The 72,089-nt window shown below is 42.4% G+C and overlaps 1 protein-coding gene and 1 long non-coding RNA gene across 2 annotated transcripts; both read right to left on the bottom strand.

Moving 5' to 3' along the window:
* Positions 1-15,775: 15,775 nt before the first annotated feature.
* Positions 15,776-55,762, bottom strand: LOC117504141 (high-affinity choline transporter 1-like). Its single transcript, XM_034163530.1, has 9 exons — positions 55,542-55,762; positions 35,293-35,476; positions 33,995-34,108; positions 33,508-33,667; positions 28,152-28,299; positions 27,861-28,004; positions 22,387-22,540; positions 16,806-17,023; positions 15,776-16,434 (listed from the first exon to the last, which is right to left on the bottom strand). Exons 2-9 carry the CDS (start codon positions 35,474-35,476, stop codon positions 15,847-15,849), a joined length of 1,710 nt encoding a protein of 569 aa, XP_034019421.1. The 5' UTR covers positions 55,542-55,762; the 3' UTR covers positions 15,776-15,846.
* Positions 55,763-69,801: 14,039 nt separating this feature from the next.
* LOC117504143 lies at positions 69,802-70,271 on the bottom strand. Its single transcript, XR_004558732.1, has 2 exons — positions 70,194-70,271; positions 69,802-69,866 (listed from the first exon to the last, which is right to left on the bottom strand). It is a non-coding gene; the product is annotated as an uncharacterized LOC117504143 (long non-coding RNA).
* Positions 70,272-72,089: the final 1,818 nt, after the last annotated feature.

Below are 72,089 nucleotides of genomic sequence, written 5' to 3' on the forward strand. Positions count from 1 at the left end.
TATAATAAACATAATTTTAGATACTCATAAGAAGGAATGAAAATGCAACTGTTTTACCAAACCATTACAATCTAAATATTACAAATATTTACCTTTGAGATGATTCCAAATGCGTTCTCCATGCTATGAAGCTCACGAAAACAGCTGCAGCTGTAGAAAATTCCTATGCGATTCTGGAACAATTAAGGTGGTTTCATCAGCCAAGTTCTGAGAGCAAATGATTAATCCGCTACAAAATAATTATTTTATATAAAGCAGCGTCCAGCAGCACAAAGCGCAGAACTGGGGGAGGTGATGGTCTAGTGGTTAAGGCAATGGGCTTGAGACCAGAAGATCCTCGATTCAGATCCCAGCCTGACTGGAAAAATCACTAAGGGCCCTTGGGCAAGGTCTTTAGTCCCCTATTGCTCCTGGTGTGTAGTGAGCACGATGTATGGTAGCACCCTGACATTGGGATGAATGTGAGGCATTATTGTAAAGCGCTTTGAGCATCTGATGCAGATGGAAAAGCACTATATAAATGCAATCCATTTACCATCCAGCAGGACAAAATGGGTCACATTGGCACGACGATTGCGCAACAGTGCGGGGGTTAAAGGTGTGCAAGTGTCAAAGTGCTTTTATACTCCTGTGCAACTTATGTATATTTTTTCTTCTGCAACAGGCATATTTTTCAACAGGTGCAACTTAACTTACAGTCCAGACAATACAGTACACACACCTTACATCACCAGTGTATTATGAATAAGGTCCTTGGCGTTTTGGAAGGTCAAGCAGGTGCATTGACATGGATTGGAGCAGTGGTAGCATTGGACAAGCAGACATGGAGCTGGGAAATTTGTGCCTTAAATACCCCACCCAATTTGGGGGGTTGGGGGGAGGAGTGCACCATTTCATTTTTTTTGTTTGTTTTTTTTTTTACTTTTCTGTAATGTGAGACTCCTGCTGTTTCCACCTCAAGAAAGTCCAGTGTGCAAAAGTCTACAATTTGTTGTTTCCAAACATAGTAAAAATGTTACTTTCTCATTGTCCATTGTTCACAGCGGATGGGAGTGACGATGAGGAGAATGTCGCTGCTGCTGACACAGCACCCGATAATGCTCCTGATGAAAACCACGGTATTTTGGAATTATGAAATTGAAACTACTAAGGCTTTCAGCTTTAATTCAAGGAGTTTAACAAAAATATCACATTAATCATTTAGGATTCATGGCCATTGGTGCACATAGTTTTCCAGTTACTGAATATGTGTTGGACTTAATTTACAACAGTCATCAAACAGTGTAGTGCAGCAGATAACTGAAACAATCCTGCAAACAGTGATAGAAGCACCAAATTTGGCAGAAATACTCCTTAGACATTAATCTTTTGAAAAAAAAAAAAGATTGGCCACTTGAAATTTCTTTTCTTCACTCTTTTCACCATTATTCCAGTGAGAAGTAAAAGCAACATGTTTAAACAGATATTTTGTTGCCATTTATGTTTAATTGAGGGCGTTTCTGAATGCAAATGAACATGAACATGTACGTCCATGGCAGTTGAGAATATGACTGATTTATCAACAGCTGATCTGAACGTTGTGCACCTGTTTAATAAGTACAGTACTTTTGTTGTACTTACACATATACTAAACTTTGTTTGTACAACGCCAATTCCAATGAAGCTGGGACGTTGTGTGAAATGTAAATTAAATAAAAAGAATACAATGATTTGCAAATCCTCTTCAACCTATATTCAATTGAATACACCACAAAGACAAGATATTTAATGTTCAAATTGATAGACTTTTTTGTTTTTATACAAATATTTGCTCATTTTGAAATGGATGCCTGCAACACGTTTCAAAAAAGCTGGGACAGGGGCAACAAAAGACTGGGAAAGTTGATGAATGCTCAAAGAACACCTGTTCATTGTATTCCGTTTTTATTCACATTTTACACAACGTTCCAACGTCATTGGAATTGGGGTTGTAGAAGAGAATTTAGAACCTTTTTTACACATAGTTTGAAAAATTTGGTTCTCAATACTGTGGGTCACATTTAAATTAAAAAGGCAACTCTTCAATAATATTCATCGACTGTGCTCACCTGTTACGTACTTTTCAGATGAAAACATGGACACATCTGAAAGAACTTCATCCACTAAAGCTGGCAGACGTGTCTCTGGACACAAAGGTATGGTCAAGCTGGATTTTAATTTGCAAGTGGTGGACTAAAGGTTAAAGAAGTGGGCATATGACCAGAGGATTATGGGTTCAAATCATTAGTCAAATAGGTTGACAGTCAAGCTTCTCACCCTGTCCAGGACGGTAAGTCCAGATACCCAACAGAGGAATCTCATTTCCGCCACTTGTATCCAGAACCTTATCCTTTCGGTTATTGGATAGGAGTGTAAATTGACTGGTAAATTGAGAGCCCCGCTTTCTGGCTTAGTTGCTTCTTCACCAGGACGATCCGGAACAGCATCCGTAAGACTTCAGATGCCACCCCAATCCATTTATTGATTTCATGCTTAAACAACCCCCACTCATAAACAAAGCCCCAAAATACTTAAACTCCTCCACTTGGAGCAATAACTTGAACATATTGTAACTTGATGCTTCACTTTTAATGTTCTTATGGATTGAACGCAAGTTTTAAAAGTTAAGTTCATACAACTTAATTCATTCAGGTTTTACCATTTGCAATGCTTTTTAAGTTGGTTCTTTTTTCAGTGTAGTTTTTTGTCATTGTGCCTTGAGCTTTAGAAAATTGCTTGACTATATAAAACTTTTTAAAACCAGTTTCCTTGTTCTCAATGTTGTTGAATGATTTAAAGCAGTTGTGTATGTTAAGAAGGTGTCTTACATGGTGTTTGTCGTACACTGAAAAATACTTGAACCAACTTTAAAAAGTGTTACAATTGGTTAAACCTGAATGAATTAAGTTGTTTGAACTTAGGTTTGTATGTTAACATACAAACTTAAGTTCAAACAACTTAATTGATTCAGGTTTTACCAATTGTAATGCTTTTTTATTTACAAACGTAAGTTCAAACAACTTAATTGATTCATATTTTACCAATTGTAATGCTTTTTTAAGGTGGTTCTTTTTTCAGTGGAAATGTATTCTGCTCCACTCTGGAAACAGTTTTGTCATCTTGTTTGTTTTCAGGGTCCCACAGACGCAAAAGCATATCTGGAAGGAAACCGTGGACCAAAGCTGAGGCCAACGCCGTGATGCGACATTTCAAATCTCATGTCATGAAGGGTCACTTGGCCACTAAGAAGGAATGTGAGGAGTGCAAAAGCCACGAGCATCCCGCTTTGCAACACAGGACATTCCAAAATATCAGAGACTTTGTTCGAAACAAGGGAGTCGCCTTTAAACGTCAGATGATCGAAATGAATTCATAATTTTAACTTGTTTTTTTTTCTAGGCCTCTGTTCATCAAGTGATGTTTACTCTCACATTTAGAATGTTGTAGTTTTTTTTTCACAGTTTTATTGTTTTTATTTTCATCACTCTGTGACAATGTGTTGTGCCTTTATTTCAATGGGGGTTTTTTTTTTCGATTTAAGTGTACACTGAAAAAAGAGAATAGTTGAACCAATTTAAAAACATGTTACAACTAGAAGCACTCGGAGAGTGCAAACCTCCGCCAAGGCCATGGGGTCACTGACGCCATAACATCTACACGCCGTGGAATCACTGAACCTAAAAAAGTCTAACAATGATGTTTGCTAGTAAAAAAGTTTCATCTGCTGTGACTGGATAACATGTATCCTTAGCGCTTGGCATCACAGTTTATTGCAACTTGCACCTTTCCCAGAAGCTACTGTCAGCTGAGCACTGATATTGATATTGCATGTGCTTATAGACAAAAACAAATAAGAGACAAAATTAAATTTATTATTCAACTAAACTGCAAATATATGAATTTTTTTTAACATTTATGAAACACTTCTCTAAATAAATAACAGTAAATTCTGAAATAGAACTATTTTTTAAGTGTTGCATGTGCTACACAAGGCCATAGGGTCACTGACCCTAAAGAGATTCTCTCCTTGGCACAGTGATCTATTCAACAATTCAGTGTTACAACCAAAACTATGATACATACACTTTTCTTTCCTTTATATTTGACATCCTTGACCATGAAAACATACCACTAGAACTTGGAATCACTTTTATGTCTTTATTAGTTCAAAAGTTATTGTATAAAAACGATTTTTCGTTAATGGCGGTTTTCTTCTGGATCTAGCTCCATAACATTTGAAGCTACATCAAATCTGATGACACCTTACTGAATCAGTACAGATTTGGTGTTAGTTGTGCATCTCTAGCTTCATTTGTCACCTCACACTGACACATTTTCTATTTTCCCTATATTTTTGCATATTCCGGATCACCAGAACCAGAATCCAGATCCGATCATCACCAAACTTTGTTGTTTGATAGAACATTTGACTATGTTACACCCTAATTTTTTTCAAGCCTTTCTGCCTTGTTTTTGTAGAGTTAGAAACTAGAATGTCAAAATTCCCCCTATCCCGCAATGGTGAAGAATCCTTTAAAAAATTCCTGGATCCGGATCGTGATCCGGATCACCACTAAAATTTAATCACTTGTTCCTCTTTTCATTTCTAACCACTCCACAAAATTTCATCAAAATCCGTTCAAAACATTTTGAGTTATCCTGCTGACAAACAGACAGACAGACAAACAAACAAACTCGACTGAAAACATAACCTCCTTGGCGGAGGTAATTAGTAAAACTAATTTTGTAACTTACAAACTTAAGTTCATACAACTTATTTCATTCAGGTTTTAACTGTAAAAAATTTAAGTTAGTTCTTTTTTCAATGTAGCTGTGTAACATTTTAATTCAGATGTTTTAGTGTCATCCTAAAAGGGTGACAAGTAGCTGGCGTTTATCCCTTGATGAGCATTACTGTGGTGCACTTGTGGTTACTTGAGGTTACTGTGCATGTTTAATGATGAATTAAAAAAGGATGGCGAAACCCGACACTGTCAATGCGAGCTTTTCTTCAAATGCTCAGTTGCGAGACAGAACCAAAGTTCAGTTGAATGGTTTCAGTAAAACATTTGTCACAGTGACGTTCCTGAACTGCCACTTGGTTTGCTAACATCTCTGTAAGATGTCTTGTAAATCATCTCAGAGGTATTACCTGGTTACAAAAACAGGTTTTTTTTTATTCAAAGTGTTTAGTTCTCACTAACCTTTACAAAATAATATGCATATGTCGCGGACATGAACGAGCAAAGCTCGTCAGCATCTCACCATGTCATTTAGGTTCTTCAGACTTTATTTTGAGTAAATGCTTCAGGGGAGCATTAGCATGACTAAAACCTTTCAGCTTCTGGGGGAGTGTCGCCCCCCAGACCCCCACCTTTTTAAGCATTTTTATTTGCCTCTCACATACTTGGAAAAGCTCCTCGCCATCTAACCATGTCCTTTAGGTCCTTCAGACTTTTTCAGTAAAATTGTTCTTGGGAGCATGAGCATGACAAAAGCCTTTTAGCCTCTGGGGGGGCTCCGCACCACCCCCACCCCCAGACCCCCCGCCTTTAAGCATTTTCCTTATTTTGCCTTTCAGTTTCTAGAGGGGCTCTGCCCCCATACTCTCCACCTTTTTAAGCATTTTTCTTTTTTTGCTTTTCAGCTGACCCCCCAATCTCAGCCGTCTTAACCCCCTGCCACTTTTTTTTAATGTAGATGTAAATTAATATTCAAAGTTTTCAGCTAGTTGTACAATGTGGCCAAATTATCGTATTTCAATGCTGTCATATAAATTGTCATGTAACTGTCACTTATATACATTCTGTCCATATTCTTGAGCCTCTTAGGTGGGTAGGGAGAGTTCCCATGGGATAAAAAAGATTTTCAACTGACCATCTCTGGTTCTCAAGTCCAGGCACCTAAGTGGCTCTACTCTCTCTTTTTTAAAGATATTTAGGTGTACCGTAGTAAACACTAGTAGAGTTCCACCTTAAATGGAATGTATAATAGAAGATATACGATATGACTGATTTGACACAAAGTGCAGCAACAGTGAAAATTAAACATTTTCAAACAAAACAGTAATAATACCACACTCATTGTGCACTCATCATAATTTTAGGATACTGTGCCCTCCAAAAGTATTGGAACACTTGGAATTTCACACATTTTAATTTGTTTATGTCATTTTAAATACGAGGTCTGTGATGAAAAAAGCGGTCCTTTTTATTTTTTTCAAAAAATAAATGGATTTGATTCATATGTTTTTACGTCAGACATGCTTGAACCCTCGTGCGCATGCGCAAGTTTTTTCACGCGTCGGTGACGTCATTCGCCTGTGGGCAGGCCTTGAGTGAGGAGTGCTCCACCCCGCCTGTCGGAATCTCTTTGTCTGAATAGCCGCTGCGGACGGCGCGCGTTGCTTTATCAAAAATTTTTCTGGACCTGTGAGGAATATCCGAGTGGACACTATTCGAGAAATTAAGCTGGTTTTCAGTGAAAAGTTTAACGGCTGATGAGAGATTATGGGGTGTTTCTGTCGTTGTAAGGACTTCCCACGGAGCGGGACGTCGCGCAGCGCTTCCAAGCACCGTCGTCAGCCTGTTTCGAGCTGAAAACATCCTAATTTAAGGCTTAATTCACCCAGGACGTCGTGAGAGAACAGAGAAGATTCAGAAGTTGCCGGCATGAGGACTTTATGCGGACATTCCACTGTTTAAGGACATTTTGTAATGAAAGACGTGCGCGCAAATTTGCCGAGTCGTTTCCGTGACGAATAGGTCTAATTACTGCAATATTATCCAAATGAAAACAGGCCACTCTAATAGCCTCATTAATATACAAATCAAAAGACAACGTTGGACTAAAACTTACACCACGTTTCTGAACTTCATACATTTAGTACATTTTAGTAGTAAAATGACTACTAAACTACTACTTTGCGCTGATGGATTCGAAATTGTTACACAACCATAACACAGCTGAGTTGTCTTAAAGGTAGCACTCATTATAAAGCTCAGCAGTGCAGTTCTGAAAGTAAAAATCCCTTTCATACGACCCAAAGGTCTTTAGATTATTGTCCAAAAAAGTTGTAACCATCCAAATGTACTGACTAAGGACTACAACATTGTGTAACAAGTGAATGTGTTCCTGTAGAAATCACAGATCTGTTTTATTTGCAATGTCACAAAAAAGAACTACACTACCCACAATCCTAAATTGAAAAGGCAACATCTCTGACTGGTGGATTTACTTTTGTCATTTTCAAAGTGTTCCATTCAAGAAATGTCTCAGTTCTCACAGATCCAGTGAAACGGTGTAAAAATGCTGTAGTACACATGCCAGGCCTGTATGTAGCGCTGTAACACTTCTACAAAAATGGAGAAGACGTGGCGCTAACTGTTCAGTTGGCCGTGCCAATATTATTATCTTTCAATCAGAGAGGACAACGCGTGTATACAGTTGGTACTGGTGTACCCTTTATTAATGCCCTCCCCCCTTCCGGTCCCCCCAGGTTACCGTACAAAGGTTCCCCCTTAGTATACCTAACTCTACATCCCCCTTTCTGACTAGGAGATGCTGTTCATGAGAAGACAGAATAAACAAAGCTCTTACTGATGTTAAGATTCTCAACAAAAAGTTATTCACTTCCTCTGACTGTTTTACCTTAAATCATTACTCAAACATAACCCATTTAAATTGCATTAACTTCCATCTATCTCATTTAAGTAACCCTTTTACTGAAAATATCCTTAACCTGCTGCTATTAACAGTATTGTAACATCTATTTCAAATGTCAAAAATGGTCCTCACCATAACAGTAAACATTCTTTAACTCTTTTTGTAACCATATAAATCTGAAATAAACCTTAATGGGTTAACAGTAAACCCATTCGACATTAACAAGTGGTTACATAAACTTTTTTTTACTTTTTTTTTCCCAGATTTTTCTTTTTTTTTTTTCATTTTCTTTTTTTTTTGTTTTGTTTTTTTTTCTCAAACCTCCAGTCTATTTGCAAACATAGTCCTTCAGGTACACTGGAGGTACCCTCACTCTGGTGGCGACACGTCTCCCTGTAGGAAGCGTCTGCTGACCAGAATCACTCCCGGATGCTGGTGCAGCAGATGTGTGCACGCCTGCTGGTGTGTCTTCTCCCTGTGTGTCTGGCTGTAGGATGGTGGGAGACGGTGGTGCTGTAGGGGTGGGAGACAGATGGTACCGGTTTCGTCGCAGAGTGCCCCTTGGTGTCTCAATCATGCAGGACCTTGGCGTGCCCGCGTGAGACACCACAGTGCCCCTCTCCAGGATGTCTTTGACCCAGACGTGGTCACCTTCCTGCAGGGGTGGCATGTTGTGTGCTCTGTGACGGTGATCGTAGTTCTCTTTTTGTTTCATTTTGTATCTGAGTTCGGTTCTCCTCAGATTGTCCATGTCAGTCCAGCCTGGTTTAAGCTGGGATGGGATGACAGGGACAGGCGTTCGAATTTTTCTGCCCATGAGGAGCTCGGCTGGACTGTGTCCGTTTGCAAGAGGAGCAGCGCGGTAGGCCATGAGAGCAAGGTAAGGATCCCTCGCTTTCTTTAGGAGAGCTTTGATTGTCCTTACGGCCCGCTCCGCCTCCCCGTTGCTCTGAGGGAAGTGGAGACTGGACGTCACATGGTCGAAGCGCTCCGATGCGAATTGTGGCCCATTGTCTGAGCGCACCACGTCTGGTATGCCATGACGTGTGAAGATGGATTTGAAGTGCTTGGTCACGGCCTCAGATGTGGTGTGGGTGAGTTTGGCTACTTCAAAAAATCTTGAAAGATAATCCACAATGACCAGGTAATGTTTGTTGCTATCAGTCTGAAACAGGTCTGCACCGACAGTGGACCATGGTCTTACCGAAAAGTCTGTGGGTTGCAGCATTTCCCTGAAGTTGACTCTCTCACGGCTGCATGTGTCACAGCTCTCAATCAGTTGTGTCAGGTCTTTGTTGAGGCCTGGCCACCAAACTGACTGCTTGGCCCTCTCCTTACATTTTGTGAGTCCCAGGTGGCCTTCGTGCAGTTTCTGGAGCATGTCTGCTCTAAGCGATGTTGGGATTACTATTCTACAACCATAGAGTAGCAGACGTCGTGAACTGTCAGCTCACCTGAGAAGGGCAGATAGGGCTGGAATGCTGGTTGGATGGAGAATTTATCCAGCCAGCCCTCCTTGCAGTATGTTTTCAGTGTTTGGAGAAGAGTGTCTTTGTCCTGATGTGTCTGTATTTCTTTCAGTCTCTTTTCTGTTGCAGGCAGGTTTGCAATGACAGAGTTCACATACAAATTCACCTCTTCCTCCTGCAGTCCATCAGCTGTGCTACGGACTGGTGCTCTTGAAAGCACATCAGCGGTGGCGATGCTCTTGCCTGGCACATGTGAGATGGGGTAAAAGAATCTCATGAGCCGCATACGTAGGCGCTGTATGCGAGGTGGCAGTTCGTCCAGACTCTTTGAGCCTAGCAAGGGAACCAAGGGCTTGTGGTCAGTCTCTACATGGCACTCTTTCCCAATCAGGAACTCAGCAAACCTCTCGCAGGCCCACGTTGTAGCCAAGGCTTCCTTTTCAATTTGAGCGTACCGCTGTTCGGTGTTGCTCAGCGCTCTTGAAGCGTACGCTACCGGCTTCCAGTCTGTTCCACTTTTCCACTGTAGAAGTACGGCCCCCATGCCATAAGACGAAGAATCTGCTGAGACAAGCGTCTCAGCATTTGGGTCATATAGGGCAAGACCCGGTGGTTTTGTCAGCTCTTCTTTGATTTTGTTGAAGGCTTGTTGCTGCTGGGGCCCCCAGGCCCACATGTTGGATTTCCTCAACAGGTCTCGGAGGGGACGCGTCTTCTCAGCTAGGTGAGGCAGGAATTTACCCAGGTGGTTGGTCATCCCCAGAAGGCGCCTAACCTCACTGACGTTGCTGGGCTCTGCCATGGCTTTCACAGCGCTCACCTTGTCGGGGTCGGCGCTGACTCCAGAGGCCTCAATGACTTGCCCCAGGAACTTTATCCTGTTCTTTGAGAACTCACACTTGTCATTGAGTGTCACTCCAGCCTCCTGCAGTCGTGTCAATGCTTTCCTCAGCCTCTCGTCGTGCTCTGTCTGCGTCGCTCCCCAGATGAGCACATCGTTCATCTGACACAGAACCCCTTCCAGTCCTTCCAGGATGCGAGACATGTGCTTTTGGAAGTGTTCTGGGGCAGACGAGATCCCAAAACACAGGCGATTGTAGCAATACCGCTCAAACGGTGTGATGAATGTGGTGAGGAGAGAGGACTCTTTGGAAAGTGGAATCTGCCAGAATCCTGATTTGGCGTCGACTTTTGAGAAAACCCTGGCGCCGGCCAGCTGTCCTAATGTGTGTTCGACGGACGGCAAAGGATGTTTCTCCCTCATCACTGACTTGTTCAGCTCTGTGAGGTCTGTGCAGATTCTGACCTTTCCTGTGCTCTTGGGCACCATGACCATGAGTGCACACAATGCTGTTGGCTCCTCCACCTTCGAAATCACTCCTTGCTGCTCCATACGACTCAGCTCCTCTTTGACCTTTGGCATGAGAGGGAGTGATATGCGACGTGGCGTGGAGAGGGAAAAAGGCTTTGCACCTGGCTTCAGTACAATGGTGTACTCCCCCTCCATTTTCCCTAGCCCAGAGAAAAGCTTTGGGAACTCACTTTTCGCAGTCTCTGTGCTGTCTAGGCTGATGTTGTTCACTCTGGCGACCAGCTGAAGTGTCATGGCAGCTGCTCCACTGAGGAGTGGTGTGCGAAGTCCTTCCATGACATACACCTCCTCACGTGTGCTGTGCTTGCCGTTGCTGAGGGTGGCTGTGAATTTTCCTTTCAGCTTTAATGGTATCCCTCCTGGTCCATAGAGGATCTTTGTTGCTCTGACCAGCTTGCTGAACTGACCCTGGACGTACAATTGTTCTGGGACTGCTGTAATGTCAGCTCCAGTGTCTATTTTAAACACTGCTTTGTGGTTGTCCACTTTCACTTCAGTCATCCATGGGTTGGCCCCTGCATCCTCGGACACAGAGCCTAGAAACGCGACGTCCTCGTCGCTGTACTCATCGCAGTACTCAGCCACTGCTGCTACATTCACCGCTCGTCTCTTTTTTGTTTTGCACACTCGAGCGTAATGTCCCTTCTTTTTGCATTGGTTGCACACTGCGTCTCTCGCTGGACATTGCTGTGGATAATGCCCTCGAGAGTCTCCGCATCTTATGCATTGTGCATTTTTATCCTGACCATGACCGGTCTTTTGAAATGGCGGTTTGGTCTTTTGTTGCTCCTTCCTGAAGCCCGTGGTGCTGGCACTGCGTGATTGCACACTGTCCACCTGCGTGTTGCATGCTTCTGCTTTCAAGTTCGTATTCAGCATTGTAAACTGCTTTTTGACGCTTTCACTTTGCTGTGCTTTTTCAATTGCAGTGTCCATCGTTAATTTAGAGTCCAATTGTAATTGTTCTGACAACTTTTTGTCTCTCAGGCCCACAACAAGACGATCTCTCACCATTTCATCGTGCAGAGCACCGTATCCGCAGTGTTCTGCGAGGCAATGCAGTGCAGTGTAAAAGCTGTCTATAGACTCACCAACTTCTTGTATTCTCATATTGAATCTGGCCCTCTCAATTATTACATTCCTGCGAGCTACGAAGTGTCTGTCCAATTTGTCTACAACTGTGTCATATTTTGTTGATTGTGCAGGCGTTAAGTGCAGGGAAAGTAAGATGTCCTCCGCTTCTTCCCCCATCGAGTATATTAAAGCATTCACCTGATTCACCTCATCTTCTTCCCCTAGTCCAGAAGCGATGCGGAATCTTTTGAATCTTTTGATCCATTTCGTCCAGTCTTCGGGCTTGAACAAAAACTTCTCGGGAGGAGAAACTCGGTAGTTAGCCATGCTGCCGCCGTGTCAGGTATGCTAACTTGTTTAGCATAGAGGGTTCACTTGACCTTGTTGGTGCGATCAACTCGCGTCGAAAGTGCACTCCAAAACAGCACGCTCTACCTATCTAAACACTGGTACACTAAAACTTTTAATCATAATAAACATCCGACTTAACTTCTGATACCATGTTCAGTTGGCCATGCCAATATTATTATCTTTCAATCAGAGAGGACAACGTGTGCATACAGTTGGTACTGGTGTACCCTCTATTAATGCCCTCCCCCCTTCCGGTCCCCCCGGGTTACTGTACAAAGGTTCCCCCTTAGTATACCTAACCCTACACTAACAATGAAAGATAAAACTTTAGAAGCCGGCTTACGGATTAAATAAAGTCTTTTAATCTGACCTGTTGACTGGATTCATCATCACAGATGAAAACTGACACATGACACCCTTGTTTTAGAAGATGACATCTGGAAATTAGTTAATTCGTTATGATGGAAGTTACTTGTTAAGGGGTTTTCTTTAAGGGTTTTTAAAGAAGAAGACCTAAATATGGCGTCCGCTGCTGTCCGCTCGCTGTACATGGCCTGAGAGTCTTTCCAGGCAGTAGTACGTGGAATGTGTTTATTTTTTGACAATTGGAAATCCCCCTATTTGATGACGTAGTTGAAATCCCCCCCTCCCCGGCAACCTCATTTTCCAGTGATGAAAGTTTTCCAGAAATTACCGGAAATCAGGGTTTTTACTCATGTGGTGAATGTTTCCAGGTTATTTTTGACAACATACGTCAGAGTTCATTCATTCAGTTCATTTCAGTTCCACGCCCAAACAGTTGGTGATGGTAATGCACTGTGTTGGTTTGCAAGTCGCCAATAAATTCCAAAGAAGGGTTCATTTGTTTTGGGCTTTTTTCCTCCAGTAATCATACAATAAGTGGCGCTAACGGGTGATGCTTCAGTTGATAAATATGCTAATGCCATTAGCATTCAGATGAGAGTTTGCGACTCAAACCCACAAGATTAAACAAAAATTTGGCTGAGGCAAGTGAGTGAAAATAATACATGACGTTAGTGCTCTGCTGAAATTTATCAGATAAATTAGCTTTTTAGCTGCAAAATCATTCACTGTTGGGCTGAGTGTTTGATATTTTTTTTATTTTTAACAAAGTTTATATTGTTACTGCCTTAACTACAAGAAAAGTCTTAACTTTAAATAACTTAGATTTTTTTATTTAAACCATCAAGTAATCAAAGAAAATATTTCTTTGTGTTTCATATTTCTTTATATTTTATTTAAGAAATATATTTCTTGACCACATCAGAAACATAATTTACTGAATGAATTAATTAATCTACTATTAGTACATGTACACATTACTTTTCATTTTATTTGTCTAAAAATAAAGGTTTCTAATGTAAGAAAAGTTTTTTTAACTTCTAAATGTACAGTACACTATGTAACAAATTTTTATTTTTGTTTTGTTCCTGAGTACACAGTGTGTTTTCCTAACCTGTTATGCCTTAAATAAATAGAAAATAGCTTTTATTCCACAGAAACTTTGCTTCTGTGATCAGGACAATGATATTTTGAAATTTGTCTGTTTTCGAGAATATTCTCAATTTGCCTTCACTACTACTGAGTAGTCTTCTAAAATATTCTTTAACTGCTAGAACTGTCCAGAATTTTCTAGAAGTTTCCAGAATTATCTAGAAATTTCAAGAAACTTTTAGAACTTTCTAGAATGTAAAAAAAAAATAAAATAAAATCAAAGTTTGTGCTGAATGTAGTCATTTTTCCATAGACTTTAGACATAAGCAGTTGAAATATAACACTTAGAAGCCAGAAACAAAACCTGTGTTACATAGTGTAATCAGAAAGTGCTATTGAATTAAAACATATTTGTAAGGATTTTAAGGTGGCCAAAACTAGGAAAACTCAAAGTGAGTAAAAGTTGAACAAGTTGATGTATTAATGTTCAATAAATACTCCTATTGTTCCTTCGCCTGCATATTTTTATGACCCGCAAAACCGATGTCGAGTCAGCAAGATGGCTGACATGGTGAAACTGACTTTTTTTTTTCTTTTCTTTTTTTTACCTTGGAAGCTACTGTAAGAAAACAGTGTTTATATGGCGGATCATTGCAAATCAGACATTTAAATGAGATAATATTTAGGTTTGACAGAGTACCATCATTTTGAAATGTAAACAATGAGACACCGGTCACGGTTTTCTGGCATTTGTCCCTTAAAACACACAGATGTAAATTCTTCCCACCTTCAAATGCTCATAACCTTCTTCATATTTGACATAGAACAAATATTTAAACACCATTTTGAAGGTCTCTATAAGCTCTTTGCAACCACCATTTCTGTTACAATTCCTTTAACTTAAATTTTTTTGTCACGTACGAGTTTCACAGACTGAGCTGGAGGATGCCAGGACTTTGTCCCACCACCAACAAGAATAAAATAATAATAATATGTTAAATTACACTGTAAAATGACACCGTTACAACATGTTACAGTGGCAGGGCGATGACATCACCATTTCAGTTTTTCACAGTAAGACACTTCTGGCATTTTCAGATTTATGTGATTAGATAAATATTTCACTCATAAAAGAAACTAAACATTCATCAGCAGAACTGCTTGTTTTACACAAAATGAGTGTAACGTGATGTTCAATGACATCACATTCAACAATGTTATGATAATAATAATGTTTCATTTATAAGGCACCTTCCATTAATAAAACTCTTAAAGTGCTACAGGAAAAAAAATAAAACCTAGGATAAATAAGAGAATAACACAGAAAATCTTAAGATAAAACAGTCACCAGAATAGAATAAAACCAAAATATTGAGACCTGTGATAGGCCTGTCTAAACAGGTATGTCTTGAGGCTTTTTTAAAAAGCTTCCCCAGTTTGTGGAGCCCCCTGATTTGGGTTTCAAATATGGAGGGCAGCTCCCATGGTGTGAAGTTTGGTGTGAGGGGGACAGAGAAGATTAGTGTTTTTTGAATGGAGGGAAAGGGAGGATGTGTGGGGAATGAAGAGGTCTTTGGGGTATGTGGGGGCATTGCCATGGATGCATTTGTGGGTGATGAGAGCAATGTTAAAATGGATTTTGTAGCCAGTGAAGGTTATGGAGTATAGGTGTGGTGTGTTCCTGTTTATGTACTAAAATAAGAATTCTTGGTGCACTGTTTTGAATGTATTGGAGCCTTTGAAGGTTTTTCCAGAGATCCCAAAGAGCAGGGTGTTACAGTAGTCAAGCCTCGAAGAGACAAAGGCATGGACGAGTTTTTCAGTATCAGTGATGACGTCATAGTGTCATGAGTGTAGTTTCAAGTTGCTGAAATGGTTTGGTTTTTGCTGCCCAAATATATATGGGTGGAACTGGAAAGAAGTGAAGTTTGTGTCACCTAAAGAACTACCTGAGGAACAGCAGTAGGCAAAGGCAAACCAGTGACCCGGTGTCACTCCTGGCAATTACCCCTCAGAGAACACGACCTCTGGACAGAAACCAAATCACTGATGTTTTGCTCTTAACAACAACAGGTGCATTGTGCTGTTATGAAGACATCAATGGTAGGTGAAAGATTTTCTCTCTGTCTGCTGTTGGCATTTTTCTCCTGAGGCTATAGGCTACATGTGTAGGTCTGTGGATATTAATGTATATTGAACAGTAGCCTAGGTTTGTGTGTGTTTTTGGTCATTCTGTATGTCATTAGTGACTGTCGCAGATCAGAATATGGCTATGCGTACGCTGTCACGACACACAAGCCCATAGCACCCTCATAAAAATGGCAAGCTCCCCCACAGCACCTGCAGAAAAAAATCTCTGGAGTCGCCACTGCATGGCATCCATATGGGTGTTGTATACTGCTTGCAAAATTCTGTTTAAGCAGGTTTTACAGTCTCCCAATACTAGCTTGAGTCCCTCAAGATATCCCCATTGCCGCTAAAACAGCTGTTCCCTTCTTCATTCCTGCTCTGTGATGATAAGGGCACGAGTTCCCTATCCGGCACTTCGTCATCTTTGTTATTCATGCTTCCCTGATGATTGACACCAATTGAGTCTGTTGCAACATGAAGGTTCATTTTCAGAACTCCTTTCTCACATAACCAAGCCATGAAATGTGATGTAACTAAAATAGCCGCAAAACTAATTAGCATTATGGCCGTACGAAAAGGGAACAAGCGGCGACGGTGACCATCCTCCTGTATCTTGTCCCAGGGTAAGGGTAGGATGTCAGGAATTCCCAGTATGGGTTCACCAACCAAAGCCCGTAGCAACAGGCCAACTACAAAGCCAGTACAGGCCCCGCAGTGGTTGACCCGATTAGGTAGGAAGAGGATACACATCACCTGGGCGGACATCAATGAGTACAAGACGTCACAGCTGAAAATCCAAAACAGGCTAATGGAAGATGATGTCATGGCCAGACCTGCTCCCAACAGCCCACACAAGAGGATGGATGCTTTAACTGTCACAAGAATGTGTTTTTCTGATGCCTGAAACAGAAGAAAATATTCAATTATCAACGGAAATTGCAGGGGTAGACATTGTTAACTCTTGGTTGTAGAGATTCCTGTTCCCATATTGCAGTATTTTGGCATCATGCGTGCTTGGTGTTCATATCTTTCCAGAGGTGGGACAAAGTCACCATCAAGTCATTCTCAAGTCATCAGTCTGCAAGTCCCAAGTCAAGTCTCAAGTCAGCTTGCAAACAATTGGTGGTCATTATGACTTGAGACTTGACTTGGGACTTGCTGATTCCTGACTTGAGAGTGACTTGATGGTGACTTCGTCCCACCTCTGCTTTACGCTGATTTTAATCACCACGAGTGTTCTAAGGGCTCTAAGGGTTCTAAGGGTTATTTACCTTTTTGTAGATAATGTTCTTAAAAATATTCCGGCCCAGTTCAGACGCAGCAGACAGAAGGGCGGAGTCAACTGATGACATCACAGCAGCTGCAAGTGCTCCCATAGCAAACAAAGAGACGTAGAAGGGGCACAGATATTGGAGAGCAATTGGCAAAATCATTCCACTTTTGCCTTGTTCAAATGGGCTCGGTGAACCGAAGGACGTCTGGTTCCAATCTGGCAATGATAAAATATGGTATTAAAGACTATACATATGAATCCTCAAAGATTGTGTTTGTGAAAACACATAGGTGCCATGGAAAATGAGACTGAAACATACTGTCTAGAAAAACATGATCTTTTGTTTATGTTTGTCAGTCATATGTGTTACAGTATCGACCTCTAAATGCGATATCAAAATTTGAATATGAGTGGGAAAATTGTAGAATCTTAGATTTTATTTGCGATTTACACGTAGATATGTTAAGCCCAGATCACACGGCGATAGCTGGACGAAGGATAAAAAGTCAAAGTCAAAAATCGTTGAGAAAAAGTGGACGAAAGATCCTGCACTTTTCCCAAAAAGAATGAAACAAACCAAAATTAATGAAAGAAAAACGAAACGACCGTTGACCTCAATGCTTTAAATGAAATCAAAATGAAGCAGGAGTAGGGGAGTTACGATCACTACCTTTGCACTCCCCCCACTGGACTAAACCAAACCGACTTTTTTAGGTTTCTTAGATGACCTCAAAACACAATCAGGATGTTCCCAAAAACAAAAACTGGCATCAAGCCAGTTATCCAAAATTGCGTCCAAGATGGCTGCCAAAATAGGGTTTTCCACTAAAACATTTTTAAACAACATATAAACAAGTTAAATATCACAGAGATTCAATGATAAGGGTCTATTAGCAGCCATTTTGGACGCCATGTTGAAACTTAAACCCATGAATGAATTTAGTTTAGGCACAAATGAGTTTGCTGTGACCTGCAATGGTCTTCTCATTGAACCTCTGTGATATTTAATTTGCTTATATGTTGTTTAAAGGTGATTTGGTGGAAAACTCTATTTTGGCGGCCATCTTGGACACCATCTTGGATAACTGGCTTGAGGCCAGTTTTTATTTTTGGGAACACCCTGATTGTGTTTTGGGGTCATCGAAGGAACCTAAAAAAGTTAGTTTGGTTTAGTCCTGGGGGGGAGGGGTCCTAGCTCCCCTAGTAAAGTATTCACGATGACAAGTTTTGTTTGTCTTAACATTCTGAGTTTTCGCGGCATGTCTGTACCTTGTTGTACACTTGTTGTACACTTTATCTGTGATAGTACTTACCTTTGATGAGTCAGTGATGTCCATGGGGAACTGTCCATGTCAGACACACTCAGGCCAGCCACAAATGGTTGAAACGTGTGTAAATAGTTAAAGTAGTGGATAAAATGTTCTTAACACTATTGTTTCTGCATGAAAACATTGCTTTTTTGTCCCAAAAATGAACGATTAATTAGCGATACAAGGATATTTCGTTCAGCTTGTCGAAGCTTTAGTTATTGATTCATTCAGATATCGATGCGTTGGTCAACCTTCGTTCAGCGTGTTGGACTTGGTGGTTTGAATGAAGTTGGATGAAATTCAAGCAAAACGCTAACGTTACGGAAACTGAGCAAATGATACAAAACTGTCCAGAACGACAGTAAAATGAAATACGGACAAATTGTGGTTGTCAGCGGTATTCGTTCAAATTTTTCAACAGTTTAAAAATTCTGACAAAGCGCCACCTACAGGAACGAAACTGAACGAAGGTTAAATTTTGACACCAAAAGTCAAAGAAAGTCCAGAATTCTTGTTCCGTTTGGTCTTTGTTGTGCTTTGTTCGTGCCGTGTGACTGAGGCTTTAAACAACATTGGCGGTTTTCTCACTTCAGGAGGTGAAATACATAATCAGTTGGGTTAAGGTCTGTTCATGGGCTTAGCCAGTCTAGGATCTTCCACTTTCTCCCAAATGAAGTCCTGTGTTGTCTTGATATGTTTTGGATCGTTGTCTTACAGGGTGGTGAAAGACCTCTGGATGAATCTGAATAGATTTATCTGTAAACTGGCAGCCAAAATGTTCAAAATGATGACTTCTTAATTCGTTCTTCCTTTCTTCCTTCACATTATGGACTTTTTATCACTTCATTTCAGTTTCGTTTTGGTCTCATTTGACCATAAAAATGTTGTCTTTGTTGCCAAGCCATTATTTTGGGTCACTGACTATAGATTTTAGGTTTTTCTTTACCTAGTTTCAGTTGTATAATAAGGTTTTGTTTGTTTGACCTATCTACAGTTCAATAAACTCCTAGTTCACTGCTTTTTCAGGACATTTCCAATCATTCTCGTACTACTTGTTTGAGGAATACCTTTGACCGATTTTTACTACTGGGTTTTTAACACTGGGAGCCAACTTTTTTTGCAGTAACCTGAGCTTTGGTCTTCATGCTAGCTTATCTCTGTTAACAAGTGAAGGCCAAAGATAAAACAAAGTGTATGTGTTTGTGTGTGTGAATTACTGGCACCTGTATATTTTGAAAAGAGAATTTAAATTTTAAATTAATCTGATGAACCAATTTTTATAAAAAATGTTGAAAGAAACAAAAAGCTGTGATGATATACTATAAATTCATCAAATGGTGCCAGCAATGGTTCCACAGGTAATTTTTTTCCCTTTATTTTAGGACATTAAAGCATCTTTCTTTGTTAAATAATTTACTCTTTTGTAAATATTCCAATTGTACAAAAATGGTTAATTTACATTTACTTCTGAACCTGTAATTTTTTTTCTGTACACAGCAAAAATCACCAGTGTCAAATTAACACTGCCAATGTACATACAGTCCTACATTGACCCAGTGTGGGACAATATGTACTCTGTCAGTGTTAATTTAACACCGGTGATTTTGCTGTGATGTCAATAATTCTAACCAACACTGTACACATAACGACCAAGAAACAAAAGCTGGGATTCTAATTTTTTTCCTCATATTCAACTTTTGATATCAAACTCAAATATTGTCAGCGTATAAAAAAAAGAAGTGGTTTTGTGGATCCATTACCTTTAGAGTAGGGTCTATATCAAATATTAATGCAGTCTTACTTATAACTCTATATAATTATTTACCATATTTTCTGGCATGTAAGATACAACTGTCAAAAAATGCCCGTTGAAGATGAAAAACATATATAATTTGCACTTGAATATGAGTCACACTTTTTTCCATTTGTCAAACTTCCTTTTTAACACAATGTTTTGTTGGAGGTGAGTTTAACAGGACGGGCACTCAGTGTAGCACACATGCATAGGACATTTAAACTGAAAAATAAGTAAGACAAATAAAAATGCATTGGACAACATACTGGATGTTATCTGACCCTGTTTGGATCAGAGAAATTATCAGATGCAAACAGAATGTTGGCCCACACCAAGCAGTGGATTTATGCAGGAAGCCCTCAGCTTGTGGCGTGTACCCGAAGGACTATTAAATTCCAAAAGTAATCAAATAAACGTCATGGACAACATACTGGATGGACAAAATAAATAGTCAAATCCACAAGGATTGCTGGTCCACAGCATTCCCAAAGTAGTTAAAAAACCATAACTTACAGTATACTCCAGAAAATATGGTAATTGTAAATTGTTCAAGATTCTCCTAGAAAGCCCCCGTCACACATAGCAAGAATGTGCAGGAAGGAGCCCGATACGGCAAATATGGCCATAATCTGGATACAGTCAGGAGGGAAAGATGCATGTAGATCAGGGGTGGGCAATCATGTGCCATGAAGGGCCGAGACACTGCAGATTTTCCTTACAACCAATCACCTCAGCAGGTGATTTCATTAATGATCACTTGTCTCAACAGGTGTTTATCTTCAGGGGAGAAGCTCATCAGCAATCCACCTGCTGAGGTGATTGGTTGCAAGGAAAACCTGCAGTGTCTCGGCCCTCGCTGCCCACCCCTGATGTAGATTGTGGGCGGATCCCATCCAGACTACCTCGTCCACACCTGCAAGATCGCATCCAAAGCGTATTTAGACAACAGTTTAGATGACACAGACTCCTATCAGACAGCCATAAAAGGTGCTGAAGACTGACCGATGTCCAAACGTCTAGATGGCAAACACAGGATGGGAGGCAGCGCTGTGTCCTTCCTTTGCACAGGACCTGATGGTACTGGACATCACAGTACATCCAACGTATGGACCGGACTCACGCCATATGTGTCAAAGCAGGTATCATAGACTGAATGATCCCCCCTACAAATTGGTCCACCCTGCCTCCATTGCGCATGCGTCATTTCAGACCACAGGAGCTCTTCTGAGGCAAACTCTCTTCACTCAAAGCGATCAAATGGATTAATGGGATTATTAACCATCAGATGATAAAGGTAAACCTCTTAAATCATTCTAAAGTCAGTTTACAGCAGAAATGAGGCCGGTTAAGCAGAAACGAGGCAATAATTAGTGATGCTTTGAAATGACGGAGGTGCAGTGAACGCAACAGCTAGCAGCTCATGTAGCTATGGCGCTCAGATCACTTCCTCCGTCTTTTATGATGAAATAATGCTGAATTTATGTGGAAATGATTGTTGTACAAAAGCTTGAGATAGATGATGACTGGAGTGCAGTTTGAAGCAGAAACAAGGTGATAATCAGTGAACCGCAGCTGATGACACATGCGCAGTGAAGGCAGGGTGGACCAATTTTTTAGGGAGGACCTTTTGGTCTGCGACACCAGCATTGGTACAGTCACTCACTCACTCATGCAATCACATCTACGCTCATTGTCCCCTTTCTAGCGCTACTAACCTCATATGCGTGTGCGTGCGTAGAACAGAAGTGATGAAATGATCACTCAGTGTGTGTGTGCGTGTATGTTAACAGCTGAATGAGCCGTGAAGCGTGCGCACTGCTGCCAGCCACTGGACTCTGTTTTCTGCTAAACATTGCTGCATGCTAAACTTTGCTGCGTGTGCGCGCACAACCCTGGTTCCATGCTGGAGGTGAGTTTCATGTTTAATAATGCTGTCATGGCCTGGTGACACAGTTCCACATCACATCTCCTACAGAGTATAGATGGTGATCATGTAATAATATGTATATTACAGCGGTGAGATCCGTTCTCATGTGCAATGACGCATTAATGCACATGAGACCACGGAGAGGCGCAGCTGCCCATGGTATCACAGATTTGATGGGCACAATATTTCACATTATTTATGTCATCCATGGGAAGAAATGGAAATACATCTGTAGGCTACTGTAAGGTCTATTATGGATATAACAGCCTGTTCAGATCTGTAGCAGCGTGCGCTGCGCAGTGGCACATAGTACTTTCGATTGGTTGAACGCTGTTCACACCCACTGCACATGATGAATGCATGCATGATGAATGCATGCTTTGTCTTCAGATTGCACCTCATTCCTTCCCGACTGTGGCAGGATGTGTCAATCTGACGCCATTCGGCCTCAATCGGCTTATGTGTGACGGGGGGTATAGTATTCATAAAATACATACATAATCAAAAAGTAGACAAAGACCGTGAACAATGACAGTGAGAATTGTACCAGTAGATGCTGCCACTGCTCCAATGAGGATTGATGGGACACCAAGGACTACGCATAAAATCGAACCAGCAAAAAGGGTGATCTTTGCTTGAGTATCCGTGGCTGTGGACAGGATTCTTTGGTATAAGGCCTGGTAGCATATGCCTCCAATTACCTTGAAGAATAAAAAAAGAAGAAGGGAATTTTGCGGTAATTCTGTACAATTCAGGGTAATATTTTGGACAGCAGAGGTTGTGTGGCAATCCCTGTTCCTTCAAACCTCCACAGCAATGCCCTGAAGGAAAGTAACTAGAAATCTGTTTCTGTAAAAGTAGTAGTCTGATCTTCAGCAGAAAAACTGTATCTCAGTAACTTTGGATTTGAATTATTACTGGTGCCATGGAGATTGTCTGAATTATCTCAGTAAAACAGACTGTAAAATTATAATAACGATCCTTATATTTGGTTTGTCCAAGTACTTACTCTAAAAATTACAGAGTTCTGAAAATGGGTATATACAAATAGTTGTATTTTTAACTGGTTAGCCGAATGCAATATTTAAGCTGAAAGCCTATACTACAAGCACATCTTAGTTGTTTCATTTCAGCTCAGTTGTGGTGGTGTACAGAGGCAAAATTACACACAAAAAAGAAAAAACTCACTGTCCAAATACTTATGTACCTGATTGTATATACAGTGCATCAATTAATGCCTCGCAGATGTGAATAAATCATGAACAACTGTGGTTATACAACTAAATACTAGTTTAGTGATTCACAGGATTGTTAAAAAAGCAGTTTGAACATAATAGTTTTGAGTTTGTAGCGTCAACAGCAGATGTTACTATTATTGTGAACACCTCCTTTTCTACTTCTTTTTTTTTACTAATAGCCCAATTTCATAGCCTTAAGAGTGTGCATATCATGAATACTTGGTCTTGTTGGATTTGTGAGAATCTACTGAATCTACTGGTACCTTGTTTCCCATGTAACAATAAGAAATATAATCAAAACCTGGATTAATCTTTTTAGTCACATAGCACTACTATTATTCTGAACACTACTGTATATATATAGTTATTTACATTAATTCTTAAGATCCTATTGTCTTATTTACAATTTCTAAATGTTCAAGTTCAATAAAAACCCCTCTATCAATCAATCAATCGTAAACAGTATTTATGTTAATGAGCTTTTGACAAGAGTTGAAGTTAGCACGCTGACGTCCGCAACATGTCTTGTAAATCACTCTAGAGGTGTTAACAGGTTACAAAATCAGCGTTTGCAGTTTTAGATGTGTTTACTGGTATTCACACTCCCATCCAGTAGTGTTCATGGCAGTGAACAACTGCCACATATTTGCTACACATGCTGAAACACACTTAAACAGAATTTTAGTTTCAAATTGCCTTTTTATACAAATGAAAAAAGACATATTACAAATACAAATTTATTTGTAAAAACCAACACACACATTACAGTAATGTGTGTGTTGGTTTTTATAAACTGACCAACCACTCAGGAAGCTCAATTTTTCCATAATGCCTTTTGGCATGTGTGTCTGTCACAGATTTACTAGAAAGGGTCGAGCTGTACAACAGGTCTGCCCCTAGCGGATCTCGGCCCTGCCATCTTGAAAGGTTGATGCATTGCAGCGGTTTCGCGCTGTCAGTGGAAAATGCATGCTCTGCACTTGTAATCAATGTTGATTCTCTGGCCAATTTCTCTGCCGACATTTACATTTAAGACGTGAAAACTTGTGCTTCGGTCAATTAAGATACGCAGATTCAATTTCTGAAGTCAGATTCATCATAACTATTGATGCTTTCTCCCTATAAGGCTGAGATGGGCGAATAAATCATGAGCTCCTCATCATTGTGGACGGCCAGCTGCAGGTGACGGGGAATGATACGAGTCTTCTTATTGTCCCGAGCAGCGTTGTCTGTAAATTCTAAAACCTTCAAAATTTGTGCATTACTTTAAAACTAAAACATATAGCTGATATTTTCACTTTGTAAAAATGACAGAAGTGACGTTAATTTTGATAATATGTCCAGAATTAGTTTGTTTAAAAATTTTAACCATAAGTCAAAATTGCCTTGCTGTGCATGCCTCCTGTGACACATCTGCTTGACCGTATGGCTGTGTCTGTTTTGCCTGTTTTGTCCAGGCATGTCCATCGGAACTTGTTCTTCACCTCTTTATCAATTTCTAGGACCGCGGATTCTTCGCCTCTTAGAATTAATTTAGCCATTTTGCATTTGCAACACCGAAGAAAGGGTGGGAGAAACGCATATATAACCTTTGCGCTGATTGGTCATAAGCTTTGTAATAACCAATGAAAATGTGCGTAAGTAATAGCTTCGACTGCGCTTCGATACGTCTCGGTTTTTATGATTTGTTAAAAGGAAAACTACCAAAAATTGGAAGTTGAAAGACTACACAGTTACCTCCCTTACACTACATGCTCATTGTGCACCTACTTCATACTGGTCACTGATCAGCACAGCGTTACTTCCACGTTCGGCTGACTGACGGACTGATCGAACTTGCTGCGTTGGCGATAACAAACAAAGACCACTCAGTGTTCTGAATAGACAACAATTTTATTAAACAAAGGTACTCCTGGCATTAATTTTTTTTTGCATTCTTACCCCCCCCTAAAATTTTCTCAACGGATTTGGACATTTCACAAAATCGACCCCCAGGACTGTCAAATCCGTGGAAAAATCTCATCCCTGTCAATAGCTAAACTCAACACCAGGTGCAGATGGGTCACTGAATTAATTGACTTTCAGCTAACTATTAAATATCGGTTGGGGAAACAGAACTGTGATGTCATGGTCTCTCAAGGATCTGTGACTTTGAAGAAATGATGGAAAAGTGTACAGAGGAAATGTCTTCTTCTTCAGTCCAAGCAACTATACAAGCAGTGGGGACAAATACCTTTGGCATAACATGGTAGAGGGTACAGAATCAGGTGAGGCATCTATGTCCTTGCCAAGAAGTGATCATTTTAATGTGTCAGACCACCCACAGCAAGTGTTTACTTCCAAGAATGGGAAAAACCTAGCTTGGATGAGGATGGCATACTTCACCAAAAGACTACTACTACAATACAACTTTTGTTACCTGAGACGGATAAGACACAACTCCATGACAAAATGGGTCATCAAGGAGTGCAACATAGAATATCACTCATCCAGATCGCTTCTTCTGGCCACAGATGGAAGGGGAGGTAGAGTATTATGTCTTTCAAAGCTGCCCACACTAATCTATGCACATGTGATTTCTTAGGTTTTTTTATTTGCAAAAATCTTAAAAAAAAAAAAAAAAAAAAAAAAACTTTTTCACATTGTCATTATGGGGTATTGTGTGAAGAATTTTGAGGAAAAAAAATGTACTTTATCCATTTTGGAATAACGCTGCAACATAAAATGTGGAAGAAGTGAAGTGCTGTGAATACTTTCTGGATGCACGGTAGTTCTGAAATGGAATTTATCTCAAAGCGCTATATACAAAGAATAAGGTTTAGACCTTAACCACTCATGAGGAAGCACATTTGTAACACTTAAAACAGGAAGAAACCTCAAGTGCATCAAGCATAATGAAGTAGCTATCTGCCATTTCTATTCTGTCAAGACAAAAGGCATAAAACAAGCCTGACTAATCGTACAGATAGGTATAACAGGAAATTTGCAATGGACACAACCAAATTTCACTAATTCTGAAGATAACATCAATGGCAGTGGTTTTTTATCAACCAAACAATCACTTGATTCTTGACGAGACAGCTTTAAAAATTCATGATCTTATGCCTATATAATTCTCTGTATCATACATAGTTACCTATGAGCCAACATATATGCGTTATTATGATTATTATTGCTTTATTTTGCGGAGATTTGGAGTCAGCCATACTTCTGCATCCAGTTGCATTATAACCCATGGTTTGATGACAGGAGTCTGGAGATGACACACATGAGAATGGGACAGGTAAGACCAACAGGTCAATTTAGGTCCCCTAGGGTGATACAAGGCTGCTGACATTGGTGGGTGAGTTGAGATGTTACTTCCCTGGGTCCCACTGCGCTATAAGGTGTAAGTGAAGATTAAAAAACCCTGTCTTTGGATTTACTCTGGGGAAAGTTCCAGTGACTGAAGGGAAAGATCTGCTGACACCTGGGAATGATCGCAACCCAGCATCCTTTGGGGGCACGTAAGACCAATAGGTCAATTATGAGTTTGGGCAACGTCTGGGGAGGTCTAGCTTATCTAGGTTTGTTCTCCAGTAGCTATGGCCCTGGTCAACATGGGGGTGTCCCGTGTGCCCCATGTGCCTGCTGTAGAACTGCTGAAGTTGGTGGTTTAGCTGAGATGGTACTACTCTGGATCCCACTGCATTGCATGATGCATTTGAGATTATAAAGTTCCAGTGGCTGCAGGGAAAATACTGCAGGGAAAGACTGCCCAAGCTCCTAATTGGGCTATTGGTCTTGCATGCTGCCAAAAGGACCCCAGTGTCGCAGTCTGATCAGTCCCCCCCATCTGATTGGCCCCCCTACCTTCACTGTACATGCATCATTTTGGAAGGTCGGCAGCGATTTACCAATTATCGCCTTGTTTCTTCTTCAAACTGCACTCCAGTCATCATCTATCTCAGCAACAGATATCTGAAGCTTTTCTACAACAATCATTTCCACATAAATTCAGCATTATTTCATAATAAAAGATCAGGGCGGGGGGCAATCAGACTGCGACACCGGTGCATTTGAGTCCAACTCTCTACACCCAAACCAATCAAAGGGAATAATGTGATTATTAGCTTTCAGGTGACAAAGTAAACCTCATAAATCATTTTAAAAGTGCAGTTTTAAGCAGGGAAAAGGTGATGATCGGTCAGTCGTCGCTGACACTCCAAAATGACATATGCACACTGAAGGCAGGGGGGCCGATCCAAGGGGGGACCGATCAGACTGGGACATTGGGATCCCTTTGGGAGCACGCAAGACCAACAGTCCAATTATGAGCTTGGGCAGTGTCTGGGCTGGTATCTGTCTAGCTTGCCTAGGGTTGTTTCCCCAGTAGCTATGCCCCTTGTCAACCTAGTTGGGGTGCCCCTGTGCATGAATCGTTGTAAGACATTAGGGTCTCCAAGGATGGTGTAAGGCTGCTGAAGTTGAAACTGCACTATAAGATGTAATCCTGGGTTGACTTTTGCTGATATGCAATATGGAGAATTAATTTTGATATGACTGAGAAGTCTGACCAGGGTCAACCTCAAACCAAACATGAAGTAAATCCAGTGAGTCATTACTGTGATCTAGACTTTGACTGATACACGTGGTTCTAATCTCCTAACACAGGCCAAATCCGAGATACCAAAAAAAAGTTTGTGTACAGGATGAACTTGTACAGTATAGTCAATATAAACCTTTACATTTCATTCGAATGCCACTTTCTCTTGGCTATACTGTCATTGTGGGTGTCTATTACCAGTAGCAGAAAGTCGTCTATCCAGTTGCCAGAGTCTTCAAGCTGCACCTTGCCAAGCCACGGCTCCTGGTTCCACTTTGTCACTGCGGCAATCGTGACGTTGGCAGCGAATGGGCTCATCAGGATAAACGGGACACAGACCCACTGAAATAATGAGAAAAACAAGGCGGAGACTTGCAATTGTACACGTGTACATGGCTGGGGATACACCAACCGCGGTATCATCCAAATGCACATATATATGTATGTCTGAAAATCTGTGAAAACAGTTATTCTGAAATGTGTTCATACCAAACCGAGGAACATGAAGATCAGCTGAATGACATCAGTATAGGCCACAGAATACAGACCTCCCATTAATGTGTAAACAATAGCCACGGCTGCAGAAATGGCCACAGACAGTGTGGAGTTGATATCCATGACCACTAGCTTAACGTCCCTCCTGTAACCATCAACACACACTCAAAATATATACATCTTTTTTTTTCTTTTCCGAGCACAGCATTGCATCACCATGAATTTGACTATGAACTTCGAGCCTAGGGGCAAAGTGTAATTGCGTGCGATTCTTTTGAATAGGCTTCCCATTTCTTCACTCATGCACTCATGCACACGACGTGCTACAGTGAGCAAGCGCGCAGGCATGGCGCACACATGGACAGGCTACTCCAAGGTTGAAAAGGACCGTCAGATCAGAACACGCAGCAGGCATTCTCACTGTCACGTCACCCATGTGAGCTCTGTTCAACATGACACGGTGTCCTGCAGCGCATCATCCACAAGACACGCCTGCGCGGCCGTTTGGAGATGCACCAGCAGATGTGGACATGAATGAGATGACCGAACTGCTTCTCATTTGTTGTGTGGGCCGCTGAAGAGGAGGTACTGCTGGCCCACCACCACTAGAGGGCGCCCTGCCTGGAGTGCGGGCTCCAGGCACCGGAGGGCGCTGCCGCCTTACAGGAGCAGCCAGGATGACAGCTGTCACCCATCACCGAGACAGCTGATCCCAATCAATACGGAGGTAATATCAGCAGGACGGCATCTCCACCTCATTTGCCGAGATATCGCCTAACCAAAGAGGTAACAATCTCTGCCCATACATACAAACTAACCATTGTTGTAATTCTTGTTGAGCATTTGTAGGACAGCTGACTACTGAACACATTCGGATAAGGATACTCACCTTCCTACACTCCTGTATCATTGTTAACGAGAGGTGGAGGTGGACTCTCCACCCTCCGTGTTGCTGGGTGTAGCCGCATCCACACCTGACTGTTTTTGTTCCTTGCCAGCAGTACCGGATCCGACGAGCGGAGGCAGTAGCCACCTGGGGATTCGGGACTTGGCGGCTCTAGTCGCAATATTGTAATCGGCTGTGTTGTTGTGCCTGTTTTCACAACAGTAAAAACAGTGTTATTTGATTCCTCCATTGTCCGTATCATTTGCGCCCCCTGTTGTGGGGTCCGTGTTCCTACACTTTCACAAACACTCATTCATGTCATTTCATATCTGTATGTATTTGACCATGGGTCATTTACAGAGGAATAGATGGACCATATTTGTATTGCTCACTTGATAAATGTGGTGTTTTTATATGGTGTGTGACTTTAATTTTCTGTAATACTTCCATGTCCTTCCTGATATGAGGCAGACTCCTGCAGCATTCAAAGAACAGCTCCATAGCTCAGTGGTAAAGTCTCTGACTGGCAATCAGAGCGTTTGGACAGCACGGGTTCGCGTCCTGTGGGTCGTATGTTTTTTTTTTCCACATAAGCGGCACAATGTGGTCCCACAGGTACAGGCTGGTTTTTCATATTTCCCCCACATAAGCGATGCGCTATGCCACAGCTGGCACTGTGTGTTCCTGCCTGCAAGCACAAAATCCGAGTGGTTTCTACAGTTAGCTATCTTTTTAACAGTCTTTTCCAGCTTACGTACCAGTGCCAGGGCCTCATGCCCACAGTTGGTCGCAACGTTTCTGTGAAGGCTCTCAGTTGTCTAGGTGGTTTCCATAGTAGAGAAGCTTAAAACTTCGACTGGACTGTGTTGCTTGACGCGAGGATGTTTTGCTTCAAATCGCAGAAGCTTCCTCAGCTAAAATTCTTGCTCTGGTAGTCTGACTTTTTGTCTTGCCTCTTGTAGAGAAGAAATAACAGAAGCCACAAAAGCTGGAGTTTTAAACCTAACCAGACCCTACCACATCTGCCAACTCTTGGAGATCTGTCTTAACACCACGTATTTCCTGTTTAGGGGGAATTAATACAGGCAGATCCATGGTTGTGCGATGGGGTCTCCGGTATCCCCCATTGTGGCCAATCTGTACATGGAGCTAGTGGAGAAGAGAGCCTTGGAGTTGTTCATGGGCATCGCTCCCAGTCCTGGTTCAGATATGTCGATGACACATGGGTTAAAATCAAGCAACAGGAAGTGGAGGCTTTACAGAGCACATCAACTCAGTGGACTCCAATATCAAGTTCGCACATGAGGATGCCAGAAACAGCATTCGCCTTCTTGGACTGGTAATGTTATTACTGGACAGAACAGGCAGAGACAGGGTTTTACAGAAAACCCACTCACATTGACCAATATCTGCTCTTTGGCTCAAACCAACCCCCTTGAAACACAAGCTCGGGGTGATCAGGACTCTTCAACACAGAGCCCTAAAGGTGCCCACAACTACAGAGGGAAGGGCTAAAGAACAACACATGTCCGGAAAGCCCTCACAGTATGTGGGTACCCAGATGGTCCCTGGATAAAGTGCAGAAGTCCCAAAGAACAAAGAGACCAGACAGACAGGAGACGGAGCCAAGAAGAAGAGGAGTGTCTCTCCCTTATTTAGCAGGAGTAGGAGAAAAACTACAGAGGATCTTCAGACAGTAAAAAATCCCAGTTTACTTTAAACCTGTTAACACCTTGAGACAGAAATTAGTTCACCCTAAGGACAGGATCCCTAGTTACAAACAGAGCAGTGTAGTGTATTCTATCAGATGAGAGGAGTGAAGGAGGCATTGTATGTGAAACAGTTGAAACCCAGCCTTAACCGGGGAGGGGTTCTGAGACACGCTTTGTCCCCTGTTTACAATGGGGCACTCAGGTCAAACCAGTTTCAGTCTTTTGTTCATGGTAATGAGTCATTCACATCATCAGGAGAGCCGTCAGTCCCATCATTAAGAGGGACAGCTGCCCTGTCATTAGGGGGGTGCTAACTAGAGCACAATAGGTGCTAATTAGAGCAATTGTTTAGTCACTAGCCTATAGCACTCTGCCTCTCGGTAGGAGGGGTCTGTTAGGTTTCAACTCCAGCTTTTGCGGCTTCTGTTATTCTTCTCTACAAGAGTCAAGACAGAAGTCAGATTAGCAGAGCAAGAATTTGAGCTGAGGAAGCTTCTGCAATTTGAAGCGAAACATCCTCGTGTCAAGCAACACAGTCCAGTCGAAGATTCAAGCTTCTCTACTACAGATCTTTGAAAACAATATGAAATACTATATTTAAATAATAATGTAATGTATCAATCAAAACATAGACCCAAATTACATAAAAGTGCATATTATCAACTCCACAAGTCGATGAAATATCTTTAATTCGCGCCAAGTGGCTTTTGAATGTTATATTGGATCAAAAATGTATATTATTTATTTTTTATATTATTTGATTTTTAAATGGACCACAATGGAAATAAGTGTTTTCACTTTCTTGTGTCATCCATGTATTTTTAACATATTTACAATTATATTATGTACATTGAACTCACTAAATAAAATCACACATACATGCACACAGATGCCACTTTGCCTTTAATATATAAATGATTTACTGCCCCCTGCTGGAATGGCGTGAGTCCAGAATGTAATTATCAACGTCCATTGTTCACTGTTGTTAGCTAATCTCCATAGTTTCTCCAAAAACATCATCCTTGACCCAAAATACATAAACATACCAAACGGCAAATGTCAGCTGTCTGCAGTTTCTCCGTGATCAAAGCCAAAAACACGCACTCACGCATACATGCACACAGAGGACACTTAGATTTCTAGATCGTCACTTGCATGTACATATCCCCTTCTTGAATTTTTCTCTGTAAGTTTTCGTTCTTCCAGTTTGGCTTCATTATTTAGCCCCAGAAGCTGATGCTTGATTATAACCTCTAGTCAGTCACTAGTTTCATTGTTGGTATCATCAATAATTTGAATGTGGTCACAACAAGTGGCTTTAATCTAATTTTTTATGCTAATGAATTTTTTATTGGTGTTGATGAGAGAAATGTCCCTTTGTACTGTCTCACACAGAGACATTTCCTGTGGCTGTGTAGTTTTAATTTATGGTCTCTGCTGTAGAAAAGTACTGAGCACTCAAGAATGGCCACCAGTCCATTCGTTGTTTCAGCTGAAACACAAACAGTCCTTGAAGCTACAGAGAGGAAAAGCACTTTAAAAAAAAAAAACCTATTCCTCCCCTCTCTTCTTTCTCCTTTTTCCAGCGTACACTCGATGGCCACTTTATCAGGTACACCTGTTCAATTGCTTGTTAATACAAACAGATAACCAGTCAATGACATAGCAGCAACAAAATGTATTTAGGCATCTAGACATGCTGAAGTTCAATGTGGCAAACCGAGACTTTGAATGTGGCAAGGTTGTTGGTGTGAGACGGGCTGGTCTGAGTATTTCACAAACTGCTGATCTACTGGGATTTTCAGGCACAACCAAATTGGGTTTACCGAGAATGAAAGAGAAGATACCCAGTGAGTGGAAGTTGTGTGGATGAAAATGCTTTGTTGATGTCAGAGGTCAGAGAAGGGGCAGGCTGGTTGAGTGGGCGACTGCATGACGCTATCATGTCAATGTGGACCAACATCTGTGAGGAATGTTTCCAACACCTTGTTGAATCTATGCCACAAAGAACTAAGGCAGTTCTCAAGGTAAAAGTGGGTCCAACCTAGTACTAGCAAGGTGTACCTAATAAAGTGGCTTGTGAGTGTACATTCATTCCTGCATTTAAGGCCTGCAACAAATTCCAAAAAAAAAATTGGGATGGGAATAATTTATCCAAAATAAAAGTGCTAACTAATTCTTCAGTTAAAAATGCACTACATTAAAAATCAATGGTTTCAAAACTGTATCATAAATGTTGGTGTGGTTCTGAAATGGACGTGGAATTTGGAATGGACTCTGCCATGGGAACAGGCCCACTGAATGGCATAATGGATGACCCCTTCCTCTGACTGGACACCTGCATGGACTTCTTGTCAAATTCATCGTTTGTTGTTATGTTCTGTTTTGTAAAACTTTGCAAATCTTTTAACAGTTAGAATGGTGTAAGCAGTCGGTCACCCCTTTGAGTCTGATCTGCTTGAGGTTTCTTCCTCAATATCAACAGAGGGAGTTTTTCCTTACCACTGTCGCCTGTGTGCTTGGTCTAGGGTTGGTAAGGTTAGATATTACTTGTGTGAAGCGCCTTGCGGGAGCTGTGTTGTGATTTGTCGCTATATAAATGAAAATAAATCAAAATTGAATTGACTTGGTATTAAGCAATGTTTTTGATAATGTGACACACTAGAATGCTATCATGTTGTCTTAAAAAAACAGACATGTTAATAAATCAAGACTTGGATGTAGGTCGTTAGTTAAGTATATGTCTGAATACTTACCAAGTGCACCAAGAATGCACGCTACCCACAAGATGTCTGCTATCAGAGCGGGAATGAAAAGGATAGCAGCGATAGTGTTGCCATATTTCTCTTGAAATGGGTCCATGATGGTGACATAGTTTTTCGCCCGGATAGGTTTGACAAGGAACACCGCACCTGGCAATGCAAACAAAATATGTTTACTCTTCATCTTTTGGCGTTTGCTTATTTAAATGAATTACCTCAAGGTTGCCAATTTATGAACTAAAACAATTGATGGCAATTGGTTGCCTCAATCATTTTTAGTTCTACTAACTTTTTTGTGTGTCAACACAAACAAGTTAGCACTTGTAAAGTTTTGTACTTGTAAAGTTATAGAAACAAAACCCTTTATTGCAATAGTAGTTGATTGAATCCAGATGGACTATAAATTTCTCTGAACAATATTTCAGTGTCACCGCTATGGATGATTTATATAAACACGACAGTTGACCGAATACCCACCTATAAGAAGATTTAAACAGAAGGCAGGAGGGCCAACGGCCCAAACCAAGCCCTTTGTAGGATCGTAGACTATTTCGGCAGTACCCATAATGTAGCCTCCTCCAACCCAAGTAGCTGAAAAATACCAGAACACACACAGTCATCAACAAAATAAATGAAAAATGAATGAAAAAACTGTAGAAGTTATCTTTTGGCGAAAAGACGAGCCGAAACTTCTCACATTAAGTCTCTTTTAGTCGCGTTTTTTTAACAGACTACAAACATGGCGCCGCGCGCCAACAGAAAAGCCGGAAACAGAACACGTCGCCCGAACTCTTAAAGGGACCGCTACTATTACATGAATCACAACATAGCACATAACAGAACACTTATAAGAAAGTGAATTATGCCATCAGTGTTGAGAGCACTACAAAACCATAATTTGATAATTGGTGGAGTTTAAAGAAATTATACAACCCCAATTCCAATGAAGTTGGGACGTTGTATAAATTGTAAATAAAAACAGAATACAATGATTTGCAAATCCTCTTCAACCTATATTCAATTGAATACACCACAAAGACAAGATATTTAATGTTCAAACTGATAAATTTTATTGTTTTTGTGCAAATATTTGCTCATTTTGAAATGGATGCCTGCAACACGTTTCAAAAAAGCTGGGACAGTGGTGTGTTTTCCACTGTGTTAAATCACCTTTCCTTCTAACAACACTCAATAAGCATTTGGGAACTGAGGACACTAATTGTGAGTATCATGATTGGGTATAAAAGGAGCATCCCCAAAAGGCTCAGCCATTCACAAGCAAAGATGGGGCAAGGATCACCACTTTGTGAACACTGTGTAAAAAATAGTCCAACAGTTTAAGAAGTTCTCAACGTTCAATTGCAAGGAATTTATGGATTCCATCATCTACAGTCCATAATGTAATCAAAAGATTCAGAGAATCTGGAGAACTTATTACACGTAAGCAGCGAGGCCAAAAGCCAACACTGACCGCGACCTTCGATTCCTCAGGCGGCACTGCATTAAAAATCGACATCGTGTAAAGGATCTTATCGCGTGGGCTCAGGAACACTTCAGAAAACTATTGCCAGTTACCACAGTGGCAGTTTGAACATTAAATATCTTGTCTTTGTGGTGTATTCAATTGAATATAGGTTGAAGAGGATTTGTAAATCATTGTATTCTGTTTTTATTTACATTTTACACAATGTCCCAACTTCATTGGAATTGGGGTAGTATAAGCACAATGTTATGCACAGATTTTCAAACTATAATGTTTGCCATTATTTTATTACCTGTCATGGTAAAGATGCTAACCCAGATGTTTAGGTTTCGTCCTCCGACCATGGCAACTTCGCTGCGCTTTGCAGTACACTTCTGTTCTTCACGTTTGGACTTTCTGGACGCCCAAATGCCCAAGCCAAGTACCATCACATAAAACACTCCTATGGACAGGAGTCCTATCCAGTTCACTGCCATCTTCAGCATAAAAGGAAAAATTGATAACAGTGAAGCATTTATACCTCAGAATACTAAGTTGATACATAGGCCCAATGATATATTTTTAGGTAATCTCCATTTTAGCATATGGGACACTTTTGTCACTCCAATAATCACCCAACGTTGGCAGCAACCATTGTTGCAGACTTCTCACTTTTTTCCTGAACAAGATTGATCAAAATATGAAACAGACGATGCTGACGCTCAGAAATGACGCATGTGCAGTGAAGGCAGGGGGGACCAATTTTTAGGGGAGACCGTTTGGTCAGCGACACTGGGTCTTGGTTCCAAATACTTCATCAAGAGCGATGACTGCACCAATTGCACACCAATCTGTGTTGCCATATTAGGCGGTTTTGAATATATTTAGTTTTGGCTGCATTACTTTTTATGATAGGCAACTAATCTGAGCAACCACGACAGTAAAAATAATGGAGGAAAAAAAATACTACTTTTGCCAGTTTTGTGTACATTATGGTGGTTTTTGCAACAATTTTTTTGGCTGTAACCAGCTGCATCTGCCAACACTATGACTGACACGTGGTTCTGGGCTCATTCACATATTGTAAATTTCGTGAGACTGGGCTGGTTTTTGATCATGTCTGGCCAAGGACGCAGCTCCATTCTTTCATTTTGGTGTGGGTTGCCAGGTCTACACTTTATAAGCCATCCTGTTTGGAGGCAAGCCAGAGTATGCAGTTTTATCCCACTTTTTCACACTTTTTGGATTGTGGGTGATTGTAATAGAACACAGTTAATCCCGAATAGCAAATCAGGACATTTTTGAAATATCATCTTAATCCATCTTTGTCAATCTTGAAAAAAGTTGGTGTATGTAGTAGTTACAACCACCATCGGCACCAGATATGAAATTGGAATCTAACTTTTGAGCCGTTCAATAAGTTCATTTGAATTTTTGAAATCTTTGATAGTACGTGGTAACTTTGGGGAATGCATAGTATTAAGGGCTTCAGTCATCTTCGAACTTCTTTAAACTGAGTATTCCTAATGACTACTGCTTGAAATTTGTTTAGTCGTACTCTATCAGGGTGAAAATTTGTTGCTGTTTTTGACAACCCAGTCTCACAACATTTTGGAAGATTGGGTTACGAAAAGTACATTAATGTATGGGTTCGTGATAGGGTACGAAAATGGGTCACTTTCGTAATGGGGGCACAAGTTCATTTTGTTGAACCCGGGCTGGTTTTTGGTCATGTCTGGCCAAGGACGCAGCTCCATTCTTTCATTTTTGGGTGGGTTGCCAGGTCTACACTTTATAAGCCATCCTTTTTGGAGGCAAGCCAGAGTACGCAGTTTTATCCCATTTTTACACTCTTTTTGGATTGTGGGTGATTGTAATAGAACGGCGTTAATCCCAAATAGCAAATCAGGACATTTTTGAAGTATGACCTTGATCCATCTTTGTCAGTCTTGAACAACTTTGGTGTACGTAATATTTACGACCATCATCGGTACCAGATTTGAAATCGCAATCCAACTTTTGAACTGTTCAATAATTTCATCTGAATTCTTGAAATCTTTGATAGTACGTGGTAACTTTGGGGAATGCATAGTCTTCAGGGCTTCAATCATCTTTGAACTTCTTTAAACAGAGTATTCCGAATGACTACGGCTTGAAATTTGTTTGGTCGTACTCCATCAGGGTGAAAATTTGTTGCCGTTTTTGACAGCCCAGTCTCGCAACATTTTGTGAGACTGGGTTACGAAAAGTACATTAATGTATAGGTTTGTGACAGGGTACAGAAATGGGGCATTTTTCGTAACAGGGGCACAAATTCATTTCGTAAGACTGGGCTGGTTTTTGGTCATGTCTGGCCAAGGGTGCAGCTCCATTCTTTCATTTTTGGGTGGGTTTGCCAGTTCTACACTTTATAAGCCAGGTTGCCAGGTTTGCACTTTATAAGTATACCGATGTGTCGGTTCTTCTGACTTCCTCTTTCCTGCTGCTACACATCAGAATTTTGGCTCTCTGTTGGGACTGTTTACACTGAGACTGCTACCTGCTGCTTTGGACTTGAATTAACAGTCTTTTTCAAGACTTTTTTACTTTTTTACTTTTTTACTTTTTTTTTTTTTTTACTTTTTTACTGTGCTCCAACGCCTAAGGAAGACCTCTAACGGTCGAAACATCGCGACGGAGCACTTTTATCAGCTAACTTTCATCAGCGTTGGCAAGCTAACTAGCTTGCTAACGCTTTCGTTTTTATTTTTTTTATTTTTCTCTTTTAGCACTGTTGTCGTGCGTTGCCTGTGCTGCTTCATGGCCTGTTTGGTGCCTTGATTGGGGCACTCCTTCTGCTGAATCACCTTTAAATTATTTACACATTATTCACTTTGTGTGTTTTTAGGAATCCGCTAGGTTGCGTAGCTACTAGCTCTTAGCCGATTTAGCATGGCGGCTTCTCCTGTCTCTCCCGCACTTTTCTGCTCTGGGTGTGAAATGTTTAGTTATTCCTCGGCCTCCTTTAGCAGTAACGGTACTTGTAATAAGTGCAGCTTATTCGTAGCTTTGGAGGCCAGGCTGGGCGAATTGGAGACTCGGCTCCGCACCGTGGAAAATTCTACAGCTAGCCAGGCCCCTGTAGTCGGTGCGGACCAAGATAGCTTAGCCGCCGCTAGTTCCCCCCTGGCAGATCCCGGGCAGTCGGGAAAGCAGGCTGACTGGGTGACTGTGAGGAGGAAGCGTAGCCCTAAACAGAAGCCCCGTGTACACCGTCAACCCGTTCACATCTCTAACCGCTTTTCCCCACTCGACGATACACTCGCCGAGGATCAAACTCTGGTTATTGGCGACTCTGTTTTGAGAAATGTGAAGTTGGCGACACCAGCAACCATTGTCAATTGTCTTCCGGGGGCCAGAGCAGGCGACATCGAAGGACATTTGAAATTGCTGGCTAAGGCTAAGCGTAAATTTGGTAAGATTGTAATTAACGTCGGCAGTAATGACACTCGGTTACGCCAATCGGAGGTCACTAAAATTAACATTAAATCGGTGTGTAACTTTGCAAAAACAATGTCGGACTCTGTTGTTTTCTCTGGGCCCCTCCCCAATCAGACCGGGAGTGACATGTTTAGCCGCATGTTCTCCTTGAATTGCTGGCTGTCTGAGTGGTGTCCAAAAAATGAGGTGGGCTTCATTGATAATTGGCAAAGCTTCTGGGGAAAACCTGGTCTTGTTAGGAGAGACGGCATCCATCCCACTTTAGATGGAGCAGTTCTCATTTCTAGAAAACTGGCCAATTTTCTTGGATCCTCCAAACTGTGACTGTCCAGCGTTGGGACCAGGAGGCAGAGCTGTGGTCTTATACACCTCTCTGCAGCTTCTCTCCCCCTGCCATCCCCTCATTACCCCATCCCCGTAGAGACGGTGCCTGCTCCCAGACCACCAATAACCAGCAAAAATCTATTTAAGCATAAAATTCAAAAGAAAAAATAATATAGCACCTTCAATTGCACCACAGACTAAAACAGTTAAATGTGGTCTATTAAACATTAGGTCTCTCTCTTCTAAGTCCCTGTTGGTAAATGATATAATAATTGATCAACATATTGATTTATTCTGCCTAACAGAAACCTGGTTACAGCAGGATGAATATGTTAGTTAAATGAGTCAACACCCCCGAGTCACACTAACTGTCAGAATGCTCGTAGCACGGGCCGTGGCGGAGGATTAGCAGCAATCTTACATTCCAGCTTATTAATTAATCAAAACCTAGACAGAGCTTTAATTCATTTGAAGCTGTCTCTTAGTCTTGTCCATCCAAATTGGAAGTCCCAAAAACCAGTTTTATTTGTTATTATCTATCGTCCACCTGGTCGTTACTGTGAGTTTCTCTGTGAATTTTCAGACCTTTTGTCTGACTTAGTGCTTAGCTCAGATAAGATAATATAGTGGGCGATTTTAATATCCACACAGATGCTGAGAATGACAGCCTCAACACTGCATTTAATCTATTATTAGACTCTATCGGCTTTGCTCACAAAGTAAGGAGTCCACCCACCACTTTAATCATATCTTAGATCTTGTTCTGACTTATGGTATGGAAATAGAAGATTTAACAGTATTCCCTGAAAACTCCCTTCTGTCTGATCATTTTTTAATAACATTTACATTTACCCTGATGGACTACCCTGCAGTGGGGGAATAAGTTTCATACACTAGAAGTCTTTCAGAAAGCGCTGTAACTAGGTTTAAGGATATGATTCCTTCGTTATGTTCTCTAATGTCATATACCAACACAGAGCAGAGTAGCTACCTAAACTCTGTAAGGGAGTAGAGTATCTCGTCATAGTTTTACATCCTCTTGAAGACAACTTTGGATGCTGTAGCTCCTCTGAAAAAGAGAGCTTTAAATCAGAAGTGTCTGACTCCATGGTATAACTCACAAACTCGTAGCTTAAGCAGATAACCCGTAAGTTGGAGAGGAAATGGCGTCTCACTAACTTAGAAGATCTTCACTTAGCCTGGAAAAAGAGTTTGTTGCTCTATAAAAAAGCCCTCCGTAAAGCTAGGACATCTTTCTACTCATCACTAATTGAAGAAAATAAGAATAACCTCAGGTTTCTTTTCAGCACTGTATGTTGGGAAGGTGTCGTAACACGGACCCACAACAGGGGGCGCTAATGAACGGACAAGGGATAAGGGAAGGAGTAAACAATTTAATGTTGCACAAGAACACAACGTAAAATAACAAAGGTACTGCCAATCACACACAAGAGGATTGCGGGCAGGCTCGAAGATAGGAGACCTCAGATGAACGAAGAGCCGGGACCCACACCGCTTCTACCACCAACGGCCTGAAGTACACCGAAGCCGCCAAGCCCCGAGTCCCCAGGTGGTCTCTGTCCTCCGTTGTCGGCCCTGGTACTGCTGGCAGAAAAAACAGAAGGTAGTGAGTGTGAATCCTCACACCCAGCAACCTTGATTATTGATTCTTGTGGAGGGAGAGCCTCCACCTCCAATCATACACACGTGCAGCTCCGAAAATCCAGTCAAGGAAATACCACCAGGAAAAAACAGCTGCAAAACAGATCAGATTATTATTTGACTATAAGTCAGCAGAGAGATTACCTTGTATCGTAGGAGATTTTCTCGGCGAGGAGGTGGAGTCGCCACCCGGCCTTTATGGTGAATGGTGATGATGAGATGATGAGTGACAGCTGGTGTTGAGGATGATTGACGGCTGTCACTCCAGTGGTTCTGGCGCCCTCTTGTGCTTGAAGCCCGCACTCCAAGCAGGGCGCCATCCGGTGGTGGTGAGCCAGCAGTACCTCCTCTTCGGCGGCCCACACAACACTGTAGCTAGGCTGACAAAGAGTCAGAGCTCTATTGAGCTGAGTATTCCATTAACTTTAACTAATAATGACTTCATGACTTTCTTTGCTAACAAATTTTGACTATTAGAGAAAAAATTACTCATAACCATCCCAAAGATGTATCGTTATCTTTGGCTGCTTTCAGTGATGCCGGTATTTGGTTAGACTCTTTCTCTCCGGTTGTTCTGTCTGAGTTATTTTCATTGGTTGCTTCGTCCAAACCATCGGCATGTTTATTGGACCCCATTCCTGCCAGGCTGCTCAAGGAAGTCCTACCATTATTTAATGCTTCAAATATGATCAATCTATCTTTGTTAGTTGGTTATGTACCACAGGCCTTTAAGGTGGCAGTAATTAAACCATTACTTAAAAGCCATCACTTGACCCAGCTATCTTAGCTAATTATAGGCCAATTTCCAACCTTCCTTTTCTCTCAAAGATTCTTGAGAGGGTAGTTGTAAAACAGTTAACTGATCACCTGCAGAGGAATGGTCTATTTGAAGAGTTTCAGTCAGGTTTTAGAATTCATCATAGTACAGAAACAGCATTAGTGAAGGTTACAAATGATCTTCTTATGGCTTCGGACAGTGGACTTATCTCTGTGCTTGTTCTGTTGGACCTCAGTGCTGCTTTTGATACTGTTGACCATAAAATTTTATTACAGAGATTAGAGCATGTCATAGGTATTAAAGGCACTGCGCTGCAGTGGTTTGAATCATATTTGTCTAATAGATTACAGTTTGTTCATGTAAATGGGGAATCTTCTTCACAGACTAAAGTTAATTATGGAGTTCCACAAGGTTCTGTGCTAGGACCAATTTTATTCACTTTATACATGCTTCCCTTAGGCAGTATTATTAGACGGTATTGCTTAAATTTCATTGTACGCAGATGATACCCAGCTTTATCTATCCATGAAGCCAGAGGATACACACCAATTAGCTAAACTGCAGGATTGTCTTACAGACATAAAGACATGGATGACCTCTAATTTCCTGCTTTTAAACTCAGATAAAACTGAAGTTATTGTACTTGGCCCCACAAATCTTAGAAGCATGGTGTCTAACCAGATCGTACTCTGGATGGCATTTCCCTGATCTCTAGTAATACTGTGAGAAATCTTGGAGTCATTTTTGATCAGGATATGTCATTCAAAGCGCATATTAAACAATTATGTAGGACTGCCTTTTTGCATTTACGCAATATCTCTAAAATCAGAAAGGTCTTGTCTCAGAGTGATGCTGAAAAACTAATTCATGCATTTATTTCCTCTAGGCTGGACTATTGTAATTCATTATTATCAGGTTGTCCTAAAAGTTCCCTAAAAAGCCTTCAGTTGGTTCAGAATGCTGCAGCTAGAGTACTGACGGGGACTAGCAGGAGAGAGCATATCTCACCCGTGTTGGCCTCTCTTCATTGGCTTCCTGTTAATTCTAGAATAGAATTTAAAATTCTTCTTCTTACTTATAAGGTTTGAATAATCAGGTCCCATCTTATCTTAGGACCTCGTAGTACCATATTACCCATAGAGCGCTTCGCTCTCAGACTGCGGGCTTACTTGTAGTTCCTAGGGTTTGTAAGAGTAGAATGGGAGGCAGAGCCTTCAGCTTTCAGGCTCCTCTCCTGTGGAACCAGCTCCCAATTCAGATCAGGGAGACAGATACCCTCTCTACTTTTAAGATTAGGCTTAAAACTTTCCTTTTCTCTAAGGCTTATAGTTAGGGCTGGATCGGGTGACCCTGGACCATCCCTTGGTTATGCTGCTATGTTAAAAGGGAGTTTTTCCTTCCCACTGTTGCCAAGTGCTTGCTCATAGGGGGTCGTTTTGACCGTTGGGGTTTTTCATAATTATTGTATGGCCTTGCCTTACAATATGGAGCGCCTTGGGGCAACTGTTTGTTGTGATTTGGCGCTATATAAGAAAAAAGTTGATTGATGGTTGATTGATTGATAAGTCATCCTGCTAGGAAGCAAGCCAGATTTAATCCGTTCCATCCTGTTTTAACACTTTTGTTTTTTGGATTGTGGTCCATCGTAGTAAATGGCGTCCTGAGGAATACCCCTGTAACACCTTTCACTGGACTTTCTATAAGGCACAGAGATGTAAATATAATGAAAGGTTAGGAAGCATATGCTGGTGCTGTGAGTGCTGCTGGCGCCACAACAAGACTGTCAATAAACCAACAGTCCCTGTTGTGGACTTTCAGCCACTTGAATCTGGTCAGAGGTGGAAGGGTGGTAGCAAAGACTACAAACTGAGTTGTGTAATTCCACTATTTCATAATAGCCCATCGCATTTTATTGAGCAATACATGTAAATGCATGTATTTATGTGATCAATTTTTTATTAGAGTACATGATACATTATAACCCTTCATGTCAGTGTAGCCCGTCTGACTGCTGGAACTGTTGCTTCAAAAATTCTTCACTTAAGCTGATGAGTGAAGTTGTGTCAGATGTCTGATAAAGACGGGTTTCTGTGGTGGAGCAGTCTGACTTTGTGACATCTGCAGTGGAAAAATACTGGGCATGCACACACACACACACACTGCCTGCAGTCAAGAACTTGAGAATCATGCATTGCTTCAGCTGTATCACACACACAGACCTTGAAGCCATATAAGCAGCAATTCCTTCAACGTACTCCTCCTCCCCTCCATTTGTTCTCCTTTCCGTTCTTGTACAAATTACATTTTATCAAGCGTAACGCCATTGAATGCCTAACATTGCTGTCTGTGCCAGTCTTCTTGGCCAAGTTAAACAAAAGAGCCCACTGTCGAACAAATGACCAAAAAAATTCATTTCGTCAACAACATCCAGAATGCCCTTATATGTTGTATGATCGAGCCGCCGGGGCTGTGAGGGCAGCGATCATGTGATTGCCATCATTTTAGTCCGCTCCAAAGCATACATTCAACTTATGAGACCAGCAGTTGCAGGTTTGTATCTTTTCAGCAGAAACCCCACGGACCAGTTTGAAGCCTTGACAAGCCTCCAGAGTCCCGTCAATACCCAAGTGGCTCCAAAGCAAAGTACATGAGTATTTGTAACATTTGAACACTTCAGCGCTCTTGGACAAGTGTGTGTGTGAGTTGTTATAACAGATTTCTGGCATGTTTTTTTGAGAAAGTGTCCAAATACCTTCCAGCCAAATCATGAATGTGCAGTTCCAAGCCATTTTTTTAAATGCATAATTCTCTGAAATACTGTAAAATTAGTTTAGAAGCACTTAAGAGTTGGCTAATACTGCTCCGTTACTTTAGAAAAGTAGTTTGAAGCAGTTTAAAATGCCATTTTGCTCAAATTACCTAACCAGACCCTTTTCTTCTTCTTCTTCTTCTTTTTGTTATCTAGAAACAATTATTCAATATAATGTGTGCATATTCTTGTGGGCCACTAAAGGTATAATCAAGCCTGCACTTAATTTATAAGTCAGAAAAAAGAAAAAAAAATCAGGCCCGGTGCACAAATTGCAAGGTGCATTGGATGGAAAAAACGCACAAATAAAATTATGCGATGTCTTTGTTATTTATGCAATCCTGTCACAGCCCTGCATTTGTATTTTTCACACTGAAGAACACCAGAAGACAAGACAGGGATCACTCAGTTACACTCGATTCCACAGGGTGCCGTTCCGTTCCGATTGCCCGTAATCCAAAACAGTGCAAAAACTAGATGAAACGGCTTAATTCAATTCAATTCATTTTATTTCATTTATATAGCGCCACATCACAACAAAGTTGCCTCGAGGCGCTTCAAGTAAGGTCTAACCTTAACAACCCCTAGAGCAAACACACAGGTGACAGTGGTAAGGAAAAACTCCCTTTGATGATAATGAGGAAGAAACCTCAAGCAGACCAGACTCAGAGGGGTGACCTGGTAATCTGGCTTGTCTCCTAACAGGCTGCCTTATAAAGTCCAGACCTGGCAACTAGGTGGTACAGACCTGGCAGTCTGCCCAAAAATGAAAGCAAGGAGCAACAACTGCTTTTTCGGCTTCAACTTTTTACCCTGATGGAGCATGATCAAACAAGTTTCAAGTGTTGCTCATGAGAACTACCCTGTTTAAAGACGATCAACAAGATTGAAGCTGTTAAGACTACAAATACCCTGATGTTACCACAGACTAGCGACAATTTTGTGAATATTGATGAAATTCTTGAACCGTTTGAAAATTTGACCCCAATTTAAAAACTAGTGCCGATGATGGCTATAACTAAACCACAGCAAATGCTGCTTTGGCTTAAAATTTTTACCCCGATGGAGCGCAATCAAAGGAGTTACAAGCTGCAGTCACCATGAAAACCCAGTTTAAAACAAGTTTGAACATGTTTGCAGACATTAAGACTACGAACACCTAGAAGTTACTGCGTACGATCAATAATTTGAGAAATGGAAATCTGGTGTCAATGATGGCCGGGAGCTACTAATCGCCGGAATGGAACCGGAACAACTGGTAACTGGCGGAATGGTTGACAATCGGCGGACTGGGTGGTTTTTTTGCTATATTACACCCAAAACAGGTATTGATGAGATGATCAGGTCTCACCATTAAAATAATCAAGTTATTTAATCACTATATAAAGCTATAGTTCATCATTAGAAGCCCCAAAATCTTGACAGAACAGCAACAGAATTACATAAGGGGAAGCTTGTGTGGTTACATCTAGTGGTAGTGAGGGTAAATTTTCCAATATTGACGATTTGCTATTCCAGCAATTTGAAAAGAGATAAGTTTCTGTTTTGAACACGATGGGGGGGCTTTCTGTTTTGTATGATAACATTTTATTACATTATCATGAGATTGGTTATCGGTACATAGAGCTTGGGACATAGGAGGGGCATGGTTCATAGTGAAGTCACCCCACTGCGAACTCGTCCCAGGTTGTCACCCCAGTCCATGTGAATTCACCCCACTCTAGTAGCACAATATTTCAATTCTGATACGTTCATGTAATAAATTATTTATACACACCTGTGACATAATACACTGTTCTTACTCAGGTTTTGTAAGTGAGATTGTTGGGAAAGTGTCAGTACACGGACCCACAACAGGGGGCGCAAATGAACGGACAATGGAGAAAGTCAAATAACAAGGCTTTACTGTTGTGAACGTGCACAACGAATACAACCAATCACGAAATGGACAACAGTCAATTCACAAAAGTGTCGTGTGGGCAGGCTCGAAGATAGGAGACGCCTCTCCAAGGTAAGACCCGAACCACACGGCTTCCTCCGCCACAGGACCCCCGGAAATACTGGAGCCGCCAAGTCCCGAACTCCCAGGTGGCCACTGCCTCCGCGTGTCGGACCTGGTACTGCTGGCGAGGAACAAAGAACAGTTAGATGGGGGCGCGTTTGCACCCAAGACTCCGAACAGCAGGGAAGTTACCTCCACCTCTCGTTGGAAACAGTAATCCACAAGCTATACACTAATCCAAAAGGATACACTCCGTCAGCTTTGATACGTTACCTCGTAGGTAGAAAACGATATCTCGGCCATGAGGTGGAGGTGCCGTCCTGCTGATATACCCCACAGATGATTGCCGTCAGCTGTCTCAGGTGATGGGTGACAGCTGTCACCGTAGCTGCTCACGTGAGGCGGCGGCGCCCTCTGGTGCCTGGAGCCCGCACTCCAGGCAGGGCGCCCTCTGGTGGTGGTGGGCCAGCAGTACCCCTCCTCTTCAGCGTGCCCCCACAACAGGACCCCCCCCTCAACGGGCGCCTCCTGGCGCCCGGACCGGGCTGTCCGGGTGGCGACGGTAGAAGTCGGCCAGGAGGGCCGGGTCCAGGATGAAGCTCTTCTTCACCCAGGAGCGTTCTTCGGGACCGTACCCCTCCCAGTCCACCAGATATTGAAAGCCCCGGCCCATCCGTCGGACGTCCAACAACCGGCGCACTGTCCAAGCCGGCTCGCCATCGATGATCCGGCAGGAGGTGGTGCCGGACCGGGTGTACAGAGGGGCGAGGTGTGATGGGGCTTGAGCTTTGACACATGAAACACTGGATGGATCCGCAGTGAGGCTGGAAGCCGAAGCCTCACTGCGGCGGGATTGATGACCTTGAGAATTTTAAACGGTCCTATGTATCTGTCCTGCAGTTTTGGGGAGGCCACCTTTAGCGGGATGTCCTTCGTGGACAACCACACTTCCTGCCCGGGGCGATACGTAGGGGCGGGTCCGCCGCCGGTCTGTATGGGTCTTCGCCCTCATGCCGGGCCTTCAACAAAGCAGAACGGGCGGCACGCCACACCCGACGACACTTCCGCAGGTGGGCCTGGACCGAGGGCACACCGACCTCTCCCTCAACCACCGGGAACAATGGGGGCTGATACCCCAAACACACCTCAAAGGGGGAGAGGCCGGTGGCTGATGACACTTGACTGTTGTGGGCGTACTCGATCCAGCCAGATGAGTACTCCAGGCCGCCGGGTGCGCGGCTGTCACACAACGCAGTGTTTGCTCCATTTCTTGATTGGCCCGCTCTGCTTGCCCGTTGGTCTGGGGGTGATACCCGGACGAGAGACTGACCGTGGCCCCCAGTTCCTGGCAAAAGCTCCTCCAGACATGCGAGGAGAACTGGGGACCGCGATCGGAGACGATGTCTGATGGTATCCCATTGCAGGCGGACGACATGGTGGACCAGGAGGTCCGCTGTCCTCCTGGGCCGTTGGGAGCTTCGGGAGGGCCACGAAGTGGGCCGCCTTGGAGAAATCGGTCCACTATCGTGAGGATCACGGTGTTTCCCTGGGACGGCGGGAGGCCCGTGACAAAATCCAGGCCGATGTGGGACCAGGGGCGATGAGGCACGGGCAGCGGTCTGTAGCAGTCCCGGAGCCTTGCGATGGTCGGCCTTGCCCCTGGCGCAGGTGGTACAGGCCTGGACATAGGTCCGGATGTCGGCCTCCAGGGACGCCCACCAGAAGCGCTGCCGGACAACTGCCATGGTTCTTCGCACCCTGGATGACAGGAGAGCTTAGAGCCGTGACAGAAGTCCAGGACTGCAGCTCTTGCCTCTGGGGTGGGACGTAAAGTCTGTTCTTTGGTCCAGTCCCGGGGTCCGGGCTTCGTGCCAGGGCCTCCCGGACGATTCTCTCTACGTCCCAGGTGAGGGTGGCCACGATAGTGGGACTCCGGATGATAGGTTCTGGTGGATCCGACAACTCCGCTTTGACCTCGTCTTCGTGTACCCGGGACAAGGCATCCGATTTCTGGTTCTTGGTCCGGGCCGGTAGGTGATGCGGAAGTCAAAACGGCCGAAGAACAGTGACCAGCGGGCTTGCCTGGGATTCAGCCGCTTGGCGGTCCTGATATACTCCAGGTTCCGGTGGTCAGTGAACACCATGAATGGCACGGACGTCCCCTCCAACAGGTGTCTCCACTCTTCAAGAGCCTCTTTCACCGCAAGGAGTTCTCGGTTGCCGACGTCATAGTTCCGTTCAGCCGGGGTCAACCTGCGGGAAAAATAGGCACACGGATGAAGGACCTTATCGGTCTTCCCACTCTGGGACAGCACAGCTCCTATCCCTGAGTCCGAGGCGTCCACTTCAACCACTAACTGGCGACTAGGATCGGGCTGCACCAGAACGGGTGCAGACGAGAAGCGCCGTTCAACTCCTTGAACGCGGCCTCGCAACGATCCGACCAGGTGAAGGGGACTTTTGGTGAGGTCAGGGCTGTCAGGGGGCTAACAACCTGACTGTAGCCTTTAATGAACCTCCTGTAGAAATTCGCAAAGCCGAGGAACTGTTGCAGCTTCCTACGGCTTGTGGGTTGGGGCCAGTCTCTCACCGCAGCAACCTTGGCCGGATCAGGTGCGACGGAGTTGTGGGAGATGATTGAACCCCAGGAAGGACAAAGAGGTGCGGTGAACTCACACTTCTCGCCCTTAACAAACAGCCGGTTCTCCAATAACGCTGCAGGACCTGACGTACATGCGCGACATGAGTCCTCAGGATCCGGAGAAAAGATGAGTATATCGTCTAGATATACGAAGACGAACCGGTGCAGGAAGTCCCGCAATACGTCGTTAACCAAGGCTTGGAACGTCGCGGGGGCGTTTGTGAGGCCGAACGGCAATGACCAGGTACTCAAAGTGACCTAAGGGGGTGTGTTGAATGCCGTCTTTCCACTCGTCTCCCTTCCGGATCCGAACCAGATGATACGCGTTTCTAAGATCAAGCTCGGTAAAAATCTTGGCTCCATGCAGGGGCGTGAACACCGAATCCAACAGGGGTAACGGGTATCCGTTGCGAACCGTGATTTCGTTCAGCCCCTATATCGATGCATGGACGAAGTCCGCCATCTTTTTTACCCACGAAAAAGAAACCTGCGCCCATCGGGGAGGTGGAATTTCGGATCAACCCGGCAGCTAACGAGTCCCGGATGTAGGTCTCCATTGATTCGCGCTCAGGCCGTTGAGAGGTTGTACAGTCTACTGGACGGGAACCCACTGCCTGGAACCAAATCGATGGCACAATCGTACGGACGGTGGGGGGGGGAGTGTGAAGCGCCAGATCCTTGCTGAGAACACGTCGACAAGGTCGTGGTACTCCCACCGGCACCGTCCCCAGATTGGGCGGGACTCTGACCTCCTCCTTAGCTTGGGAGCCGGGAGGAACCGAGGAACCTAGACACACCCGATGGCAGGTCTCGCTCCACTGAACCACTACCCCCGACGGCCAATCAATCCGGGGATTGTGCTTCAACATCCAGGGAAAGCCTAAAACCACACGGGAAGTGGCCTGGTCAAAAAAACTCGATCACCTCCCGGTGGTTTCCTGACACCACCAGCGTTACAGGTGGTGTCTTATGTGTGATCGGAGGGAGCAGGGAGCCATCCAGCGCTCGAACCTGCACAGGCGAGGTAAGCGCCACCAGAGGGAGCCCTATCTCCCTGGCCCATCTGCAGTCCAACAGATTCCCCTCAGAGCCCGTGTCCACCAGTGCTGGGGCCTTCAGGGTTAAATCCTCATACAGGATCGTGACTGGGAGTCGTGTAGCAATGTGGGTGTGTCCCACGTGAATGTCTCGGCCCACCCCTAGCCCAGTCTCTAGGGGCGGGCGTTGGTGTTGTAAACCGCTCGTGGCAAGTCTCTCACATGGTGCCCTAGTGCACCACAAACAAAACAAGCTCCATGGGCCCGTCTCCTCTGTGCAGCTGGTGCCCTAAATTTTGCCCTACTCGTGTCCATAGCTTCGTCAGTAGGGGGAGCTGTGGCCCCACGGAGCGCAGGGGCCGTGGAGGCGTGGGGAAGGCGGAGCGCGGTCGGAACCGGAAGGGAGAGGGACGGCGCGTGCCCGGCCACGCCCTTCGTCTCGTTCCCGCCGACGTTCTTCTAACCGGTTGTCCAACCGTATGACAAGATCGATAAGCCCGTCTAAATCCCGCGGTTCGTCCTTAGCCACCAGGTGCTCCTTGAGAACCAAAGACAGTCCATTTATAAAGGCGGCGCGGAGGACAGCGTTATTCCAGCCGGATCTCGCAGCCGCGATGCGGAAGTCGACTGCATAAACAGCTGCGCTCCGGCGCCCCTGTCTCATTGACAGTAGCACGGTTGAAGCGGTCTCGCCCCTATTAGGGTGATCGAACACGGTTCTGAGCCCCCTCACAAACCCATCGTATGTCAGGAGCCGTGAATTCTGCTCCCAGAGCGCTGTAGCCCAAGCGCGTGCCTCACCGCGAAGCAGGTTTATGACATAAGCTACTTTACTAGCATCGGTCGCGTACATAACGGGACGCTGTGCGAAGACGAGCAAACACTGCATCAGAAAATCCGCGCACGTCTCCACACAGCCTCCGTACGGCTCTGGAGGGCTTATGTATGCTTCCGGGGAAGGAGGGAGAGGTCGTTGAACAACCAGTGGAACGTCAATGTTACGCACAGGATCTACGGGAGGGAGAGAAGCAGCGGCGCCCGGAGGGCGCGCTTCCACCTGCGCGGCGAGAGCCTCCACCCTGCGGTTCAGGAGGACGTTCTGCTCGGTCATGAAATCCAACCGAGTCGTGAAAGCGGTGAGGATCCGCTGCAACTCACTGATTACCCCTCCCGCGGACGCCTGCGCGTCCTGTTCTTCCATTGGCCGTTCAACAGCCGGTTGACGCCCCTCGGGATCCATGACGTTGGCCGAGATATCCTGTTGGAAAGTGTCAGTACACGGACCACAACAGGGGGCGCAAATGAACGGACATGGAGAAAGTCAAATAACAAGGCTTTACTGTTGTGAACGTGCACAACGAATACAACCAATCACGAAATGGACAACAGTCAATTCACAAAAGTGTCGTGTGGGCAGGCTCGAAGATAGGAGACGCCTCTCCAAGGTAAGACCCGAACCACACGGCTTCCTCCGCCACAGGACCCCAGAAATACTGGAGCCGCCAAGTCCCGAACTCCCAGGTGGCCACTGCCTCCGCGTGTCGGACCTGGTACTGCTGGCGAGGAACAAAGAACAGTTAGATGGGGGCGCGTTTGCACCCAAGACTCCGAACAGCAGGGAAGTTACCTCCACCTCTCGTTGGAACAGTAATCCACAAGCTATACACTAATCCAAAAGGATACACTCCGTCAGCTTTGATACGTTACCTCGTAGGTAGAAACGATATCTCGGCCATGAGGTGGAGGTGCCGTCCTGCTGATATACCCCACAGATGATTGCCGTCAGCTGTCTCAGGTGATGGGTGACAGCTGTCACCGTAGCTGCTCACGTGAGGCGGCGGCGCCCTCTGGTGCCTGGAGCCCGCACTCCAGGCAGGGCGCCCTCTGGTGGTGGTGGGCCAGCAGTACCTCCTCTTCAGCGGCCCACACAACAGAGATGATGTTTTAAGGTTGGGGAATGTAATTGTCAGGTAAAAAGCCCATTGATGGGAGAAATAGGGTGCACTGCCTGGTTCTATACCTCACACTGGTGGGTCCCTTAACTTCAAACTAGTCATTCTTAATTATTTAAGAAAATAAGCATGGATAGATGGAGTGGGGTGACTTCACAGAAAAAAATGGGGTGACTTCACCTGGCGCGGGTTCGCAGTGGGGTGACTTCACTCGCTACCGGGGACATGGTAAGGTGCTGTTCTATCATTCCGTTCTGGTTCTGCCAGCCGTTCCAATTCTGCCAGTTAGCACCCCCCATGATGACCATAACTACTATGTAGTTTGTTCGAGATTGACAAACATGGATCAAAAAGTTACTACGATGTTTCAAAATGCACAAATTGCTAATTTGGATTAAACGAGAAGGAACAGCACTTGTAAAAACAAAATTTAATGTGCAAATGATTAATCACATCCAAATTAATGCTTATTTTGGCCATATTAACAAAATATTTCTGGACTGGCAGTCCGCCAGGCTTATAAACGAGTGCGGGAAACACTGAGTAATGGACTCTAGTCCAAACTAATTTCTGCCACAAACCATTGCTGTGGAAATTGGTCAGCTGTTTGCTACTTAATTAAACCCATATATGGTTTTTAGTTGCCTTGTGACACACACGCAAAACAAAGCAGATCTCATGCCAGCATCATTTGATAGTATTTGTTTTGCAACTTTGTGCAGTATCAAATTCAGTGGTGTCAAAAGTACACACATTTGTTACTTAAGTAGAAGTATAAATACTGCAGTTTAAAAACACTCTGGTAAAAGTTGAAGTATCAACTTGACCTCTTTACTCAAGTAAAAGTGAAAAAGTATGTGCTCCAAAACCTACTTAAAGTATAAAAGTATAAAGTAACCTTTAAAAAAAAAAGGTAGATGCCACTATATGAATTGAAAGCTTAATTTAAAAACTGATTCATTCTACATGTGGCCCAAGACCCAAAACCCCAAATTACCCCCCAACACCACCTGCACGAAAATGTTTCAATTCTAGAAGCTCTGAAATGCAATCTGGGACTATTCCAGACAATAAACTGCAGTGAGTGTAGCATCCATTTAGTGAAGGAAAAAAAAAACACAACTTTCCTTATTCAAATTAATTCCAGTAGTATTCTGCTCTTACTAGGATGCAGCAGTTTTCTAGTTTGGCAGATAATTCTGGAGGAAATCACTGAAGAAATTAACAAACTGAAAATATGGTTTGATTGAAACAAACGGTCATTAAACTTAAATAAGATAGGGATGAAATGGAGGTGCAATAGTCACTAGGTGTCCACAGGAAACATTTATGTACGTATGTATTTATTTATGTATGTTCATTGTTAGTTGCTTTTATATTTTCTGTTGTGTTTCTATTCAGGTTCTTTTTGCCTCTTTCTCTAGAATTGTATATAATAATAATTAGATTATTAATATATAAACAAAAATAAATTTAAGAAATATTACAATTTGAAAACAAATGCACCCGAACGTGATGAGAGCTGCAATTGCTAAATGCTAACTTTTAACATTGAAAATGCCATAGACATGCTAACGCGTTAGCGTCGCTCCCGTTTTTAAGTTATAAAATACATCTATCAACTGTTTCAGAAGACCATAACAGGTCGGTTAACATAGAAAAGGTAAATAATACTCACAGAAGTATGCTCTTTAGGATTTTAGCGGGGGGAAATTAAGTGAAAGAAAGAAAGAATAAACGAAGCAATGGCGAAGGCATTGCATTGCTTCAATCTGCGAACCACTGCTGGGTTCACGGTTCAAAGCAAAGCCGCGCTGCAGAAAAAGTTGATTACACATGACGGGAAATATATATATATATATATATACATTAAACTGAAGCCAAGAGTAACGAGGCTGTTTGTTTTAAAAATGTAAGGAATAGAAAGTACAGATACTTGTGTGAAAATGTAATGAGTAGAAGTCAGAAGTAGGCAGAAAAATAAGTAATGGAGTATAGATACCTAAAAAGTGTACTTAAGTACAGTAACGAAGTATTTGTACTTCGTTACTTGACACCTCTGATCAAATTGCACAGTAAGAACTGTGAATTCAGTCCCCCGAAAAGTTCTCACTTGTTCCCATTTAATACCCAGTTATGACTCCAGAATCTTTGCACGTGTATGCAAGATTCTAATGACAATAAAATGAAAGCAAACATTGCACTTTGACAAGTCTTGCTGCACAACCCTAAAATACCACATTTCTCAATTCTACGAGGTCTGTTAGAAAGTATCCGACCTTTTTATTTTTTGCAAAAACCTTATGGATTTGAATCACATGTGATTGCATCAGCCAAGCTTGAACCTTCATGCGCATGCGTGAGTTTTTTCACGCCTGTCAGTTGCATCATTCGCCTGTGAGCAGGCTTTGAGTGAGCACTGATCCTCCCCCCTTGTCAGATTTTCATTGTGAGGAAAATGTCTGAACGGCTGGAGCAGCGCTGCATCAAATTTGTCAGAAACTGTGAGAGACAGCCAGGTGGACACCATTCGGAAAATTCAGATGGCTTTCAGGGACGATTTTATGGGCATCACACAGATTAAGAAGTGTTACAGCTGGTTTAAAGACGGCGCACAATGGCGGAGGGCGCGCCGCGCTCCGAGCAGCGATCGACAGGCTGAAACGGCCAGATCATTTCCAAACTGAATGCTGTGTTGATCCGAGACGTCGTCTGACTACCAGAGAAATGGCAGAAAGGTGGACATAGCACTTTTCCGGCCCATTCCACTGTTAAAGGAGATTTGTTGTCATGAAAACAGGAGCGGAGGACTTTGCCACGGAGCCGCTAATAGCGCAGAACGAAAGCACCTCCATGTTTGGTCTCACAGGACATGTGACATGCCCAGATCTTCGACAGTTTCTCGGATACTCACTCGACTAAAAAGCCACCCAAAGCCGTCTGAATCTTCCGAATGGTGGAAGAGCTGGGCATGTCCCGTGAGACTTCCAAGGACAGAGGTGCTTTTTGTGTGCGCCATTACGTGACTCCGTCCGGACGCGCAAATTCCGCCGCACGTGTTTCATTACAAAATCTCCTGTAACAGTTGTAATGTGCCGAAAAGTGCTATGTCCACCCTCTCTTGCCATTTCTCTGGTAGTCAGACGACGTCCCGGATCAACACAGCCTTCACTTTGGAAATGATCTGGTCGTTTCAGCCTGTCGATGGCCGCTCAAAGCGTGGCGCGCCCTCAGCCGCTGTGGGCCGTCTTTAATCCGGTTGTAATGCTCCTTAATCTGTGTGATGCCATAAGATCTTCACCGAAAGCCATCTGAATTTTCCAAATGGTTCCACCTGGCTGTCTCTCACAGTTCTGAAAGATTTTGATGCAGCAAAGCGGGCAGTCGCTCAGCCATTTTCCTGACAATGATAATCCGCAGAGGGGGCTGGACCACTCCTCCCATAAAGCGTGCTCACAGGCGAATGACGCAACCGACAGGACCGACAGAAAAAACTCACGCATGCACACGAAGGTTCAAGCTTGGCTGATGCCATCACACGTGATTCAATCCATACGGTTTTTGCAAAAAATAAAACGATTGGATACTTTTCTAACAGACCTCGTATTACACCAATGCAACAGGACTCCAGTAATTCAAACTTTAATATGGCCACATTGTGCGATTGTGCGATTATACTGTATAGCACTTTGCAAACATTTTAAAATACACAGAGCAGCTTTTTTTGTTCTGTTTCATTTGCACATGTTTATTTTTTTTGGGGGGGGGGTTAGGGCAATTTAAATTAAATGTGCCCAAAATTTTGGTCCAATACTGTACATTTTAGTTGAAATACTGATTTATTTCTTATTTTAAATAAAGATACTTGAGCAATTACCTTTGTCTTCTTTCAAATGCTAGGAAAGCTCCAAAACTGGATGCACGGGCCTCAGAAGCAGCTGTCACAACAATAAGAAGGAGACACAAGAAGGTCCTGATAGTAAATGCCTGGTTCTTTTTTTGGGGAGGGGCTCGAACACTGGCTTTCATATTCTTACTGTTTGTACTGCCAACACCAGTGGGTTTACTGTACATAGCTCTCTCCCTCCCACTCTTCCTCCCTTTCTCCCTCCCTCTCTCTCGGTCTCTCTGTCGACTCATAAACAGGTCCCTACTTAACATTGAATTGTTGCAGTTGTATCCTGTTGCGCTGGTTTAGTAGATTGAGAAGCCGTATTTTAGGGTTGTAAAGCAAAGGACTGCTGTCAAAGTGCAATTTTGATGTGTTGTTCCAGCCTAAAGCCTACGTTCCTTCAATACTCAAAGGGCCTTGTTTTAATGGTTGGTTTGATGAAAAGACAACCCAGTCTCACGGCAATTTAGATTAGACTAGATAGCACTGTATTGTTCCCTTGGGAAGACTCCCTCAGGGAAATTGAGGTTCCAGCAGCATTGTATAGCAGCACACAGAGTATCAAAACTGAAAAAAGAAAAACAGTTTGCAAATATGAATACCAGACATACTGATCAATACTAATTTACTGGCTACTACTGTTCCTCTCATTCCCGTCCCCTGTCTTCCTGTTATTCCTCCTCCCCCTGAGTGAGGAGTTGCACAGTCTGATGATGTGAGGGACAAAGGAGTTTTTCTGTCTGTTGGTCCTGCACTTGGGAAGTAGCAGTCTGTGGGGTGCTTTTTGTCACGGGGGAACGAATTCATTTCGTGACAGGGGCACAAAATTTGGGGTGATGGGAAGGGGGAGTCTGGGAGAGTTATGGTTAGGTTTAGGGGAGGGTAGACACCAACATGGTTATGGTTAGAGTTCGGAGAAGGGCAGGATTATAAATAGCAAAATAAAAAAACTTGTCACAAAAATTGGGCACTTTCCATGACGGGATACGGAAAAAAAACCTGAGACTAGGTTGTGAAAAAAACATGAAAACCGATATTCTCAAACACTATGTTACCAGTGACACGTAGGCGGAGCCAGAAATCACAATCCCAAGATAATTAGGCAGGCCTAGCCCAAAACCATTCGAACTATACATGCTTGAATATAGCACAGAATACCATAAGATGTACGTCATCACAGGCAGTGTTATGAATACTATAAGGACAACACTGCACTGGGACAGTGGCAACACACACAAACACACACAAACAGAGTGCAGCTGACAGGCACAAGACACCAGCATATGGATTAGTTATGGATAGTGGTTATTATGTTTCCAAACAGTGCTTGAATATAGTCTGACTCAGTGCCACAAACCACATGTAAAATCGACTAAACTAGGCTACTAAACAATCTGAAAATGTATATAAAATAGGGCTGGGCAAGTTAACGCATTATTATTGTATTAACGCATTAATTAATTTAACGCCGACAATTTTTAATATCAGACATTAACGCAATTGTAAAAAGTCTGTTTCTCACAGGCTTTTGTTTTGCAAATTTGTCACTGACTGCAGCTGCGCTCACGGGACCGGTTGTGACGAGTCCCTGACTGGAATGAAAAGAACTGTCAGATAACCAACCAACATGGAGCCAGGCATGTAACTTTTACATGGCCGTTTTCATTTCACAGTGCTTCCAGACGGCATAGTTGACAGAACCAAAGTTACTTGCAGGCACTGTAAAGCTGCATTTTCTATCACCGGAGTACTTCGAGTCTTAAATTTCACCTAAATGCAACGCGCACAGCTGATACCAGCAAATCATTCAACGAAACAAAGAGTGGCGCGAGGCTTCAGCAGACTATGTTAGATGCAACGTGTGGGAGAACTATAAACAAAGGCAAGAGAGGCTTGAAAATGTGACAGCGAAATGGATTGCTACAGACTGCAGGCCGATTAGTGTCGTGGAGGACATCGGTCTGAGAGACATTCTGAGAATTGCAACAAATGACGCCACGTATGAGATTCCCTCATGACGCACCGTAAAGGAGAGGACTGCAAAAGCCATAACTTTACAATGTGCACCTGCAGTTAGAGGTGGGCGATACTGGGAATTTTGGTATTGATCCAATACCAAGTAAATGCAAGCCCAGTATTGCCGATATCGATACCAATATTGATACTTTTTCATATTTAAGTTTCATAGATCCAAAGGAGCCAAAGATTTAGGATAGAGTTTGACCAAACATTGTACGTGACCACAAAATAATTTATTATCACAATCAACATTTTTGTTTAAAAAATATCACTCAACACAACCTAAACAAAATCTCCTGAGGTAGAGGGCTGACAAACCACAATACTTGGGTGCGCTGCTCCATGTTGTGTTACACAGCGCAGCGCTGCTCTTACAGACAGAGAGTAGACTTTGATGAATCTGGTGTGCAGGATTCAGTGCTGGCGGGAGAGAAAAAATCTTGAGTATCGATCTTTTTACATGAGGATCGTTCAATATCAATACCAGCGTTGGTATCGATATTATCGATATTAGGATTGATCCGCCCACCTCTACCCACTGTTGCTCTCACTGGGGACTACTGGACATCACTGGGAAACCATAATTTATTTTTATTTAACTGCAGCGGCATAAGCAAAATGCTGTTGTTAAGTGTTTGCAGAACAAATGTTATGGCACTTTCATTCATATGGCAGATATGTAGATAAGTAGTGCTATAACTACTTTTTAATTCATTTTGGATTTGCGTATATCAATGCGATTAATCGCAATTAATCATGGAAATCATGCGATTAATCGCGATTAAGATTTTCAATTATTGCCCAGCTCTAATATAACATATAAGCAGTATGAGGGGCAAATAAAGGCTTCACGATGAAGTGGTACAGAGGAGAATTTTCCTAAAAAGAAGTCCTGAAAGTTCAGCCACAATTTCCCAGAAGGTACATCTGAGATGCAAGCCTAGATCTGATGTTCTGGTAAAAGAAAATCCTCCTCTATACCATTCATCATGAAGTTGTATAACTGGGGGATACAAAATGCAAACATAAACTATTTCTCCATCACAGCCACAGAAGGCAATAACTTGTTCTAGGTTGTCTGGGTGTCTTGGTGGCTTTCCTCACTCTTCTTCTTGCACAGCCAGTCAGTTTTTGAAAAAGAGAATAGTTGAACCGATGTTCCGAGACGTGTGATCTTGTTGAATTTTGAGCCTCATCACATAAAGCCACAGTTCCGTGGGTCGGGATGACCTAACCCCACTGAGTTGTGCGCCCTGTTGTGCTCCACTTTCACTTTCACTTTCATTCACTGAATGATTCTTGAATAAGTTAGCTTATATTGACGGGCAAATAAATGTATGAATTGTTCATCCAAACACAGTAAGATTTACTCACTAGTAAAATAAGTTAAGTAATCTTAACCTGGAGACTTTTTTTTATGATTGCGATAATCGTTCATCACAATATCCTCATTTCTTTGCGCCTTAATGGTCTTTTGGACTTTATTGGACAGAGAAATTACTGTAATTAAAGTTCAGTGATATTGGCCCATAGGAAAAACTTGCACATAAAATATTTTTTTCACGCCATGGTCAGACTCGGACCAGCAGCCTAGACATACACCTGTTAAATCAGACACAAAAGGCTGTGATTTGACACTTTTCTGCTTTACTCCTTCATCTGCCATCATATTGTAATAGTTTTGCAGTGTGCACACTGATTACAAATGGATCAGAAAAGTCCGCAACTTTGCAGCGATGGAGAAGTTTGCATGACACGGTTTATACTGTCACTGTGCAGCTGCATGAATCTGGCTTAAGTCCATCGCAGAACAAAATGCGCATGCGCAGTTACGCGGATAAAAGAGGTACGTCAACCCGTGGTGTGAGTCTGGGTAGAGAGAACTGCGCATGCACGTGCATTGCACAGTTGCGCGGTGGCTGGCCTCTCGACAGGAATGACATCTCATTAGGACACCACCACCACCCTCTCCCTCACTGCAGACATCTCTCCTTCTTTCCCTCAGTACACCACCCCCCAGACATCACAGCAGCAGCCTCCTCCTCCTCTCCCACCTCAACACAACCTCCTTCATATGTCACTGTAGACTAGGTCAGAGGACAGCTGAGGAAGCTTCATCCCAGGAAAGCTGCAGGCCCAGACAAGGTGTGTCCCCGACTACTGACGACTGCACGGCTGAACTGGGAGGACCACTACAATGTATCTTCAGCCTTAGCCTGCAGCTAAAGAGAGTCCCACCCTCTGGAAGACTTCACGCTTCATTCCAGTTCCTAAGAACAACCAGCTCGGTGAGCTGAATGACCTTCTGACCAGTCGCACTCATGACACAATTGAAGACGTTATACCGGCTCTTCCTCAACTTCCTCAAACCCCAGGTGCAACTCACCCATGACTGTCTGCAGTTTGCTGTGGAGGGTGTCATCCTCTACCTGTTACACTGAGCCCAGCCGCACCTGGAAAAGGGAAGCGGCACAGTGAGGATTCTCTTCCTGGACTTCTCGAGTGCCTCAACACCATCCAGCCCCTTAATGCTTCAAGACAAACTGAACAGGATGCGACTGGACCCCTACCTGGTCACTTGGCTCTCCAGCTACCCTACCAACAGGCCGCAGTATGTCAGGCTGCGGGACACCACATCTGTGTGTGTGTGGTGTGTGTGTGTGTGTGTGTGTGGTAGATAGGTAATAACTTACGCAAAGTTTCTATAATGACTTGGAATGGTGTGTGAGTTGTTATCATATACACACTATAATTATTATTACTATTATTATTTTATTTTATTACTTCTATTTTGTCCTTTGATTTTTTAAATGGACCACAATGGAAAAAAGTGTTTTCACTTTTTTGTGTCAGCCATGTATTTTTAACGTATTTACAATTACATGCACTTACACTCACACTTTTAATATAAAGATGATTTACTGCCCCCTGCTGGAAAGGTGTGTGTCCAAAATGTAATTAGCAGCGTTGGCTAATATTCATAGATTCTCCAAAATTATTAGTCCTATCAGCGTGCCGTTTTGGTGCCGTTCATCCTTGACCCAAAATACATAAGGATTCCAAACAGCAAATTTCAGCGGCGCTCTGTTTGTCCTTGATCCAAGTTGCAACACACGCATTCACAGCTGTTTGTCTTTACCACATGCGGGTGCTTGTAATTTGAAACACAAATGACATGGAGATCAAACACAATACGTTTCACTCAAGCTGTCAGCAACATGAGACTGAACTCACTCATTGGTAACAGCAACATAACATAACTAAGCGACTAAACCTAGAAACTACAAAATAACAAATCAGTAACACTAACAACCACTGTTAACTAACATGAACCACAATAACAACATTTTAAACCTCAAACTACCGTGATGCATTGCAGCACGACATCCATTGTTCATTGGTTAGCAAAAATTGCTAATTTCTCCAAAAATATTTTGTGTGTGTGTGTGTGTGTGTGTGTGTGTGGTGTGTGGTGTGTGGTGTGTGTGTGTGTGTGTGTGGGTGTGTGTGTGTTGTCTGTGCCTTTTGTTTATGGGCTGGTGTTTGGTCCTCTGTCTTTCTCTGTATGGTCTTATTGTCTGTGTCTTTGTGTTTGATCCCTGTCTACCTGTCTTATCATCTGCCTCCCCCTGGTGGCCGTTCTTACTTTTGTCAGTGTCTGTGAGCTTTCATGTCTGTTTGACTTTTTGTTGTGTCTATTCCCTGGGTTTATTTTGATCATGGCTTTGTCTCTGTTTCAACTATAGCTTGTTCTTCCTGTTTTATTTTGGTGGTCTCACTGTTCAGGTATGTTTGTGTTAACTTCTTCCTGTGTTTTTTCTCCAGTTGGGTTGATTGCATTATCCTCACCTGTCTAATTTGTGCCATTAAGCCCGTGTTTGTCCTGATGCATTTGCTGGTTCTTTCACTTTGCTTACATTGGTCTTCCTGCTGAGTTCTGTAAGTACTTTGATAATTGTTTGTCACTTCTTGTAGCATCTGTATCAGTTTGTGTGTGTACTCCTTCGTCTTTTTTTTTTTTTTTTTTTTTTACTCCTGTCCTTTTGTGTCACTTGTTTGGACTGTCTGTCACCACTGGAACATTAAATCATCATTATCATCTGACTCATTACTGCCTGCGTCTTGGGTTCTATTTTGATTTTATATATATATATATATGTATGTATATATATATATATATGTATGTACACACAGACACACCCTTTCGGGCACATGGGTGCTTTGTTGGACTATTTTATTTCTATCTTTCGTTGTAAGTTTTTGTTCTTCTGGACTTGTGTGTACCGAACACACTATTTGAGAAGTGAAATGAAGTTTCTAGTATTTACAGAACGTGTGCAATAATTATTTAAACAAAAGTAGGCAGGTGCATAAATTTGGGTACCCTTGTCATTTTATTGATTTGAATACATGTAGCACTAATTATTGGAACACAAAATTGGTTTCGTAAGCTCACTGACCCTTGACCTCCTTACACAAGTGAATCCAATCATGAGAAAGGGTATTTAAGGTGGCCATTTGCAAATGTTTCTCCTCTTTGCATCTCTTCTAATGAGTGGCAACATGGGAGCCTCTAAACAACTCTCAAATGACCTGAAAGCAAAGATTGTTCAACATCATGGTTAGGGGAAGGATACAAAAATATATCTGATATTTCAGCTGTCAGTTTCCACTGTGAGGAAAATAGTGACGAAATGGACGACCACAGGCACAGTACTAGTTAATGCCCAAAGTGGCAGGCCAAGAAAAATCTCAGATAAGCTGAAGCGAAGGATGGTGAGAGCAGTCACAGTCAACCCACAGACCTGCTCCAAAGACCTACAACATGATCTTGCTGCAGATATTGTTTCTGCGTTGTTCAACTATACAGCGCACTTTGCACAAGGAGATGCTGAATGAGACAGCAATGCAGAGGAAGCCTTTTTCTGCGTACACCCCACAAACAGTCTCTTGAGGTATGCAGTGGGTAAAAAAAACTACTTAGAAAATAGAAAACAGTTTGTTCAGATAAATAATACTAAATCAGAATTGTGTAATATTATATGTGGAGTACCACAAGGGTCGGTACTAGGACCCAAACTGTTTATTTTGTATATCAATGATTTTGTGAATATATCTAATGTACTTGGTAGCATTTTATTTGCTGACGATACAACATTATTTTACTCTGGATCAGATATACAGGAAGTAGCACAAGTGATAAATACAGAGTTGGAAAAAGTGAAATATTGGTTTGATATAAACAGATTGTGACAGATTAATAATTTCCAACATAGTAGGCCCAATATTGGGCCACAAGTCTTTAAACAGCTTTGTTGGTATAGGGTGAAACAGACAAGTTGTGCTTTTAGCAGAAGTTACAAGTTTCGACAACACACCTAGTGAAATAATATCAAATGTGGTAAATTTGGGTGATGGCACCCACCTCAGTAACAGGGTGTAGTGGCTGGACTAAGATATGCTGGGATACATTTAACCCTCATCAGCACACATCATGAAACCGATGTTCCAGACAACCTGGGGTCCACGCGGATTGCAGACCCCAAGAGAAAAACACAGGAATACTGCATTGAAATGTGATTGAAGTAACGTTTATTTGCATTACTTACATGCATTCAGGCACTTTGAAATTGAATGTAACTCGAGGAGAATATGCTTTAAGAAACAACAATTTAATGCAGCATCAGGAAAATTAAGGCTTGTATCAACACTTTCTGATAACCTTGATCTTAAGCTAAACCTGAACCTATAGAAGATCAATTATATGGCACTTACCTCTAGATGTTCTAAATGTTTATTAAAATGCCCTCACAGCACACATGCAACCTGATTATAAAACCTTATTTCATCTTTATCAATCGAAACTCATGTAATGGAATTACTTCTGGGTAATGCTAATTAAAAACATCCTTATCGCACACATGTAGCACATGTACAAGAAATGTTCTGTTATCTAAGAATGGTTCACCTTCTCTCTCTCATTGTATTTACATGCATTTATCACACACGATGCTTGGTGTTGAGTGAGTTTTGCTCACATGCATGTGAGCATGTTTGGTATATTTTCTTGTCAGCTTCTCTTCAAACTATGCAAACTGTCTGTGGCACGGAACTGAGCGGGTCACATTTTCAAGCTCTCTGTAGCAATCGGCTAAGCTAAACTATCTTGGTTAAAAGCGAAAGCACTTCTTTATCAAACTAAAGTTTAATGTATCTGTAATCTAAGGACACGTCAACCAAAATACCTAAAACACCCTGGGCCAGCGAAAAAGCTCAGAATAAGACCAATCGACTTGAGGAAATCGGAAGGTGCTGAGAAACTAACCCCTAAGTGAAACCTCGAGGAGAAGCGGGGATCTTCAAAGCAATTGCAGCCCAGAAAAGCAACACTGGCTCACATTGACAGAGTTCTGACGGCAATCAACGGGATCAAGTTGGACATTAAAGATTTTCAAGACTGGAACAAGAAGAGGACCATATTGGTGTCTGAGCTTAATCTCTAAGGTGGATGACCTACTAAACAGGAGCCGTCATTCAAATCTGGTGAATCTCCCAGAACGAGTTGAAAAGGGAAATGCACCTGCTTTTTTGTTTTTGTTTTTTTTACAGAAGTTGCTACCCAACATCCTGGAATCCGAGACCTTCCCTGTGCCACTGGTTATGGACTGCCAGGTGCTCCACAATCCTCTGCTCCGTGAGTCATGATATAAAGTTTTGTAAACTTCCGTGACAAGATCTGAGTCATGCAAGCGTCTAGAAAGAAGGGCAAGATCATGTATGTAGGCCACCATTTCATGTTTTTTCAAGACATCACTGAGTTATCCAAGAAAAGAAATTGCTTTGATGATGTGAAACAACGGCTACGGGACGTGAAGGTGTACTTCATCTGATTATCACTACACGCTGACGTGGCACCAGATACGTATGTAAATATAGTTTAATTCACTTATTGTATTAAGCCGACTGTGAACAGAGGTTTACTAATTGTGTGATTTATCAGTTCATAACTATCCTCGTTGTTAGTTGCTGGACATCCAGCCTTTCACTGACGCAAGGCAATCCTCTACGGACATTGGGCCTCATGTATCAAAGTTGCACACTTGTGGCATAAATTTACGGTGTAAATTTGAAGTACACCAAAGTTGCCGTGACATGTATCAAGCAGTGCGCACCTGCCCATTTCCAGCGTATGCCTGACGTAACCTTGATAAATGCGGCGGGTGAAAACAATCGTAATTATAATAAACACACCCATAAATATTCAGACTCCGCTTCAGACACACCCTCATTTTACGACATGGAAGCCAGGAAGACGGCAAAGAAAAGAACTCCACCAATCACGACGCGTGCCAATAGAGCGTCAAAAGCAGCCGTCGTATCAATTGTTTTTGTAGTATAATCAAAAAGTGTTACAGTGGTCCCTCGTTTATCGCGGGAGTTACGTTCTAAAAATAGCCCGTAATACGCGAAACCGCAACGTAGTCAGCGCTATTTTTTACAATTATTATAGACGTTTTAAAGCTGTAAAAACCCTGTAAAACCACTTTATACACTTTTCTCAATCAGGCATGAACATTTTCTCACTTTTCTCTCATGTGTAAACACTCTCAAGTTCAAACCTTAGTAGAAAAATAAGACCAAACTGTTTTCAGGCCCAAACATTTGTTTGAGAAATAAAAATAGAACATTTTCCTATAAATATTATGATGGCTTTTAGAACTAACGAATTTAATTTTAACGATCAACGTACGAGGTCGGACACATAAGAAATTATTATAGTGACTGACCAGTATTTCACAGATCGCGCCTCTGCGTCCTGCCGCCGCGCCTTTTTCCACTCACATCTCACTGCAGCAGGTGTCTTTTTCCGAGTGACAAACACAGCTATAAGTAGTGTTGGCGCTCTTTTTTTTCTTCTGGGCGAGAAGATTTTTATAAACAGACACGCAGAACACAGAACACTGTAAAAAAAAAAAAAAAAAAAAAAAAAGGCATGCTAAATTGGACTAAAAAACTCCGTGAAACGGTGAGGCCGCGAAAGGTGAACCGCGTTATAGCGAGGGCCACTGTATTCTCTTTTCACGTCAATAATTCTTGACATGTGGATATTTGCTCGCTCAATTAATAAGACACGCCTAATCTGTCGATTTCTTTATTCTTAAAGTATTTCTTTATTTATTTTATTGTAACAAACGAATGGAGATGACACAACAAGGGAATGACAACACTACTATCAATTTCATTGCCTAAACGATCACACCACATAAGTTAAGCTCAGCGCTGCTCTGGCTCCAGGCTCGAAGTCTGGAGAAAAGGTGAGCAGCGCTTTCTTTGCAGTCAGCGCTGTGGCCATGGATCGTGCTCGATAGACCAGCAATCCCGCAAAAGAGGGATTTGTATTGATTATTATGTAGTATAATCAGGAAAGTGTTATTTATGTAATATATGCATTGATTTCAATGATGGCACTGTTTATCAGGCCGATCATATTCATTTTTATGTGGATTCCAGTGCTGGTTCATTTTGGTGTATAATTTACACCACCTCTCGACCTGGTGTATATTTTCAGCGCACACCCCATATATGCTCAAATATCGCCGTACGCACGTTGATACATGAGGCCCAGTATGTGTATGAGATTACCAGCAGTTATTGGCAAATGCATTGCACCTGAGTGTCATCAGCGTAACAATGAAAAGAAATCCCATAATGCTGCCGTGTGTACACAAGGGATGCTATATAAAGGGAGCAAAGCAGGGGGACTAAGACAGACCCCTGTGGAATGCCATATTTCATGTCACCAGGTTAGACATAGTGCTGTTGTACAGTAGTGTTCAGAATAATAGTAGTGCTATGTGACTAAAAAGATTAATCCAGGTTTTGAGTATATGTCTTATTGTTACATGGAAACAAGGTACCAGTAGATTCAGTAGATTCTCACAAATCCAACAAGACCAAGCATTCATGATATGCACACTCTTAAGGCTATGAAATTGGGCTATTAGTAAAAAAAAGTAGAAAAGGGGGTGTTCACAATAATAGTAGTGTGGCATTCATTCAATGAGTTCGTCAATTTTGTGGAACAATCAGGTGTGAATCAGGTGTCCCCTATTTAAGGATGAAGTCAGCACCTGTTGAACATGCTTTTCTCTTTGAAAACCTGAGGAAATGGGATTTCAAGACATTGTTCAGAAGAACAGCGTAGTTTGATTAAAAAGTTGATTGGAGAGGGGAAAACGTATACGCAGGTGCAAAAAAATTATAGGCTGTTCATCTACAATGATCTCCAATGCTTTAAAATGGACAAAAAAAAACAGACACGTGGAAGAAAATGTATCTGTGTAGGCTCTCAGTTGTCCAGGTGGTTTCCATAGTAGAGAAGCTTGAATCTTCGACTGGACTGGGTTTCGCTTCAAATTGCAGAAGCTTCTCAGCTAAAATTCTTGCTCTGGTGGTCTGACTTCTATCTTGACTCTTGTAGAGAAGAATGGAAGAAAATGGAAACCAACCATCAAAATGGATACAAGAATAACCAGAATGGCAATGGTTCACCCACTGATCAGCTCCAGGATGATCAAAGACAGTCTGGAGTTACCTGTAAGTGCTGTGACAGTTGGAAGACGCCTGTGTGAAGCTAATTTAGTTGCAAGAATCCCCCACAAAGTTCCTCTGTTAAATAAAAGACATGTGCAGAAGAGGTTACAATTTGCCAAAGAACACATCAACTGGCCTAAAGAGAAATGGAGGAATATTTTGTGGACTGATGAGAGTAAAATTGTTGTTTTTGGGTCCAAGGGCCGCAGACAGTTTGTGAGACGACCCCCAAACTCTGAATTCAAGCCACAGTTCACAGTGAAGCATGGTGGTGCAAGCATCATGATATGGGCATGTTTCGCCATAACAGTTCATATAACAGTTCTTCATAACAGAAGATTGCCTTGCAGCAGTGAGAAGCTGAATGTCTAGAAATTTCCTACTTTTAAACACTGATAAGACTGAAATGATGGTTCTTGGTCCAGTGAGACATCGGCATCAATTTGACCAGTTAACGCTCAGCCTCGGCTCGTGTGTCATACATCACAATGACAAAGTGAGGAACCTTGGGGTAATTTTTTATCCTTCGTTGTCCTTTGGCCTCCACATTAGAAATATTACTAGGACTGCTTTCTTCCACCTGCGAAATATAGCGAAGATTCATCCCATCCTGTCTATGGCTGATGCTGAGACCCTGATCCATGCATTTATCTCTTCTAGACTGGACTACTGCAATGTTCTATTTTCTGGTTTACCGCGTCTAGCATTAGGGGTCTCCAATTGGTTTCAAAATGCTGCAGCCAGACTTTTGACACGAAGCAGAAAGTTCGACCACATTACACCCATTTTGGCGTCTCTTCACTGGCTTTCCTGTCCCAGTGAAATCAGATTTTAAGGTTCTGCTACTAACCTATACAATTATTCAGGACTGGCACCTCCCTACCTAGCTGCCTAATTAACCTTACGTACCGGCCCGGGCTTTACATTCTCAGGGTGCAGGACTGCTTTGTGTCCCTAAGGTGAATGAGAAGTCTGCTGGTCACAGAGCTTTCTCTTATCATGCCCCTGTTCTGTGGAATGATCTCCCTGAGGCAATAAAACAGATTCTGTGGAGATTTTCAAGTCCAGACTTAAGACACACCTTAACTTTCCTTTCATATGGCTAGCATACTGGTACAGTTTTGTTTCACGCCTTTTACTCTTTTAATTCATTATTAGTAATTGGAGCGGGCTGCGGCCTCAACTTTACCTAAATTCTGGGTCTTTTTAGTGAAGTTTAGGGCTATTGGCCGGCGATCACCTTAGTATTTCTCTGTTTTCTTGTTGTTTTAATGCTGGCAATTATACAGTATTTTTTGTCTTTCTGATGCCTGATTCTGTTTTTTCTCTCTGTTTAAGGTGCAGCTCCATCCAGAGATGGGAGTTGTATTCATGTTGGCGACCCTTCTGTCCTGTGCGCCAATAGCACTTCTTGTATATTCGTCCGTGAATTGTTCTGTGAATTGTTCTGTAATTTATGGTTGTAGCATGGCCCGGGCAGAGGGTCACCCCTTTGGGTCTGGTCTGCTTGGGGTTTCTTCCTCAGAGGGAGTTTTTCCTTACCGCTGTTGCTCTGGGGGTTGGTAGGGTGGGGACCTTACGTGTGTGAAGTGCTTTGAGGCAACTCTGTTGTGATTTGGCGCTATATAAATGAAAATAAATTGAAAAATAAATTGAAATTGAATTACTTGGGTTGTTACTGACATCTGGTGAAACTTTCATATCAATAGCACCTTTAGACGCTATCATGTCAATGTGGACCAACATCTGTGAGGAATGTTTCCAACACCTTGTTGAATCTATGCCACAAAGAACTAAGGCAGTTCTCAAGGTAAAAGTGGGTCCAACCTAGTACTAGCAAGGTGTACCTAATAAAGTGGCTTGTGAGTGTACATTCATTCCTGCATTTAAGGCCTGCAACAAATTCCAAAAAAAAAATTGGGATGGGAATAATTTATCCAAAATAAAAGTGCTAACTAATTCTTCAGTTAAAAATGCACTACATTAAAAATCAATGGTTTCAAAACTGTATCATAAATGTTGGTGTGGTTCTGAAATGGACGTGGAATTTGGAATGGACTCTGCCATGGGAACAGGCCCACTGAATGGCATAATGGATGACCCCTTCCTCTGACTGGACACCTGCATGGACTTCTTGTCAAATTCATCGTTTGTTGTTATGTTCTGTTTTGTAAAACTTTGCAAATCTTTTAACAGTTAGAATGGTGTAAGCAGTCGGTCACCCCTTTGAGTCTGATCTGCTTGAGGTTTCTTCCTCAATATCAACAGAGGGAGTTTTTCCTTACCACTGTCGCCTGTGTGCTTGGTCTAGGGGTTGGTAAGGTTAGATATTACTTGTGTGAAGCGCCTTGCGGGAGCTGTGTTGTGATTTGTCGCTATATAAATGAAAATAAATCAAAATTGAATTGACTTGGTATTAAGCAATGTTTTTGATAATGTGACACACTAGAATGCTATCATGTTGTCTTAAAAAAACAGACATGTTAAATAAATCAAGACTTGGATGTAGGTCGTTAGTTAAGTATATGTCTGAATACTTACCAAGTGCACCAAGAATGCACGCTACCCACAAGATGTCTGCTATCAGAGCGGGAATGAAAAGGATAGCAGCGATAGTGTTGCCATATTTCTCTTGAAATGGGTCCATGATGGTGACATAGTTTTTCGCCCGGATAGGTTTGACAAGGAACACCGCACCTGGCAATGCAAACAAAATATGTTTACTCTTCATCTTTTGGCGTTTGCTTATTTAAATGAATTACCTCAAGGTTGCCAATTTATGAACTAAAACAATTGATGGCAATTGGTTGCCTCAATCATTTTTAGTTCTACTAACTTTTTTGTGTGTCAACACAAACAAGTTAGCACTTGTAAAGTTTTGTACTTGTAAAGTTATAGAAACAAAACCCTTTATTGCAATAGTAGTTGATTGAATCCAGATGGACTATAAATTTCTCTGAACAATATTTCAGTGTCACCGCTATGGATGATTTATATAAACACGACAGTTGACCGAATACCCACCTATAAGAAGATTTAAACAGAAGGCAGGAGGGCCAACGGCCCAAACCAAGCCCTTTGTAGGATCGTAGACTATTTCGGGCAGTACCCATACTGTAGAGCCTCCTCCAACCCAGTAGCTGAAAAATACCAGAACACACACAGTCACAACACAACTAATGAAAACTGAATGAAAAAAACTGTAGAAGTTATCTTTTGGCGAAAAGACGAGCCGAAACCTTCTCACATTAAGTCTCTTTTAGTCGCGTTTTTTTAACAGACTACAACATGGCGCCTGCGCGCCAACAGAAAAGCCGGAAACAGAACACGTCGCCCGAACTCTTAAAGGGACCGCTACTATTACATGAATCACAACATAGCACATAACAGAACACTTATAAGAAAGTGAATTATGCCATCAGTGTTGAGAGCACTACAAAACCATATTTGATTAATTGGTGGAGTTTAAAGAAATTATACAACCCCAATTCCAATGAAGTTGGGACGTTGTATAAATTGTAAATAAAAAACAGAATACAATGATTTGCAAATCCTCTTCAACCTATATTCAATTGAATACACCACAAAGACAAGATATTTTAATGTTCAAACTGATAAATTTTATTGTTTTGTGCAATATTTTGCTCATTTTGAAATGGATGCCTGCAACACGTTTCAAAAAAGCTGGGACAGTGGTGTGTTTTCCACTGTGTTAATCACCTTTCCTTCTAACAACAACTCAATAAGCATTGGGAACTGAGGACACTAATTGTGAGTATCATGATTGGGTATAAAAGGAGCATCCCCAAAAGGCTCAGCCATTCACACGCAAAGATGGGGCAAGGATCACCACTTTGTGAACAATGTGTAAAAAATAGTCCACAGTTTAAGAAGTTCTCAACGTTCAATTGCAAGGAATTTATGGATTCCATCATCTACAGTCCATAATGTAATCAAAAGATTCAGAGAATCTGGAGAACTTATTACACGTAAGCAGCGAGGCCAAAAGCCAACACTGACCGCGACCTTCGATTCCTCAGGCGGCACTGCATTAAAAATCGACATCGTGTAAAGGATCTTATCGCGTGGGCTCAGGAACACTTCAGAAAACTATTGCCAGTTACCACAGTGGCAGTTTGAACATAAATATCTTGTCTTTGTGGTGTATTCAATTGAATATAGGTTGAAGAGGATTTGTAATCATTGTATTCTGTTTTTATTTACATTTTACACAATGTCCCAACTTCATTGGAATTGGGGGTAGTATAAGCACAATGTTATGCACAGATTTCAAACTATAATGTTTGCCATATTTTTATTACCTGTCATGGTAAAGATGCTAACCCAGATGTTTAGGTTTCGTCCTCCGACCATGGCAACTTCGCTGCGCTTTGCAGTACACTTCTGTTCTTCACGTTTGGACTTTCTGGACGCCCAAATGCCCAAGCCAAGTACCATCACATAAAACACTCCTATGGACAGGAGTCCTATCCAGTTCACTGCCATCTTCAGCATAAAAGGAAAAATTGATAACAGTGAAGCATTTATACCTCAGAATACTAAGTTGATACATAGGCCCAATGATATATTTTTAGGTAATCTCCATTTTAGCATATGGGACACTTTTGTCACTCCAATATCACCCAACGTTGGCAGCAACCATTGTTGCAGACTTCTCACTTTTTTCCTGAACAAGATTGATCAAAATATGAAACAGACGATGCTGACGCTCAGAAATGACGCATGTGCAGTGAAGGCAGGGGGGACCAATTTTTAGGGGAGGACCGTTTGGTCAGCGACACTGGGTTCTTGGTTCCAAATACTTCATCAAGAGCGATGACTGCACCAATTGCACACCAATCTGTGTTGCCATATTAGGCGGTTTTGAATATATTTAGTTTTGGCTGCATTACTTTTTAT

The sequence above is a fragment of the Thalassophryne amazonica genome, chromosome 22 (assembly GCF_902500255.1).
Source record: "Thalassophryne amazonica chromosome 22, fThaAma1.1, whole genome shotgun sequence".
Lineage (NCBI taxonomy): Eukaryota > Metazoa > Chordata > Actinopteri > Batrachoidiformes > Batrachoididae > Thalassophryne > Thalassophryne amazonica.

Coding starts and splice junctions, on each gene's coding strand:
- LOC117504141 (XM_034163530.1), bottom strand. CDS start 35,476: ATGGCAGTGAACTGGATAGGACTCCTGTCCATAGGAGTGTTTTATGTG. Junction 34,109..35,292: donor TAGCATCTTTACCATGACAG/GTAATAAAATAA, acceptor GGTATTTTTCAG/CTACTTGGGTTGGAGGAGGC. Junction 16,435..16,805: donor AGAACATTATCTACAAAAAG/GTAAATAACCCT, acceptor CTTCTGTTTCAG/GCATCAGAAAAACACATTCT.